Source organism: Ictidomys tridecemlineatus, chromosome 9 (genome assembly GCF_052094955.1).
Source record: "Ictidomys tridecemlineatus isolate mIctTri1 chromosome 9, mIctTri1.hap1, whole genome shotgun sequence".
In the NCBI taxonomy this organism is placed as follows: Eukaryota; Metazoa; Chordata; class Mammalia; order Rodentia; family Sciuridae; genus Ictidomys; species Ictidomys tridecemlineatus.
In genome coordinates this window covers 120439373-120511461 of record NC_135485.1, presented here as the reverse complement: position 1 = coordinate 120511461, position 72089 = coordinate 120439373, and positions in this window count along the sequence as shown.

Sequence of the window (72089 nt, the reverse complement as noted above, 5' to 3'; positions counted from 1 at the left end):
TGGTACTGTGTTACACCTCTGCCCACTCTCAGATTTGCACTTGAGAGAAAAGGTAAAGAGGATTTTATCTTCTTTTCCTCTCCCTTTTCCTTTTTTCCTTCTGCTGCCTTGTGTTTTGTGTTCTAAGAAATGGGTGCCCCATGTCCTGGTATATTTCATGGAGAATGTTCATGACTTTTGGAAGAGAAGTGGTAATGAAAAGAATTGTGATGTTTGTGAATAACGCTTTTGTCTCATGAGTGCATCTAGCACAAGGACCACAGAAATCCTAGTCAAGATTTGTTTTAATAAAAGTGTTTGAACATTAAAGGAAACGAGTAGCCACAACACATAAAAGGCAAGCACAAATGTGGTACATTTCAATTTCATAACCATCACATTTTCAAAGTCATGTATTAAAAAGTCCTTTTGTCAGCTGAAATTTTTATCTACTCCTCAATTTAGAACTGTTCTGACACACATTTTTTTTTTCAGATTTAATCCTTTTCTCTTTCAAGATGAATCCATTCCCTTCTAATGTGCCTATAGGGTTGTTTGAGCATCTTTCTCATGTTTCTGCTTTTAATGAATTATTATGCTATTTACTGTCCATTCAGCTACGAGTGGGCTCCAGAGAGCAGAAGCCCTAAGTACTCGACATGGGCGCATAATGGAAAGAGATAAAATGCATTTAGGGCTTCTCCTCTCTACATTCTAAGCCCTCTCTCTGCAACTCTTACTTTCCTGAACAAGTCCTCTTAGCTCTCAATAAGTCCTTCCCTAGGCCTGCTTCCAGAGGGACAGAAGACTCATTAATGGGTCAAAGGAACTCACCTTTGGGGCCCCACTCACAATCCTAGCTCCCCATCACCTTAAGGAACTCTTCACCTTTTACATTCCTTACCACCCCCCCACCCCCCTCACCTTTTATCTCTACAGGTTTCCCTGGTGGAAGATCCCAGTCTTACTTTCCACATGTGCTCACCTTTAAACCCTGCTACTCTCCTCCCCACTCCTCAGGACTCTTCCGCTTCTTCTCCTCTTACCCATTCATGCACTGAAACTCTAGAGGATCTTCTTTCAATCCCTCCCACCTACAGGAAGGCCTCTTGCTCCAGGCAACATACACGTGGTTCGAAGGGTATGCTGTAGTCTCTCTAACCTGGGTTGTGGAAAGGGCTCCCCTCCCCAATAAGACATCCTTGTTGCCCTCATCAGAGCCTTCACTTTGGCAAAGGGAGCTTCCCTCAGTATCTACACTGACTGTAAATATGCCTTCCACATTCTTTTCTCCCACTCTGCTATTTGGAAGGAGCTGGATTCCTTCCCACCAAGGGAACTTCAATTACGAATGCCCCCTTTATCTCCGATCTCCTTCAGGCCTCAAAGCTTCCCACTGCCATTGGAATCTCACATCGTAAATCCCACCTGACAGTCGTCTCCTCTGTGACACTTGACAACAACAAGGCAGACTGAGGTGAGGGCCACTGCTCACCAATAGCCTACTCCACCTAGAGCCCTCCCCCACCATAGACTCTTCCCCATCTGACACTTAACAGATTCTCACCTTCTTTCACAAACTCTTTCACTCTAACACCACATTTTAAAACAATTTCTCACTGCCCACCTTAAATTCTCTCCAGAGGACCTACAATTTCTCTGTACTCTCTCTGCCTCCTGTGAAAACTGCCAAAAAACCAATCCCTCCTCCAATCGCTGCCCACCTGCTTTCCCTTTGCACCAGGCAAGAGGACATCTCCCTTGCTCTGATTGGCAGCTGGATTTCATCCACATGCCCGTGGTCAAGTGGTACAAATTTCTCTTGATACTTGTGGATACCTTCTTGGGATGGGTTGAGGCTTTTCCTGCCAACAATAAATGTGCCCCTATGGTGGTCAGCATCCTCATGGAACACATTCTTCTCCGATTCAGCCTCCCTTCCTCGATCCAGTCTGACAATAGTCCTGATCTCTTGAATTACATTTAGATTGGACTAAACTCCTTCACTTGGCTCCTCTCCCAAAGAAGCCACTCAACATCTCCCCTTTTGAGCTTCTATATGAATGGTCTATCTCCCTGCTCAGCTCTCCACCCTCTGATCTCCACTACCTCTTGCTCCTCATCTTTTCTGGCTCCTTCTTGCATACATTAGGAAACTTCTTTGGCGATACAGCAATGCTGTTCTGGCAAAGCCTAGTTCTGCCTCTTCCCCTTCTCCTGCCCCGTCTCCTGGCCACCTGGTACCTTTTAACCCCCCAACAGGCCTTTCCCCACTTCTCAACTTTCTGCAAAAGGGACTAGACCCTATCAGGTCATTCTTACCACTCCCTCAGCAGCCTGTCTTATTGGGTTCATAACTCCAATTTAAAACAGTTTTCTCTGCCTTTCTATACAGTGACACCCACAGGCCCTCTCAAGCTACATTTCTTCAAGGCTGGAACCCCAATCTTCCTTCCATCTCTGAGAACCATGAGGACCCTGCAGAACAATGACTTCTGTTACAGGACTTCCAACCCCTCACCAAAATTGTGCTGTTGGGAGTCAGCACTGCCCAGCACCTCCTTACCATCACTATTGCCTCAATGACACCCTGAACCCCTAATAAGGGTCCAGACGCCACCTCTTCCCAGCAGGAAGAAGCTACAGAAGATTGATCTACGCCCTTGTCCCTTAAGGGGTCCAATAACAAACAAAAAAGGGGGGGGATGTGAGGTTCTTGCTTGGCATCTGGATGGCCATTTTAAGGGACAGCCACCATCTTAAGAAAAAAAATTTTGCTTTCCTGCCCTTTCTGAGAAAGGTTCACCACCCCCTCATACTAACACCACCCTTAACTGTCTGCATTAGGACCCCGCCCCCCAGCTCTAATCCCTGAGCCTGCCCCATAAAAGTTGAGCAACCCAAGCCTGTGTTTCCTCTCTCTGTCTATGGAGAGATGGCCTTTATTTGTCAGCTCTGACAAACTCTCGTGGGGATCTCTGCCTGATCTGCCTTTCATTTCTCCCTCACCCGTCTCCTGGTTCCTCACTTTCCTTTCAGTTTGGATGTTAGGTATCTCCTCAAAAGCTCATGGGTTACTCAATGTAGCAATACTCAGAGGAGACAGGATGATTAGATTATAAATGCTATAACCTCATCAGTGTATTAATCCACTTGATGGGTTAATAATTTGAAAGGATACTCCTCTGGGTGGTAACTGTAGGAAGGAGGGGCATGGCTGGAGGAAGCAGGTCACTAGAGGCACGCCTTTTTGTTTCTGGCTTTTCTTTCTCTCCTTCCTGGCTGCCAAGAGCTGAGCAGGGCTTCTTTGCCACACCTTCACAGTATTGTTCCACATTCCCCCAGGCTCAGAGTTCCATCAATCTGGTGGCTGATAGCTCTTTGGCTGATACAATTGTTACTTTGTAGAGAATTGACTCCCAAAAGCAAACACCCATGGCATGGAGGCTACTTTTAATAATGTGATGGGCTTTAAATTGTTTTCCAGATATATGTGTCCTCTAAAAGAGTGGCTCTTGATCTTGGCTATTCATTAGAATCACCTGAGAGCTAATACAAATTCTCATGTTCAGGCCAATCACAAAGACATCTGTAAAGGTGATGCCTCATGCTCAGTATTTTAAAATTCCCTGTGATTACATTTTTTTTTCAGGCAAATATAGGAATTGCTCCAGTAGGAAGTAGTTGTGGCTCTTCTCAAGAAAGATACTCCTCAGAAACAATCCTTTGCCAGAGATCCTGCTATGCTTTGTGTCTTTAAAAAAATTATTTTTTAGTTGTAGTTGGACATAATACCTTTATTTTATTTATTTATTTTTATGTAGTGCTGAGGATCAAACCCAGGGCTTTGTACTTTCTAGGCAAGTGCTCTACCACTGAGCCACAACCCCAGCCCTGCTTTGTATCTTAATGTTCCCTAAAGGCCTACATGTTAAAGGGTTGGTCCCCAAGGTAGCACTTTTGGGAGGTGGTGAAATCTTTAGGAGGTGGGGCCTAATGGGAGGAAGTTAGGTCATTTAGGGGGATGCCTACAAAGAAGATTACGTAACCCTGGCTCATCTTCTTCTTCTCTCTTTTTCCCCTTCTTTTATTGATGTGAGTTTTGCCTCTCTGTGAGTTCCCCACAATTGCCAGTCAGCAAGCCTACCAGAGGCCTAAAAGCAAACAGGTCTGTCTGATCATGGATTGGAACCTGCAAACATGGGAGCTAAGATGAACTTTCTCTTCTAATAAGTTGATTGTTCCAGGCATTTTCTATAGTGACAACATTTGATTAACAAGATCTTAAGGGTCCCTAGTATCATATTACTGTAAGACTAGGATCACATATTTTAAAATATTGGACATACAGATGTTTCGGTACTTTCCAGGTTTGTTGCTGACCCTACTGGGGAAAAACACAGCACTTCCAAGCATCATAAAATTTATGGTATTAGCCATATATGCTCCTTATCAGTTATTCAAAATAAATTTTTGTCCATTTATAAGTCATCTAAATTTCATACTCCATTCTTGGGTGTCTCACTTTACATTTTATTGTTTATTAGTATCACTAGCGGAAGATGGTGTGGCACAGGAAATATAGTGATTAACTGGCAAGGTCAGGGATATTAAAAAGAGATTTTAATATCTCATATAACTAACTTTATCCATATAAGATTTTAAAAATATTTAAAATCTTCAACTATGGATATTACACATTTTATAGAAACACATGTGCACATTTTAAGAAATCCAAAGAATGTAGTGTTTAAAAGTGACAAAGAAATATATTGTTCTCCCGTTTAGAAATAATAACCAGAAATATCTCAAATATTTCTTTATGTATATATATATATATATATATATATATATATATATATATAGATACAAAGAGTAGGTAGAGTTTTAAAAATAAAATAGGATCTTATTATATATGATATTTTAAATATTTAAATGACATTTAATTTTACTGAAGTTCATGAAGAAAACAAAATTTAATATAACTGAGGACTTTTTTTTTCGTTTTGTTTGGAACAAGAGATTGAACCCATGGGTGCTTAACCACTGAGCCACATCCCCAGCCCTTTTTAATGTATTTTGAGACAGGGATTTGTTTAGTCGCCTAGGGCCTTACTAAGTTGCTGAGGCAGGCTTTGAACTTTTGATCCTCCTTCCTCTGCCTCCTGAGCTACTGGAATATCATAATAAGGACATTTTTGAACTTCTGAGGTACAATTTGTTACTTAAAAAACCTCCTTTAAACTTCAGAAAAGACAGTATGAAAACAAGATAAGACTCTGGTGTCAGTATATTCCAATTATATAGATAATGAATTGCCTTCATGAAGAGGAATATGAAGGATTAATACTTTTAAATTTTCCTCCCACTTTCTTGTAACAACCCACTGATGAATTTTACTTACAGTTGTACATTGTTAGTTTATTATATTTATATTTCAGATGTGCAACCACAATCTCTAGTTGTTTAATATTAGTTCTCTTTTTCTATGTTTTCTCCATCAATTATCAAGAAAGTTTCATAAAATTAGGGAATGCATGTCTTGTTAACCACTACATTTCAACACCTACCTAAAGATAATACTAGCATAGTACTTTTTTTAAAAAAATAAATAGAATTCCTGAGATATTTATAATTTCATAATTTATTTATTTCTTGGTTAGCTGGGATTATGGTTGAGTAGCGTTTTTGTTGGAGGTAGTAGAGTTGTTTGTTTAGTTTTTGCTTTTTAAGAAAGGGTTCTATTAGTATATTCTTTGATTACTTTCAGTTTAAAATTGTTTCCCATTTTTGTTTATAATATTTCCACATGTATTTATTTATTTACTTATTAGATCCTGGGGTTTGAACCCAGTGGTGCTATACCACTAAACTCAAATTTTTAAATTTGAGACAGGTTCTCACTGTTGAGTGTTTCACTAAATTGCTGAGACTGACATCAAACTTGTGATCCTCATGCTTCAGCCTCCTGAGTTGCTTGGATTATAGGCTGTATCACTGCACCCGGATCCCCACATGCTTTTAGATATATTTCTACCATTGAAGTTGTAATGAAGAAGTCTGAGACTCCTGGTTATCACCCCTTTGCAAAAAGCATTTTTGCATTTTTGTTTGTTTGTTGTTCTGCCCAGAGTATTCTTTATTCAAATAACCAAGTGTTGTTTCTTTTTTATCTTTTTTCTTCAGTGGTGGTTGCTCTGTGTTAAGAGTTTTATTCAACAAAATTTGCTGTTTTGATCTGTGAATTCAGATCTTCTTTGATTTCTGTGTTCTTTTTTACTCCCAGTCCCACTTTGAGAGAGTCTCCACTTTTTAAAGATATTAAAGATAATTATTTTAGTCAGTTAAGTTTACTTTAAAAAGTGCCATAAACTAGGTGGACTTTACAAATAGCAGAAATTCACCTCTCATGGTTTTGGAAGCTGGGAAGTCCAAGATCATAGCACCAGGGGATTTAGAGTCTGGTTCATGATGAAGCTTGCTTGCTGTGTCCTCACTTGGGGGAGGAGCTCTTCTAAGATTAAGATTAGGATTAAGCCCTAATCCCATGCATAGGGCTCTGTTCTCATCACCTAATTACCTTCCAAAGACCCTACTTTGGGATTAGCATTTCAACCTATGAATTTTAGGGGGACATTAACATTTAATCTGCGGCACAGACTCCTTCTGCCTGACCTTGCTAAACTTCATCTCTCCAGTTGCTAGGATCCCTGCATTTTTAATATCTCATTAGGGTTATTGCAGTTCTTCCTCAGTGCCATTAACACGACTTTCCGTAGTTACTTTTTTTGTTCCTCCCTGCTCATATTTGTTTAGAAGCACCAAAATGTTCACATTGTCATTATCAGTTTATTTCATTAGCTTGACAATTTACTTCAATTTTGTTCTGTAATTTTGCCATCTTGTCTTTGCCTACTTGTTTACTAAATTTATATTCTTATTAGGTTCTTTCCATGGTCCCAAATAAATTTAGAAATCCCTTCCTATTTCCTGAGTTATGCTGTGTTCTAGGCTGCATTTTGTGTCCCTCATTTCTGTCCCTGTCTGTCTTGTGTGGTGTTGTAGTAAGCTCATATGTCGCAGGCAGTATGCTTATCTAACAGCTAGAGTGTTTTTATCTTTTTTTAGTTGGCATGAATAATTCCCCCCAGACTTGTCTTTCATCTTGTGTAGTATACATACCTCTCAGCTCAATCTTTGGGGCTGCTTTCAATTTACAAATGATGATTATTGTCATTTTTGCTCATGAGGGAGGTAAAGCTTGGTTATCAAGGTATCAAGAATATTGGACTGGGGACTGCAAATTTGTTTTTCCTGAGAGTGTTCTGAATTTTGCCTTTCAAGAGACAAACACAAATGATATTTTATAATAGGGCCACTGACCCAACCAGGATGTAATCCGTGGCTGTGCGATTGTGGCATTCCTCTAGATTCACAGAGGAGCCCTGCTTCCATTCAGGTGTCACAGTGTTACCTAGAGGTTTCTTTCTGAAGGGATTTCCCTACTCTCTGAAGGGAGGCCTAATCCATGCCTAATCCTGTATCCAAAAGAAGTCTTCTCAACTGGAGAACCTAACTTGAATTCCTATAATTTTATCAATGACTTTCCTTCTATTTTTTTCTTGTTGAAATATTTAAGGGCAGAGTATGTTTAGAAAACAGAATGGATGCCACTGGAAACATTCATTGGTGTCTTTCAATACCACTTTTCAAAGTTGAAGCATAAAGTCATTTTCTTTCTATGGTATGGTTACTGTCCTGTGTAATTTTACTCAGTTCCAAAGCCTAAAGTTACCAGATTTGTGCTAATGAGTCCCAAATTTATACCTGCCGCAGTCTGGCTGGGCACAAAATCACGAGCCACTCAAGCAGGAACTTTATTTTTGAAACTGCCGCCAATGCCCTGTATGCTCCTGGGAAACTTGCCTACTGACACACGCAGAGTTCTCCTGGACCCCAGCAGGAAGTCCCTCCTCTGGAATTCCCTCCTACCACACTTCTCCAACCAATGGGAACTCTCCAGGAGTCCCTTAGCAGGCGGAGGTGGACAGCAGGGGTCTAATATCCATAAGAATGCAGATCTTATCATAATCATGTCATCTCAATGGCTTGCTGGCTTCACCTTTCAACCAAAAATGCCATGCATCATACTACTTGGCTATGGCTCTTAGCACATACCTATACTCAAGTCCTCACCCCTGAACTCCAGATATGTCAGACAAAGGCATCTTAAGTCTGACATATTCCAGCTGACTGTCTCCTTGGGCAGTGATCTTCCCCATAATAGTAAGAGTTCCATTCTTCCAGTTACTCAGGTTGATTATCTTTGTGTCAAAGAATGCTTCTTTTTCTCTCATTCTGTATCCTACTCGTCAACAAATTTTGTTGGCATTGAATTCAAAATATAATCAGAATCTAATCACTTCTCACTAAGAAGTGAGCACCTATTCTCAAACCATTTTCATTGAAATCGTTGCAGTACCCTCTCACCTGATATCTCTGGTTCTGTATTAGGGAAATAGCTTCAGAGTCAGCCTCTTACATGATGGAAATTTGAGGTCACTTCTCTCAACATCTCCCTTCTCTTCCCATGTGATTCAGCATAAGAGCCTTATAGGTACCTACCAGGCCCTGTGTGATATGACACCCTCTTCTCTCTCTGTCCCTGTTGCTTGCCACTTTCTTGGATTTAACATGCCCTGGCTGTAGTCACTTGATAGTCTAGTAATGTTCCCAGTGAAGGGATGGTGTACTCACTGTTTTTAGTTCCTTCAAAGCATTTCCTCCAAATATTTACATGAACCTCCCCCTCACTTTCTTCATATCTTTATTCAAATGGATCTTCTCAGTGAGGTCTTTCCTAGCCACCATACTTAAAACACCAAAATTCCACCCCAACACTTTATATTCTTCTTTACATACTACATCAACTCTTTAGTAATTATCTAACATTTTACATATTTAATTTGTTTGTTTATTTTTTCCTCCACTGGAATGTGACTCCCTACAGAGGTAAGCATTTTAGCCCATGTTGCTCACTTTGGCATTCCCCAAATCCAAAATGGTACTTGACATGAAGTAAGTGCTCACTACATTTTTGTTAGTAAATGACTGAATTTTAGAATTAACTGATGTAACATATGGAAGAATTCACTATAGTTACACATCACAGTATAGAGATGTTGGCAATCATAATCATATAATATAAACATTCTATTTCCAGTCATAGGAGGAACAATCTTGTAACTGAGACCAAGTAATAAAGAAAGTATAAGGTTCATGTATCACCAGTTTCACTCACCAGAAAGCTGATAAATAGGTGAAGAATAACTGAGTCAACTTTAGGAAAAAGAGAAATCAGAAGCCCATCATTGGTGTTGATCTTTCTCTCTGGGGGCATTTTTCCACTTTGAGAAGAGACCCCTCGGGGATAAAGCATTTCCAAGTCAATATTGAGAAATTTGATAGAGAACTGGAAAATACAAAAAGCTATCAAGAATACATGAAAACAGAACCAAATGAAAATTTGAGTTTCAAAAGGTAGGGACTAAAGATATAAACTCACCAGATTGGATTAAAAGCAGATTCAACATAGCTCCTGAGATATAATGAACCAGAAGTCATGTCAGAAGAAAATACTCAGAACACCAAGAGAACAATAGGAACTCATTAATTGCTGATGAAATGCAGTAGTACAGCTGTTCAGTAAATGGCACTCACCAGTCAACCCAGCTGTGATTGGTATTTTCTGTTTTAGAAAGTTATTAACTAATGTCTCAATTGTTTTAATCAGAAAAGATCTGTTCAGATTGCTCATTTCTCTATGTGTGAGCCTTGCCAATTTATGTTTCAAAAACTGATGATTTAATCTAGGTTTTCAAGTTTGTTGTATGAGTATTTTTCTGATCATCTTTTTAATGCCCGTTGGATCTATACTTATGTCACTTCTTTCATTTCTGATGTTTGCAACTTGTGTCCTCTCTCCATTTTCTACTTTTTTTAAGAAGAGAATACTCTGGTATATTTCAAAATGTTTTTCCCCCCACCACTTGAAGGACGCCTGAAACCTATCCCCATTCCAAAACAACAAGAGCAGCAGCAGCAGCAATGACAACAGACTGTGAGAATCTGGATGAGCTCCTGAAAGTAAAACTTAAAAATTGGGGGTAGGTGGGGTGGGGCATGATTGCTTCCCCTGGAGATTTATCTCAGATTTGACCAGGCTAAACCTCAGCAGAGGTACCCACAAGTTTGTGCTTGTGGATTTCTGTTCTGGATACTCTGGTTCTATGCATTTCCCATTGCTCTGATTCATTTTGGGAGCAATAGTTTGCTTTTTGACCAAACATTTGTGATAGACCGAGGAAGAATTGTTGATTGTTTAGTTTGTTTCACTTTTTACTTGTTAGAATCCAGTGATGACTTACAGCTTCCCATGTGCCAACTGAAAACTGGAAGTCAGTTTAGACTTTCTAAATGTATACATTTGTTTTTTAAAAGGCAGAATACTCTTCCTTAAAACTCTATCATTTATACTACAAGTCTGGGGCTGCATGGAGCCCTGGGTTTGATCCCTAGCACTGCCATGTGGGAAAAATTATATATATATTAGTTTTTGTTTTTTGAACTGGAACTCATTGAGGGCAGGTACTCTATCTAATCATCCATATGTACCCTGAGGTTCTACCACACATTATAGGTTCTGTGCACAAGAGCTGTTTTGTAACTGACCCTGGCATATTCTGGAGTCAAGCATTTGCGAGGACATAACCCCTATTATGCCCATACCAATTCTGTGCAAAAATGAGCTTACTTGGATGAAAATTTTGTTTGGATTTGAACCATACATGGAGGAATGCTGAATTCAAGAAGTATCCTAGAGGCAGAAAACCCATGGTTCTTTGGAAATATCTAGTAGCTTTTCAGGATCAATAATTTTGGTAGCCAAACTTAAAATTCAAAGCTCAATCTTGATCTATGGCTTGAAGCCTTGCAATTGTTAAAGTGACTTTTAAATTCTTTCTTTTTAATCTATCTAGCTTTCTATCTGTCTATCATTGTGCATTGATTAATGATGAGGCTAAGTTCTGAGAAATGTGTACTTACACAAGCCCAAATGATATAGTCTACTATACCCTGGGCTCTAGGGTATAGCATGTTCCTTGTAGGCTTTAAACCTATACAAACTGTTTCTGTACTGTAGGCAGTTGTGGCACAATGGTAATTCTTTGTGTATCTAAACATTGAAAATGTACAGTAAAATTACAGTATAAAAGAAAATGGAACCAAGCATGCTGGCACATGCCTGTAATCCCAGTGGCTCAGGAGGCTGAGATAGGAGGATTGTGAGTTCAAAGCCAGCCTCAGCAATGGTGAGGCACTAAGCAACTCGATGAAACCCTGTCTCTAAATAGAATACAAAATAGGGATGGGGGTGTGGCTCAGTGGTTGAGTGTCCCTGAGTTCAATCCCTGGTACCCCCCCCAAAAAAATGGTATACCTATGTAGGTCACTATGTGAATGGAGTTTGAAGAACTGGAATTTGGTCTGAGTTAATGGTGAGTAAAAATGAAAGCCTAGGATTATTTTCACTCCTGTGGGATCTAGAAACACGGTCTGGTTAACCTACACTAACTTTAGAAAAGCCTTTTCTTCCTTCAATAATGAACTAATCTTAGTTTATTATAACTCTTCTACTTTATAACTAATTTTCAAAACTTTTTGACTCTTTTGTAGTAACACTTATCTTAAAAGAGTACATTATACTGCTACACACAAATATTTTATTTTTTTCTATAAATCTATAAGCATTTTTTAATTTTAAAATTGTAAATATTTTTACTTTTTAAGATTTTTTTTTTTTAAACAATGAACATTAGCCTAAGCTTTCAAAAGTCAGGATCATCACTATCTATCTCTGTCTTCCACCTTCACATTTTGACCCACTGGAAGTTCTGCAGGGGTGATAACATGCATGCCCCTGTCATCTCCTGTGGTAGCAATGCTTTCTTTTAGAAAATCTCCTTCAGGACCTTCCTGGGGCACTTTATGGTGGTTTACTTGGCTAGCTGGTTGGCGCTCTCTCTCTCTCTCTCTCTCTCTCTCTCTCTCTCTCTCTTCTTTCTTTGCTTTCTTCCCTCCCTCCCTCCCTTCCTTCCTTCTTCCCTTCATCATAATATTTCTTATAAGCAGGTAATGTACCATGGACATTCCTCACTATCTTTTTCGTGTTGGGGTTCATGTTTTCAAAATTTTTAAGAAGTTTTTGGGATCTGCAAAATCTTCTACTAAATCCTTCACTGTGATTTTTTTTGGGGGGGTGCTCCCTTTTTCTGATTTTCCAATGCCTTTCCTATTGCCTCTTCTTCATCTATGCATTTCTGCTCCAGTCCCACTATAATCTTTTTTTTAATATTTATTTTTTAGTTATAGGTGAACACAATGTTTTTATTTTACTTTATGTGGTGCTGAGGATCGAACCCAGTGCCTCACGCATGCTAGGCGAGTGCTCTGAGCCACAACCCCAGCCCCAGTCCCACTATAATCTTATGAGACCATCATTGTATATGCAGTCTGTTGTTGACCTAAACATCATTATGTAGGGCATGGCTGACTTACTCACTTACCCTTCCTTCTTTCCTTTCTCTCTCCCTCCTTTCTATCTATCTATCTCATCTATCTCTGCATTTTTCATTCTTTCAGAGTCAAACATGGAGAAAGAAGATCAGAGGTGAAAGGACAGATGTTGTGGGATTAGTGCTGTACGTAATTGGATATTGGCTAGTGCCCAAGTATTCACTCTCCCTTCCTGAAATTTCAAGATTTCCTCATTAATCGTTTCTTGCACTCATTCACACAGACGTTGTGCCCACACCTGTGCATGAACCTAGGTATCTATGTCTGTACCTAAGAGCTCTCTGGAGGGTATGGCCCAGTGGGCAGATCCATCCCTTGCTTAGATGGAAGCTTCCTGTGCCTGGTGGGAAACACCCTGCCTGGGACTATCAGAACAGATACTCTGCCTTTTCCCAGCTCAACTGAAGTGGCTCTGAAAGTTCCATAAGGAATCCAAGCACTTGACGTGCTCCTACCCAACTGTGTTGGGCTTCTGTGGGGGTGTGCATGCCCACATCATTCTGGGTGTATAGGAAAGTGCCTGGCACTCAGTGTGGGTGCTCTACCTGCTCTGTTCCTGCTGCTGGCCCTGGTGGTGGGGCTCAGCTGCTTTTCACTCTCAGGGATTCCACTATCTGAGTTACTTAGATGACCTGGCTTAAAGATGTTCCCTGAGAAAAGATTTCCTGCTGTCTCTAGGTGGGATGAAGGTGTAGGTGTTTCATCCTTTTTAGAGCCGAAAGCTTAGGTGTGGCCTTTACAAAATGGCTGCCTGCCACAGACCTCCACCCAATGACTGAGAAAGGAGCGTGCTTCTCCCACATCTGCACCCTTTGCAGCTTCTGCCCTGGATTACTTCGGTCTCACTTTGTCTTCTACGGTTTCTAAGGCAAACCTATCAGCTTTGCCTCTCTTTCTTTCTTTCTTTCTTTCTTTCTTTCTTTCTTTCTTTCTTTCTTTCTTTCTTTCTTTCTTTCTTTCTTTCTTTCTCTCTCTCTTTCTCTCTCTCTTTCTCTCCTCTTTCTCTCTTTCTCTCCTCTCTCTCTCTTTCTTTCTTTCTTCTTTCTCTCTTTCTTTCTCTCCTTCTTTCTTTCTTTCTCTCTTTTCTTCTTTCTTTCTTTCTCTCTCTCTCCCTTTCTTTCCTTCCTTCCTTCCTTCCTTCCTTCCTTCCTTCCTTCCTTCCTTCCTTCCTTCCTTCTTTCCTTCCTTCCTTCCTTCCTTCTTTCTTTCTTTCTTTCTTTCTCTCTTCCCCTGGGACCTGCCTGGATGTTCACTTCCTCAAGCTCTGGAAGTCTGATGTAGTACAGTGCATTCCTTTCTGTCACCCACCTTGCTGAGCAGCACTGCTGTTGTATTGATTCCAAATTATGGAGAGGCTGGGTCTTGGATCCTGCTTCTCCTTCATGGCCCTGGCCCTTTGTAATTGATTATTGAAGTACTTTATGACAGCTTTTAAATATTCTTGTCATAAATTCCAACATCTGTGCAGTCTTGTTGTTAGCATCAGATCATCTCTTCTCATGGGAGTTGCGATTTTCCTTGTTGTTGATACGGCAGGTGATTTTTCCGTTGCATCCTGGATACTTTGTTATTATGGCAGGAGACTCTGGGTCTGATTTTAATCGTTTATTTTATTAGACAATAATTCTATTTAGGTTTTTCACTCAAGTCCTGGACTATTTTGTGGCCTGTGGTTCCAATGTGAGTTTAATTTCCATAGCGAGTCAATGTTATTTGGTGCGCTTGGTTAATGTGATATTTAGTGAGATTTTTGTTGTTGTTTCTTATGGCTAAAAGGCCAACCAGAGCAATTTTAGACAAGGAAAAAGTTTAGGTGGGGGCTCATGGTTTCAGAGGTCTCAGTTCATAGACAGCTGGCTCCATCTCCTCCAGTCTGGAGATGAGGCAGAACATCATGGCAGAAGGGTGTGGTGGAAGGAAGTAGCTCACATGATAATCAGAAAGCAGAGACTCTACCTGCCAGATATAAAATATATATCCCAAAGGCATGCCCCCCGTGACCTACCTCCTCCAGTGACATCCTACCCACCTTCAATTCCCACCCAGTTAATCCCATCAGGGAATTGATTCACTGATTGGGTTTAGGTTCTCCTCTAAACCTTCTTGCGTTGTCTCACACATCAGCTTTTCGGAGGACACCTGAAATCTAAGCCATAGCAGTTGGTGCTACCACTAGCCTCTGCTGATGCTGTCTGAAAGGGTGGAAAGCATTTCCCTAGACTGATTGCTTAGTGTAGCTGGGTAGAAGAAGGAGGTTCTAGGCCCATAGGGACAAAGAGGCTCCCTGGGGCCAGGAAAGGGATGTGTGTTTTCCTGATGATTGTTGGCAGGGCTCCCCATCAATCCCTTTGTCCATAATGTGTTGGCATAGGGCTGCTTGCCTCATCTTGTTGTTACTCCCATGGATTTGGGAAAGGAATGAGTCTATGTGAGCTGCTTTCTATTGCTAGGTTGAGTGTCAGGAAATGCCAAGTTGAGGTCATCTTCTTTTGGGTCAGAGGAACCTAACACAACTTGTTGCTGTGCTGTTGTTCTAGTCCCGGGACCCCAAGTTAGTTCATCTTCCACTTAACAACTTCAGAATCCCCCTGTGCTTGCCTCTTATACTATTTACAGGGTTTATAGTTGTGCTTAGTGTGGAAGAGCAGGAAGAAATGAGTGTAAACCACCTTGTCCTGCCTCTCCCTCACAGATGCATTGGAGGTTCATTTGGAGTCCCCATAGAAAACTCCACAGTGATGCACTGACTCCGTATCTGATCATTTGGGTACATTCTTCAGCTTCTACCTCTAACCTTTCTCCCCTTACATTCTTACTGTGGGGTCTTTTCATGCTGGCAGGCAGACCACCAGAACAGCCCATGAATGCTTACTTTCCTGAAGAGTCATGCATGGGAAACTCACACACTTACCTAGCTCCAAGACAGAAGGGTAATCAGTTCTCACTGCTTCCTTCTCTCCCATCTATGGAGTTATGAATGGCTGTAGTTCACCTTCTGCCCTCAGCTAGCATAAGGGGATGGATGAGGATGGTGGGAACATGAGGTTTAGAGAATAATTCTATAAAAATGAGCCCACTGTACTGAAACCCCACATGCTTTCTTTGCCAAAAAGCAATCTGCCTGCAGCCCTACCTGGTCTGAGGGGACAGGATATGTCACATGCCTCAACAAACTGAGGCAGGGGGTGAAGGCCTGGCAGTCAGTGTAGGAAATGATTGATGAGAGTTGAAAAGATGAGGGCTGTTTGCAAAGAAAAGACAGTGAGTTGCTAACAGCTAACTTCCTGGCTCCATGGGTTGCTAATACCTCTGGGATTTTGCACTTCTGGCTCCATGGGGATTGTACTTCCTGGCACAAGGAATTGCTAATGATTACCCCTTTCAGCCCTTAGGCACATACAAGGAGAAGAGAAGGTAGGGGAGTTCTGGGGTCTATAAAAGAGCAAGGCACAATCAGTCTTCTGTGCCCCCTTCTCTTTGGAGAAGTATGCTGTCTCTGTCTTTTTCTTAAATAAAACTTGCTTTCTATGCTTGCCTCAGTGTTTCTCTGATGTTTAATCTTCAACACCAGGGGAACAAACTGATCTCCAAGTCTGGTATCACTGTCATCATAACCTGGGGTTGCATGTGCTTGCAAACCCCGTAGATCCAAGACATGTTCTTCAGGAAGCTTCTCTGCACCTCATTTAGAGGGTCTTAGGCTCTCAGCAAGTATTAGACAGGGATGGAGAGCTAGTCCACACCTCTGATCTCCAGGTGTGGTTCTTCTGAAGACCTTTTCATTGGTTGCTGATTGGAGGTGATAGAACTTCCTCCAGTGAAGGAAAGAGATGCTAATGCACCCACTCTCCAGCACTCCCTCAATTAAATTTGCTCCTTCTCTAAACTCCAGTTTCTGTTTGTGCAGGTTATTGGGGAAAACAGTTAAGATATCTTTATTACATTATGCATGGATAATGCATAGCTCTGTTTCTCGAGCATGCAGATAGTTTTTTTTTTAAATTTTTTTTTTTTTAGTTATAGTTGGACACGATACCTTTACTTTATTTATTTTTATGTGGTGTTGAACCCAGTGCCTCACACGTGCTAGGCGAGGGCTTTACCGCTGAGCCACAACCCCAGCCCCAGGTAATTGTTTTTGTTTGCTGTCAGCTTTGGGATTTCAGCTGGAGCCTGAGAAAATAAGAGTCCTGTTCAATCCTAGTAAAATGAATTAGAGTATTCAATCATATAAGCAAGGAAATATTCATAATGACATTCCATTTCAGGCAGTATTTTCTATTTAAATTCACAAAACTCAGAAAGAAGAATTTGTGCCCAGGAGCCATTTGTATTTTCAGCTTGTGTTAAAAAATATATTAAAAACATATTTTTATATATTATAATACACTAAAAATAAATATTATTTAGTATTATGCTGATTTGGTTTGATACATAAGAGCCTTTAAAAAAGATTATCAGTAATATCTGCAAAGGGACTTCTATAAAATTGAAACTCTTTTGGAAAAACAAAATAATGTTAATTTTTGGCTTATAGTCAGAGATGAGGCTTTCACAAGACCCAGAAAATAGGGTTGTAGAAACTTCTTTCCAGCATTTGATGCAATTAAGTGTTTTTGGCATAAAATTGTTAACATTTGGGCCGAAAGGCAAATGGCCAGAGACTGAACAAAACAATGGCCCTGGGATATGGTTCCATTTTTCTACTTAAACAATCAGCAGCTGCAGTGTGGATGGATTCATTTTGTGGAAGTTTCAAATGAAAGCTATTTTTAATCCCTAGGGATATTTGCTACAATATCTTCTAATGTGCGGTGGCACATTATGTGGCATATCTTCTTGTGCTGGTATAGATCCCATCTGATGTCCTAACCTTGCCCCACATTGGTCCTCTCCTATGCAGGGAGCTCCCTGCATTTCAAAATGGGTAGCACTCACGTGATCAGGGGTTCTCTCACAGCTCAGGTTCATGGCTGAGCTAGCACTCCTTGAATTGTTTTACCAGTCAAATAAAATCTCTTTGGAAACAACACAAGACTTTCACAAGACCTTTCATCTCTACTGAATGCAAAGAGGAGTGCTCCTTATATAGAGGGTAGGAAATTAATTTTTTTAAAATAAATCACTGTTACTTATGTAAGAACCCAGGAGGAATGTGGAGCTTGCTAAGAAATAGATGCATTTGTATCTATATGATAAAAGCTGTGCTTTCCCAGAAAGAATGTACATGATATGAAGAATCGGGATTTGGTAATATCAGAAATCACATACATTTTAAGGCCTTGTAGAATGAAATATGGAAATTCAGGAAACTAAGCAGGCCATGAATTTTTATGTATACATAAGATATACTAACATTAAGTAGAATATCCTTTTTAAAAGTTTATTCATTATGGAATCCAAAAGGAACTCACTTCTCTTCCTTGGGTTTATCTTTTCTTTCTTCTGGGAAACACATGTGCTCATGAGAGAATCAAAAGGAAAAATTTGCAGTGTTAATAGTAGGACAAATACAGGGAAACCTTGAAACCAGATTCATTTGGGGAATTGACCCCTAACCTACATGCTCTGGGCATCTGTTAAGAATTCTCTGTGAGGTTTAAACTGAGAGTTAGTAGTCAAGGTTGTTTGATTCTTAAACAACAGAAACCCAAATCGGAAGAACAGACTACTATTTATGCCGCAGGCAAAAGGCTCTCCAATTTTTGAATTAAATGGAAACATATAATAAATTAGGAAGAAAATGAAATTCATTCCAAAGTAATCTAATTCATTCCTTTGCAATACTTGAGAACATAGTGCATCTGAAGTTCAAATCAGTTTTCAAGGTAATCAATGAGACATTGAGGCATTTTAATAATAAAAACCAAGAATGCCTGGAACTATAGGATTAACTCTATAGTGGAAAGCAGAGAGGTGCCTAGGTTTAAGCTCAGTTCAGATTGTGGCCTCCTGTCAATCAGGATGGGCACATATCGAGAATCTAGAGTCATTTTTGAATTCTCTTTTGCCTTCATGCACTATTTTCACATAATCAGTAAGTCCTGCCAACTTCACTCCTTTAACATCTCTCAGTTCTATTGACTTTTTCTCACTGTTTTATGTTTATTTTGCCTAATTTCGTCTATTTTCCATATAGCAGTGATTTTTCATAATAGTGAATTAGACAGTTTGTTTTAACTGTTTGAAAGTTTTGAAATAAGATTCCAATGGCTTATTCCTGGCCTTCCCTGCCCACTGGAGGCTTGGCTTTAGCCTTTAGCCACTCCTTACATTCTGTCAAGCAGCTGTGCCTACTCTTACTATGGGCCTTTGCATAAACTCTGGCTCTGCCCTCCCTTCACCTGTAATGACTTAGTCATCTGAGACTCATGATATCATCATGCTGCACACCTATTCCACTCCATCTTTGCTAGATACTATTTTTTTTTTATGCTTCCAAGATAACCTGCACAGGGTACCTTCATAGTACAGCACAGGCTCCCTTGTGAAGGGGAAGCTTCTTGAGGGAAGGGCCATGTCTGTTGACTGTCCATATCCACCCGGTTCAGCTTTGGATCCCAGTTGCCCAAAACAAGACAAAGAAGTTCCACACAATATCTGTTTAGGAAATAGTGAAGAAAGTGGTCCAGCCTTCTCTTTTTAGCAGCAGAGATGAAAAAATGGTGAACTGGTTATAAAAGATACAATGCTAGGTGAGCTTTTGAAGGTAGAGGGTGAAAGAGGAATGTAGAAAAAATACTTTCCAGATCACTGGTTTGAATAACTAGGAGGGACTGACATTGGGGCAGAGATCACAAGTATAGCTTAAGACTAGCAGGAGATACCTGTGAGCTGTGCAGGTAGAGATGGCCATGAATAAGATTAGAGAATGGTCAGCAATCAGAAGTGATGGGCCCCAGTTGAGGTCTTGTTTAAGTGCAGAAACCACACCTGGAGGCTAACAGGTAGGAATTAATGGGCACTATCAAGCCCTATTTCACGTATTAAAGGCCCCCAGGCTCACCTGTGGGAACTTTGCCCCAGGCTCACCAGGCCTCTGTCCCCTCCTTTGTCTCTGTGGTGAGAGAATGGGAAATGGTAAAATGGGAGGTGGAGGTGAACTGAGATGGAAGTTGATAGAATTAAAACCAAGAATGTAGCCTTGGTGCTGTTTTCAATGCCTGTTTTATATAGATTTTGATCAATGATCTTGGTGCTGTTTCCGATGCCTTTTTAACATAGCTTTTCTCCATGCTCTACCCAGAACTATAAAATCTCCTAAGCCAATGTGGGTTTTATTGCTATCAGGCCCCTTCTGCATGGTGAGGGTTCTTTCTCTTTTCACTTCAATAAATCCTACTGCTTTTACTCTTCCCTCTGTGATTGTCCACAGATTTTATTCTTCTAATCTGTGAGACAAGAACCCAGAAGAAAATTGGCAAAGCAGGGAAACTAGTCTCATCCCCAGACTCTGGTAGGAGGATAGGGAGGGTAAGAGGAGAGGCTGGGCTGAAGAGAGAACTTGGGAAGTTTTTGGAAGAGGGTAAATTAGAATGTCTAACTTCTTGAGGGCTAAAGAAAATAAAGAACTGTGTCTTCATTTTGGAGAAGGAGTTGGGAAGAAGAAAGTAATAGGGGAAAGTAGGTGATTTATTATTGTTTTTGTTTTAAATAGAACAATTTTGCAGTGGGATGGAATTGGTAGTGATGGAGAAATTTAAGATACAGTGACTGTAGCGTGATCCTTGAGAAGGAAGAAAAAAAATTAGAATATGTGAGGAAGGGGTGACATTTTGTTGAGCGAGGGAAACTGTTGTTATTATAAGAGGAAAAGGAGAGTTAGGCTACAGGTTCAGATAAATTTGTAGTTGCTGTTGTTGGAAGTTGGAGTCCCAACCCGGCAACTGGAGTTCAGTCAAAATTCAGGAGCTGAGTGTCATTTTGATGCCTAGAAGTGATCTGTGTCACCTTTTCCTGACAGCAGTTTTGTCAATATTTCTCTTTCTAACATTATCCATTGGGAGACTTCATTTCCTGGATGGACTAATAATGACAGATCCTTGGTGAATGAAAGGGTAAAAAAAAAAAAAACCCAAAGGTTGAAAAGCTTCTTAGTATATATTTTCAAGCTAAACTAAAGGAGACAAAATGATATACCTAATAGGATCACCAGCAGATTTTATTTTAAATCAGAGCAAATTCTCACCAAAATGAGATACAACCTTCCATACTTCCTTATTACATTCCCCTCTCCCCCTAAAGCTACCCACTCTCAGGATTACCTGCCAGATGTTACCTGACATTGCCTAGACAGGTAACTGAAGGAACTAGCTTCCTTTTATCAGAGAGCCCATGCCTAATGCTGAGATAGAACAGAGATGTTGCTATGAAATTGTTAGATATCCATGAGGAAGGGATGGGGACCCTGACCAAAGGCAGGGAGTCCTTAACTGTAGGGAGTCATTTTTCTGCAGTGATGAGGACTGGGAGGCCAAGACCCCCAGGCAAGACTAGGGAGATGCTTACAGAAGAGCAGCAGGGATGCGCAGCCCCAGCACCATCAGTGGAGCTGGATTTCACTGCTGATGGATTTGCTCTATTTAGACCACTTGAGGTTAGGCATTAAAAGGATTAGGCACTTAATATCAGCAGTCAAGAAAAGGGGAAGGACAGGGAAGAAGGAAGAGTACTTCATGTTTTAGTCTGAGTCCCCGAAGCACTCTGAACCTCTGACACATTTCTGCTCATTTCCTTATCTAGATCACAGCCAAGCCACTCATGGCCACAGGGCCCCCTCACATGGGCCTGACCAAAGCCCCACGGAGATGTCTAGTCATGGGGATATAATCCTGATGAGCTTATGAAACTTTTGGGAAAAGAAGATATGGATAAGCAAACGAGCTCACGAAAAGTTTAAGGCAATAGTTGGGTAATCTTATTTTGTGGGGAACAGACTAAAAACTGTAGGAATTCAGAAAATGACTCATTGCCTTTTGGACATGAAGGAAGAAGCTTTGTGGAAGGGATGGGTCTTGAAGAAAGGGGTGGGGACGAGATGGTTAGAAAGAAAGAGGGCAGTACGGCAGGTAGGAGGAATATTTTGACCAGGGTTCTCCAGGAGCGTTGGAAGCCCCTTGGTGAACAGCTCTCTGTGGGAGCCAACGCAAACAACCTGGAGAAGGGGAAGAAAGGAGCTGGAGGACCTGAGGCGACACTGTCACAGGAACAGCAGCCCAGGAAAGTCCAAGGCTGGTTGATGCCTGAACTTTATGATTGATTAATTCAGCAATTTACAAGTCTATAATGCTGATTTATTGTTGATTCATTTTCTATCTTAGCAAAAACTTAAAGGGACCTAGAACATCATCGTGTTAGGTAGTACCTATCAGATATGGAAAATGACAAACCCCAAAATAGTATGGCCTGGGAAAAGGGATGGAAAAGAAAGCCATACATTAATCACATTGGTCCCTTCCCAGTACATTCTTTCCCAATGACAAAACAAGCCCTGGGGAGAAGATGTCCATCACACCTAGAATGACAGTCCCTGGGAAGAGACTTAAACATTGATCTCTTCCCAAATAAATCCTTTCTAGATGCTGGCCACTGACCCCAGACGCTCCATTACCCAGTAAAGACAAAATCTAAAATTCTTGAGTGACAAGCTCTATCATTAATTAAGTCACCTCCCAAACAGGCACACTCTGTCATTAATGAAGTCACCCTTCAATATAACCTATATAAGTATAGACTCCCGGCTGGCTGGGGACTCATTTTCCATCAGGAAAGTGGATCCATCAGAGGCATCACTCTGTTCTGAATAAAAGCTGTGCCGATCTGTGAAGTTTGCATCCTGCTGGGTCCTTTTGTGCTAACAATAGCTAGCAATGAGCAGTGAAATGCAAGCAAGGTCACGAGTGTTCTTTAAATTACTTTTAGGATCTTCTCTAAACTGCTTCCAAAGTAGATGAGAAAGCAAAGGGTGGTGGTTAATTCGTAAAAAATAAACAGAAGCAAAGGAGCTAATGGGAGAATATGTCCAAAGGAAAGGATTAATGGGACTAACCCTTGACAGGGTCCACTGATGTTGATGTGAAGTTAGGAATTACAGCTGTGAATGTCTCCATCTGTCTGGGAAGGAAGTTTCCTTTAGCAGCACAGACGCACTAAGGTAACATCTGACCAGCTATTAAACCCAGTGCACACATTAACATGGGATTGACTGGTAGATGAAGCCCCCTAAATAGGATGGCCACCATGACAGTTCCGGAGATGACCAACCAAGGTCAAAAACTCTACCACCCGATGAAAAGGAGGAGTTGAACACCTGATTGGCAAAGCATACAGAAGGTGGTCTCCCCCTCTCCTGGTAAACATTAAACAGTAATGCATTTGGAGGTAGCCTTGTCTCCTTTGTCGTTCATTCTTTGCTCAGAAACAACCCACTCTCTCTGCAGAGTGCTCTCTGCTTGAGCCTTCTTTGCTTTTGTAAATTTCTCTTGCATGACTTTTGGTGTCTGACCTTAAATTTTCTTTTGACAGAACACAAGGACCGAGGTTTGGAGTTACACCTTCCTGTTTTCCTGTGACAATCTGGCTCAATTTGCCTGTGTTTTATAGCAGGATGTTGATCAAAGCCTCTTTCAAAAAGAAAGTGACACAGGAAAAGAATAGAGGGAATGTGAAATAATAAACTTAAAGTCCAGGACGAGTAGCCTGGACTGACTCTGCTAGGAATTGCAGGTCATGTCATACGGTGCAAATTTCCAGGTTTCCTTATTGGTTCTTAAATAGGACACAAGAATTATCTTAAGGTGCCTTGTCAAGTCATGCTCTCTTGGAGCACTGTGTTCTGAGCATTTAATCAGTTGCTGGGGAATAAGTTAGTGTTTCTGAGTACTGCAGACAGTTTGCCAAAGTTTACTAATTTCTTAGGGACACCTCTAGCGCAATGACCTGACTACTACAAATTGACTGGCTACCTCTGGTGTCATGATTTACTCTCTTAGCTAAGCAAAAAGCCCACCTGTGTATTTTCTTACATTTTTCTTTCATCTAATTCATCATTCCACTTGAATGCTTCTCTTCCTATTCTTTATTTTTGGAATATTATTCTTATAAGTCTCCTCAAATTATTTTTTTCCCTTTTATAAAAGAAGTAAAATATAAATAAATAAATATTTTTATTCCTTATTTCTTATATTTTACCCAGTTCCTCTTTGGCCTTCTTTTTGTTGTTGTTGTTGTTGTTGTTGTTGAAGGGCTATACCAGGCTTTGAACTGAAGGGCACTCGACCACTGAGCCATATTCTTAGCCCTATTTTGTGTTTTATTTAGAGACAGGGTCTCACTGAGTTGCTTAGCACCTTGCTTTTGCTGAGGCTGGCTTTGAACTTGCAATCCTCCTGCCTCGGAGCCGCTGGAATTACAAGCATGTGCCACCACATCCGGCCTCTTTGGATTTCTATCCACAATGGTACACAGCATATGAAACTTGGTTACCATCTCACTGTGGTAAGGCAGGACTCCTTCTTGGAAACCCAAGACTAATTTCTCAGAATCTCTCCAGTGGAGGAGACGAAAAGCTTTCATTACATCTTGGTAAGAAATTCTTTCCCAAGGAAAGAGAACAATTTTCTTGAGGAAGCAAAACAACCACAAATACACACCCAAATAATGTTTTTATGAAGTTCTGATCCCCAAGAAAAAGGAACAGCTGTGGATAACATTCTTGTTTTTCTTTTTTTTATAACTGCACGTCATGAGTCTAGAGATGATTGATTATCAAATTCATACCATGGCTTCTTCCTTTTCTCTGGGCAAAATATACACAATTATTTTGGTCTTTTAAAGAATTAGATAATTTCCAAGCCTGTTCATCTTTATTGTTTTTCCCTCCAGATTCTCATAGCTGTTTTTAAAATTAGGCTCTGGCTCTGTAAAAGATCTGTTTGATGCTGAGGGACATAGTAAGGTTATATTAGGATTTTAAATGCTATTTTATAATCATTTATCCTTTACCAGATTTGGTTCCATCATTTTTATGATTGTACTGCATCGCAAGTCACGCTCAGCTCTGTTCCATGATAACTTTATAACCAGCTCTTCTTGAAGATGCCAGTATATCAGCTTGTTTGACTCTTTTCCTGTAATAAGTATTTCCTGAGGCTATAATTGCCGAGCATATGGCTCGTGAAGGTCTAGGATGGCGAAGTGATACATCACAGACTGATCCAAATTGCCCATCCCCAGTCCATTCCTACTTTCCAGATCAGCAGGGAGTGATTTCCAAGGCATTTTACAAGCCTTCTCCAAGTCCCATAGCTCTGTAGATGCCATATTGTTGATTGCCATGAATCTGCCTTTCCAGCACAACCCCCAAGACTGGTCCTGTGTATGGACTCTTTTTTCTTGGTCACAAGGGCTATTGGCCTCTGGGCACCCAGCTTCTGGCAGAATGCCAAGACTTGGGTAGAGGACCAGCTCATGCCTTAGGGAAATTGCCTCCCGGGCATTTGACCCCTGTGCTCTTACCTTGGGTCAGTTTGATGATTTTCTTAGTTTTTTTCCTAGAAGAAAAATTATATATTAGAAAACTGCTTAAGGTAAAGTGTATATTAGGCAGTAAGTTATGCTAAGTCTATCTTAAAGACAGCTTGTTGAGTCAGGGTTTGTTTGCCTACCAAAACATGATATCAGAGGGTAGGTAGGTGGCTGCTAGTATTGGTTCAGTAGCTTGCCAGCACTATGGGGACTTAGCTCAGCTTTTCTTATTCTACTGCCTTTCAGTCTTACAGTTTTTGTCTCATGATTTTCAGATGGGATGTGTAGCACCAGACATGAGATCAGTGATAGCATTCTCGAGGCAGAAGAAGAGCAGAAGTTCTGCAACACTTTCTTTTCTTTTTTGGACAAACCAGAAGCTGCCATTCATTGGCTATATCTTTGGCCACTACTGCTGTAAGACACCCTGTACAAAGATCATTTTGCTGGCTTCATTAATGAATATGAGGTCAAGAAAAGGTGGTTGGAAATGGTTGTTTGGCCATCCACCTAACACTACTACAAATGAAACAGAAGTGAGGCATCTAAATTCTTCCTTATTTAGAATAGTTCCTATACTGTAGCTCTGTTGACTTGTTGGGGAATCCCACAAATAATCAGATCACGTCTGTTTTCACCATTAAATATGAAAGCGCCAAATGTCCACTTTCCAGCCTCCTTTGCAGTCATGCTGTGGTGGGACTCTGTAAGGGAAGGAAGGGATGGGCAGGAAAACACACACTACGTTTTTCCTTAAAACCCTCTGGGTTGTTTTCGGACATTTATGACCCAGAGTATCCTCATTAATAAATATCCATAATAGAGTATTTTTCTTTTTCTGGTATAGAGTGATAAAATTACTTTCACTGGGATTCTTTTTGTTGCTAACCATTTGATCAATTTGTTAAGACCAGTTAAAACCCTAATTCCTTAGTCCTCTTTCTTTTCCTTCCACTTCCCCGAGCATGGTGTCTTTGTTGCTTTAATGATCTCTAGTTCATAAGATTAATCATGAATGGGCATAAAATTAGACTTACAGAATGTTACCAAAAGCTTCTCTCACTACATACTTTGCACATTGATTTTTTTTTTTCAGAGAATATTCGGGGATGTGGCAGTAACTTCCAAGATGCCTCCAGGGATCCCCTCTCCCAGTAGTCAGACCCTTGTGGATGGACTTCTTCCTCACATCCAACCAGGCTGGTTTAGTACTGCATACATAGAAGGAGGCATGTTGTTTCTAAGATTAGGATTTAAAAATGTGGAGCTTCTATCTTCAGCTTGTTCTCTCCCTTCTCTCTTCATCTGGAGAAATGCAGTGGCCTTGTTGTTAGCAGCTCTATGAAAAAGCTTATGTGACAAGATTCTGAGGTCCCCAGCCAATAGCCATGTGACAGAACTCAGGAGTAGAACCTCCGGCCACTGCTAAACCCCAGAAGACTGAAGCTCCAGACAACATTTGGATTGTAGCCCTTCCCTGAGCCAGAACCATCATCTACTCCTGTATTCTTAAATGACAGAGACTGAAAAAAACAAAAAACCTTTGTTGTTCTAAACTTCAAAATTTTAGGGTACTTTGTTATACAACAAAATAGATAATTTGATAATACAAGATTTAAAAAGAACTGCATGAAGGAAATGGGACAAAGGCAAATAAAAATAGAGAAGAGATGGCAAAGCCAGAAGTGAGGTTAGAAAGCCAAATGCTACAGGTGATCCACTGGTCTGTCCTCATGATTTAAGCAACTGGCACAAAAAGAGGAAAAAACAACTAGTACAAACCAGAGAGAAATTTCTCCTGTGGGTCTTTGTGATAAGAACATTATGCAATATCATGAACACATATTTCAATAACAGTTTTTCAGTACAAATAAAATTATGGAAGATGTCTGACTTATTTACCACTCCTTGTGCAGAAGTGTGCTTCAGAGTTGGATACCTTAAATCAACTTGTAAATGTAGTGGGCATTTGAAAAAAAGTACAGTTGACATCTGAATTAGCTTACTATTGCAGCTGTAACAAATTACAGCAAGTTTTGTCACTGAAGACAACAGAAATATATTATCTTACAGTTCTGGAAATCAAAGTCCAAAATGTATTTTAGAGTCTAAAATTAATGTGAAGACAAGACTGCATTTCTTCTAGAGGATCTATGGGAGAGCCCATTGTCGTACTTTTTCCTTGCCTTTCATTATTTCTCCAGAACATAGAGACCAACTGTATTCACTGGTTCCTGAAACCTTCCTTTATCCTCAGAGTGTATCAGTGCCTCATCATATCTCCTTTCACAATTTTGAGACTCTTACCTCCCTCTTGTAAGGATTCATGAGAATAATCCTGGGTAATCATTCCATCTCAAAAGTTTTAGTCACATCTTCAAAATCTCTTTTGCCATGCGACCTAACATATATACTGGTTCTTGGGATAGGGCTGTAGATATATATGGGGAGCCATTGTTCTCTCCACCACTATGTCTTAATGCCAGGTTGAAAACTCACTTAGTGGCAGGTCTTCTTGCTCAAATGTTCCTAGAACTAAAGAAAAAGACTTCCACTAATATTCCTAGTTTCCATTTAGTAATGTCTGTGAAAACTCCTTGCTCCCATTGCCCTGGAACTGGGGTAACAAGAAATGGATGAAACAAAGAGATAAATGTGCCCTGGAACCAACACAGTATGGTACAGTGTGGTTCAAATATAGAGGAATGTGGCATGAGGCCATGGGCCAGGAAAACTCTTACAAGGGAGAACTGATTCTGTGGAAATAGTTTGGAATGTTAAAAGTTCTTCTTGGTTCTCTATTCAAGTGGTGAGTTTTGATAGTCATCACTGATATGGATACAATAACTCAGATCAGTGGTGATTATCAACAGAATGAGAAGAGCAACTGACCACTTTGGGTGCAAGTTTGCTTTTGACTAACAAAGAGAAAGAGTCAATCCAAGAAAGTTTACTGACATAAATAAAATGACTTTTCTCACTATCCTGTCCAACACCAGAGTGGTAAATGTAAGAAAGAAGTGTGAAGAAAAAGATCTTCACCTCCCTCCCACTCCAATTCAAGCTTAATCCTCCATGGGTGAGGTCAAAGAGGCAGATATGAGATTGAAATTTAAAAGTGATGAGGACTAAATCTTAACTAAATTGTAATAATCAATAATAAAAGGAAAGTGAAGTTTTATATCAGATTAGGATTTCATAAATGGAATCTGCTACTCAACAGGAGGTTGGAGAGTAGGGAGAACATAGTTGATTGAAAATAAGATCTTTACAAGTGTACCCTAATGTGGTGAGACTCCCAGTCAAACGGGTTATAGAATTGTTGTCACATAGTTGTTATTACTATGACCAAGTGCCAAGTGGGTGCTGGAGCTAATATGCCCTGCTGGATTGTGGAGAAGATACAGCAGATGTGGGGCACAATTCTTGAGGCAAACAGCTGTGAGGGGAAGAGTTTCATTGGTCCAGGAAGATGGGCAGGGTTCACGTTGGACAAGAAGTCAAGTGGCTTTTACTCCCCTAAAACTATGGGCATTTGAAAGGAAAGGGGGAAAACAGGAAAATGTGAAATTTTCTCAAAGCAGAAAATGGACAAGATTTATTTTATTTAGGAAATAGGCCAACACCCAGGAATAATACCAGTAACAAACAATCTTGCAAACATTATGTGATTGATTCTAGATTCTAGATGGAAGCATCTCCATCTTGCTATCTTATGCATCATGGCTCCACCTGGGCCATCAGGACTGTTTAGAGCTAGCACACAGAGCTCCCAGGGCATTTCTCATCACTCGTTTAAAAGCTTTTCACCATGAGGGGATGAACAGATAGAATGTGCATAAGGAAAGAGCCATGATTTTTTTTTCTTTTTAAGATGCATATTCCAAAAGGAAATGCCATGACTGAGAACAAGGGATCGTTACGGTTCATAAGGAAATGAGCCAGGAAAGTCTTACTTCAATTAATATTTCATCGGTAGTGGTTTATTTTCCTAAACGAGGTGTATTGCCTAATGTTGTGGAGTGGGGGGGGGGGAATCAAGGGCTTGGTTCACAAGGAGATTACAAAACAATAAAATAGTTAAACCTCTCTTCTTAGAAAAGGAAAGGAATTTGGAATTTGGAAATGGTGTAGATCAGAGAAGAAAGGGGAAATGAGGGAGGCCCCAAACACCTCAGGGAGCTGGGACCTTCAGAAAAAATAGAAAATCGAGAAAATTACACTAGTGTGGATGTGGATGTGGATGTGGATGTGGATGTTGACTATTAAGAATGGGGCTGTGTTATAGGAAAAAACGTGGTCCTGATGAATATGAAATGAATACATCGAACATTATGTTTAACTTCTTAATAAGGAAAACAGTAAGATGTGAAAAATAATTCAAAGTAAGGTCTGAACCACTGCCCACCAACACCCACACCATGAGGGAAGCCGAAATGGTTTTGCTAATAGATACAAACCTGGTTAAAATCCTTTCATGTGATATAATATGTGCAATGCATTATGCTTAAGGTCATTTCCTCTGCATAATGAAAACCAATTGTGTTTCTCCTAGACAAATATTTTACATTTCTATGAAAAAGAATTATTTGTATTGCTTTTCGCTTTTTATTCTTAATTTCTGCTCCTTCCCAGAGTCTCTTAAAGTATCCTCATCCATGGAGAATTGTGTGTGTGTGTGTGTGTGTGTGTGTGAGAGAGAGAGAGAGAGAGAGAGAGAGAGAGAGAGAGAGAGAGAGAGAGAGAGAGAGAGAGAGAGAAATGAGAGAATTTTCCACCTTTTCAAATGGTCAGTGAATTCTGGCATACACCTGCATGTCTAGGGTGACATATTTGGGAGGATGGTGTTCAGGAATATAAAGGAAATGAGCTGACTTTGATGCCTACGTTAGTGTGGAACAAATAGAAGAAAAATAATTGTTGGAAATAATTTGTGAATGAGAGTTAAAATTCAGTAGAAATAATTGCATCAGAGCTAACCAACGTGTGGCAGGCATTGACATTTAGCAGAAGTTATAGGGGGTCTTTGTATTTTCTTCAAGATAAGGATATTGAGTTAATAGAATGACATCAATTCTTATATTAATATGAAATCGTAGTGAAGCAGACCAGATACTCCCACCCAAAAGACCCTTGCCATAATTAAGCTTCTTCTCTTGTCAGATCAGCAGGATGTCTGGAGAGGTTATTGTGGTTGAAGCTTGTTCTTGTAAATGCCAGGTCTGCACACAAAAGTTGTGACAGAGTTAGCCTACAAGCTTATTGTACAAAGAAATATTCTTTCTGTTTTGCTTGGTAAAAACTTATGAAATCTGTGTCTGGTATGCAGGATGGAACAGAAAGCACTTGTCATGTAAAATTTTAAGCTCCTCCTCCCCTGGATATAAAATTCAAAGAATTTCCAAAATCTTTGTGCAGAGGAAGAATTTTTAGGCCAGAGCCACCTCTGAACCCTGCAATCAATAAACCTGCTTCTGGAAAATTCCTCAGGTGTCCAGCCTCTTCTGTCCTACTTCAGTAGTAAAAGCCCTTGAGATTTCTACTCTAAAATGCCTGCAGGGGTCCTTTATGGATATTGGATTACAAGTGATTTTTATTTTCATTAAAATATTTCCTAAACATTCTTTTATAACAATATCTTCAATAATTTTTGTATAATTCATTGTTGTTGGATGCTTTTAGAATTAAGCTTGACTGGTTTTTATAATCTGCACAAACAACAAAGCTTTTAAAATGAAAAAATCTCTGAAAACTTAATTCTTTCAAAGCTGCATTACAATATTTGGAACTCAGACATTGTGCCAAAATAGCTGTGCAAAAGTGATGCCTTCAAGCTGGTCATGCCAAATGTCATTTGGTCCTGGGGCCCCAAGAGGTCTGCAGGAGGTTGTCCAATATGAGTTTACCATGTCTGAGTTAGACTGTGCTCAGCCCTCAGCCTTTGGAGACCAAGCCTCAGATCTTACAAAATAAGGACCCAGTTGTACCTCTGATGGGTCTTTATTTTGTGACATGATTATTCTTTGATTAAAATGATTTTTTGATGCTGTTATTTTTCTCTCTCTCTCTCTCTCTTTTTTTTTTAGTATTCCATAAAGCACAAACTCTATGCCCACTGCTTAAGATAAGGTTATGTGTCTTGTACAGGGATTTTTCAAGACCAGGGAACTTCTTCAGCCCACCTCCTACAACTCATCCCCAGATACCTCTCACCCCACCCTTCCATCGGAGTTTCAGTTATGCAGAATGACTTCCAGCAATTGGCCACTTCCAGAAATTCTGTGACTTACTGCCACAGAATTTCTTCATTGCTCTTTCTATACCTCTTTATTCTGTCTTAATTTTCTTCACAGCGTGTATCAACCTCTGCTGTAACATTTATCTGTTTGTTTATTGTTTGTCTTTCCCAACTGTAATACAGCTCCAAGGGATCAGGTCTTTTCATTTATCCATTGCTGTATCCCCAGAGCATAGAATTGTGCCTGGTACATAGCAAATGCTCAATAAAGTTTTACTGAATCTTTGAATAACCGAAGGACCTCTGGAGCTGTACGTGTTTTATTCCATAGGTCTGAAATGGTCCTTCGTGAGCCCTCTTTCACCTGGTTCATAACTTTTGATCTTTAAGATTTTCTTCTTGGCATCATTTGCTCAGAAATCCTCTTCTGATTTTTTTACCCATCCTTGTCCTTATCCTGGCATGTCATAGTTGCTTTCTAACTTATTGATGTTAGAAATGTTAGGCAGTGACCATGTTGGTCCTGTTCCTCTCAGCATCTCCATTGCTAAATAGCACCTGGTGCATAGTAGGGATCCAGTACAGTATAGTGTTTTTAATTAATTACTTGCCATCCTTCAAACATCACATGCATTTTTAATCTTATATACTTCTTATAATGCTATACCTTAGGCACAAAATACTGTTTCCCCACTTGTATTTCACATGCCCACTTTATTAATAAACCAGCTTTCCCCATGTATGTCTAAGAAGCATTTTTGTCTGTGCCTCTCCAACCTATACTTTGGTGCAGCAGATAGTTGAAAGAGACACTGCAGAATATTTTAAAATTGGGGGGTAAATACAGTAACATCCTGGTTTGCTGGAGAATATTTAGAAAGTTTGAGGAAAATACAGCAAAATCATGGTTTCAGAGTAGATTATGCTGTTGTAGGAATCAGACTGGTCAAGAAGCTCCAAATGGCACTGGAGGAATGGGAGAACTTAGATTAAGTTTTTAGTTTTACGCTGGAGGGCCCAGAGATCAAACTCCAAATTCTGAGCCCCCATTCCCAGGGTCTTACAACACTTATAGGCTACCTGGTGCCATAAAATTTCTAGTCTACATGAAAGTAGGCCTTCCATGCTGGAGTTTTACAGGAGCCCAGCAGAATAAGGGGAAAAAACTGTCTTCATAGGTGTCTGATAAATCTCTAGCTCTGTGTCTGAAGCCTTAGCAGGAGCAGGGGTGTTTACACTTCAAAGGGGAATAGTCAGATTCCTAGGAGTGGTTATTTATAATACAAAAGGTAGGAGCCTTTGGTTAATTAGATTTCCTAAAGAAGAGCTGACAGAGGGGAGAGAAACTCACACTTTCCCCAGACACTAGTTTTTCATGCTAAGGTTCTTACAATCTCATTTTACAGCCAGGCCTGGTTTTGCCATCCATCACAATACTACCTCTCTTTTGATGACAGTGTGTCTTTGTGAAACTGATATTTAATAGTTACTATGATAAAAAGAAAGTAGCACATGAACATTAATACAGGACAGAAAACGAGGGTTTCAGTATTTATTTTGATTCGAAGCATTGAGAAATCACATTGTACCCACCAGGCACATATATTTCATTATAAGTCATGGTAGTGGAAATGTAAGTAAAATATTATTATTATGATTTGGTACCAGGGATTGAACCCAGGGGTGCTTCACCACTGAGCAACAGCCCCAACCCATTTTTAATTTTTTTTTTATTTTGAGACAAGGTCTAGCTAAGTCTCTTATGGCCTTGCTAAGTTGCTGAGGCTGGCTTTTAACTTGAGATCTTTCTAATCCCAACTTCCCCAGCTTTGGGTATTACAGGTGTATGCCACCATGACTGGCTAAAATATTCTTTTCCTCTTTTAAATTATGTAGGTTATTTTCTAAATAATTACAAAGCTGCCAGACACAAACCTATGAAGGTTTTTTTTTTTTTTGTGTGTGTGTGTGTGTGTGTTTCAATAGCCCTTAGATATTGCATGTGGTCTAGGTGCTGAGGACATGAAACATTATTGAGATAAGATACTAAGAGCATGGTGAACCAAGAAAGTGTGAAAACATCATCTCGGTTTTCATTTCCTTCCCTTTCCCCATCTGGCCTTACCCCAGCTTGTCACCTGGTTCTCTCCTTCTCTCTTTGGTCCACAGTTTCCTATTTACTAGTGTGACTAAGAGATTTGCCGATCTGAGTCACTGCCCTATTTACTGGCTAAGGGAATGATCTGGATGCATTTTCCCACATGTTGATCATAGCTGACAGCCCCATTGTGTACAGTTATTGCCTTCCCCTGATGCACTCAGGCCTTTTATTTGCCTTGTATCTGATGAATATCAGTTGTCATTGAATACTTCATTTTGGTACAAAATGAAGAATAGACCTTCATATAATTAGCTTGTTATGGGCAATGAACGGAAACTTCAGTTCTTCCCTTATAGCAATTATTTCATTAAACTTAATCATCTGACTACAACCATCCTTTTAGCACCTGTTTCCAGCAAATATAACAATCACCAGGTGTTTTCTCTTTTGTGCCTTAAAAGTGATGCTTAATGAGGTTAGATAAAATAATTCTCAGAACACCCACCACCACCTTTTGCTGCCTTTCTCCTCAAGGACTACCCTCCCTTCGATTCTTGAATCTCTTCTGAGTCTAGAGAGGAGCCTTAACCACCTTCAGCCCATGCATCTGAGCTCTTCACAGAACACATGTTTGCCGGCTGGCCATCCACAGGCCTGGGCTGGCCCTGCCCACACCGGCCTCCACTCACACCATTTTCTCTTTGTACACTCCGGTGACTACCACCACTTCCTCTTAGACCTCTTAGAAGAAGTAAGTGAGAAACAGGGTATGGTGTATATAAATAGTCTTTCACAGGACACTATTGTGGCCTGGTGGAAGAGCTTAGGAAGAAAGCCAGAGGGGATGACGGGATTGTGTGGGAAGAAGTCTACGAAAGTTATAGAAATGATTCGTAGGAAGACAGGAAATTACGGCTTTAGCAGTATTCTTCCTTGGCCTTGAACTGGAGGAGTTGTAATATGCTTCAAAAGGAAAATGGTCTCTAGTTTTCTATAACAGAATCTTTTAGTAGCTTTCCACTATCTATTATTCTCAAACATTTCATTGTGTATTTTCTTTGTTTATTTTTGTTGTTTTTGTGGACATTTCCTTACCTGGCACATCTAGTCAAAAATAAACTTATAATAACTGTGTGATCTTTCACCATTGAGAAAAGTAACACAAATGCTTAAAAAAAAGATTGAGGAAGTGTTGCCCTTTGAGAAAAATTGAATAATAGATTTCCAGAGAGTTTTTCAAGTTAATGCTATTTTTAACCTTGCTGAGTATTAATTTCCTCTAGTGGCTAAAACAAAAAGCAAATGCACACTACACACACACACACACACACACACATGCGCATGCATACACAAAAGTTCTGAAATGTGCAATACTGGTCCCAAATATCAATGTGGCTATTTTCATGGCATGTCTTTGTTTTCATGACATGTTCCTTTGCTTATCTTTAGCCCATTGCTCTTGTCTTATTCTTTGTCTAGTGTGTTAGCTTATCATCACTGCGATCAGTATACTTGATGAGAACAACTCAGGAGGAGAATTTACTTTATCTCATGGTTTCAGAGGCTCAGTCCATGGACAACCAACTCCATGGCTTTAGGACTGAGATAAGACGGAAGACCATGGGGGACAGCATGATGGAGAAGAAATACTCAGATCATGGCAGTCAGAAAGGAGAGAGAGAGAGGTGGGGGGAGGGGAGGGAGGGAAAGAGAGAGAGAGAGAAAAGAGGGGGGGGGAGAGAGAGAACATATGCGCACAAGGCACCAGGGGATAAAATATTAACCTTGAAGTCATGCTCCCAATGAAGCATCTTCAAGCTATGCCCCACCTGTCTACAGTTACCACCCAGTTAGTCCATTCAGATTATTAATCCATCAAAAGAATTAATCCACTAATTAAGTTATAGCTTTCATATTTTCATCATTTTACTTCTGAACGTTTCTACATTAGCAGGAGCTTTTTGGGGATACCTCATATCCAAACCATAATACTCAACATCCACAGAGCCTTCATTTTAACAGGGCTAATATATATGCCTTTTGTTTGTTCATCAACACAAACATGAGTGACTGGTATATGTTGAAGAGACAATGATGTGTTATTGGAATTTTTCTCCTTCCCTCCCAACCTTTCATTACCTGTTCATCTAACTTATTTGGATATAACTCTCTAGTAATCTCAAATGACACTATTTCTATGTATCTTGTATTCCTTATGTTATACAATCAATGTATAAAAGGGGAATTGATCAGTGATGTTGTAAGGGTCCGGTGGAGCATCAGAGGAAGAGACCACACAAGAGACTGACTTCATGCAATTGGCAAAGGGGATTTATTAATTCAGCATGCTGAGGTTCCAGGCTCACTCAGGAAGATAGAGCAGCCCAGAGCCCAGAGCAGAGGTCAAGCAGAGCTTAAGTACACTTTTTGGAGAGGGTGGGGGGCTTTGCATACATCAGAACAAATCATCATGAGGCGCGGGAAAACTGAACAACAACTCTGAGACATGATTAGTACATTCATTGGCGGGAACAGGCTGGGCAGGGGTGATTGGTCACTCCTAAGCGGGGTACACATTCAAACTGATTGGTTTGGGGGCCTGGATGCCTACGTGCGGAGCTACTCAGAGCCCTTAGCTATTAAACAACCAGGGAATCAATGGAAATATTTACTGGGAAGTTCCAGTATTGTTCTAACAGCTACAGAGATTACAGGTTCTGGGGATAGCAGAGGAATTTTAACAATACCTAGTCTTTTACTTTTTAGCCCAGGCCTTGCAATTTAGAAACTTTACAATGCCCGGTCTTTTACACTTTAACTCAGGCTTTGCAGCTTAGAATCAGCTTAGAAATTTTACCTTTACAATGTTGAAGATTCATGGCTTCCTTCCTTGCTTGCTTCCTTTTCATTCAAAATAATTATTGGTTAATTGATCTCCAGATTTACTTCCTTTTTTCTTCCTTTCCCTATTTAACTTACTTACTTCAGAGTTTCCTTCTTTTTTCACCTTTGCTTTTCTTCCTTGTCCTCTTTCTCCTTCCTTTTTGACTTCTCCTTCCTTTTTGGACTTTGAAAGAAATTCAGAGTCCCTGGGACTAATTACTCAATTTCACCTAAATGCTAGGCCTTTAATTGCTGGCATGGAAGTAGTAGAAGGGTGTTTGGAGTGAAGACATCCTACAGGTTTCAGACATTCTGTACTTATCACATTGTGTACTGATCACATTGTGTACTGATCACATTCTGTACTGATCACAGATTCATTCTTATGCTAATTCAGAAGTTTAGAGGTAGTGAGTACATATATAATGTGCTACTCTGCTTTTGTGTCAAACAGCTAAGAGAATAACATCAACACTGTCATCTAAATAATATATTTTTAGTTCATTCTGTTTTGGTTGAATTATTGTTTAATATTCTATATAACTAAGTGAAATTATTTTAGGCCAATATTTTTCTATTTTGTTTCATGAATATATATATATATCAAGTACGGTTCTCCAGCACTGAACATTCACAAAAAATATGAGTGTAATTTGTTCCTATCCTCTCCTGATGCAAAATTTCTGTCATAATAGAGATTTTTTTAGCATTTTGGGTAGAAATGGACTTTTAGAAGCCAAAAGGGTATGGAAATTGATAGCAGATAGCAATCAGTGTTTGTAGAATAGCAGCTTTTAGTTATGGGATTTGTATGGTATTTCTTCACAAAATGAAACAGTGTAAATCTGATTTATTTTTAATTCTAATGTGATTTACTAAAAAAATGGTTGAGACAAAAGTTCAATGAGTTTCTAAATTGTTACTTTTTGCCCTGCAGCTTCATTTATTTTTAAATTTTTCTTTTTAAACTGAATTCTCTTAAGAATATCCCAGAAAGTTTCCATTGCTTTTAAATTCATATGTTAGGGCAAACATATTTTTGGAATTAATTAAAAGGGAAATATTTAAAAAAAAAACAGCAAGAGACATTGTGTAGAGTAGTCATGATCCGGGTTCCTGTGTTTGTCCTATGTTTGACAGACTTTGGTTAAGATCTGTTCAAAAGGTCAGAAAGCACAGGGAGAGGTGAAATGGGGACAGAGCGTTTATTCCCGTAAATTTGGGCTACTTTAATGCTGTGTTACTGGGCAGTGGATGAAACCTGACCAACTGCTTGATGAAAACCCTCAGTTAGGCTCTGCCTGCTTCTGAGACTTTGATTTTAGCTTTCCCCTTCCTAATCAAGAATCCATTTCCATAGAAACACAAATAGGAAGAGCATCATGAAAGCAATTTGTCTGCTTCTGCTTCCATTTAAATGGAAATAGAATTTACAGCAGTAAAAAAAAAAGAGCTTTAATAACTAATATTTTCAAATGCATCCTTCAAATTTAACCCTCTCAACTTATAAAGTAGTTGCTAGTGGTTGAAAATTTGAAGGATAACAAGGCAATTTTATGTCTGAGCAAATTATAAGCCTTGCACTTAAGCTGACGTAGTTTCCTGGCCTTGGGATGCATGCAGGTCTCAGCTACTGCTCCCAAGTTTAATATGTCCCTTTTCTACTCCAGGAACCTGTCTGCTTTCTTTCTTCCTAGAGAGATACTATGGTAAGTGAGTGGAGTGGTTACCATAGGGGAGTAACTTTGAGTTCTAAGGCATGTTTTTTGTTTATTTCTACTCCTTTAGAACTTTTCTACTGTATCTGCCTTGATTTTACTCTGCTATAGTAGATAACACAGACACATGGTGAAAATGTAAAAGTTTTACATTTTATGAGGACTTTTTTGCATTCTGGCTTGTATGATGCTGAATAAACAAAATGTTTGTTTTTAATCAATAAAATTTAACAAAAAACACAATTTGCAATGAGCTAAAGTGGGGACCTGTTGAAAGTCAATCAGTTTGTTTCTCATTTTTATCAAGTACTTTGCTAAAATTTTTGAAATTTTTTCACATTTTTATTTCAACAGTGCTTTATGAGTACTTTTGAAGTTACAGGATTAAAAAATCTAATTCATAGAAAAATTGAATAAAGACCATGTTTTAGTCGGATTTCTCACTGCTGTGACTTAAAGACACAACCAGCACAACTGTCAAGGAGGAAAAGTTTGAGGGCTCAGGGTTTCAGAGGTCTTAGTCCATAGAAGGCTGGTTCCATTTCTCAGGGCTTGAGATGAGGCTGAACATCATGATGAAGTGTGTGGTAGAGGGAAGTGCACATATCATGGTGATCAAGAAGCAGAGAGAGAGAAAGAGAGACACTCCACTTTCCAGATATATACCCAAAGCCACGCCCCAATTCCCACCTCCTCCAGCCACAACCTGCCATTTTGGTTATCATTCATTTAATCCCTATCAGGGGTTAAATCACTGATTGGGTTAAGACTCTTAAATCCCAATCATCCTTCTTGCACTGTTTCACATGTGAGCTTTTGGGGGACACCTCACATCCAAACCGTAACAGACCATGTCACACATTGAAGTGCTTTTTGCTTTAGCTCGATGAATCGAACAGAGTTCTGACTATGACCACTAGAAGCATCACAGTGGCTGAGAAGCCAGAACTGTATTTTATGGGTGATGCAGAGGGAAAGTGTGAGGAGAGGGCGATGGCAGTTTTGCGGAGAAGCAGAACAATGATTTCCTAATGTGATAGAGAAAACCTCATAGTAATAACCCTTCAGAAAAGATTCTTTTCTTTAAAAGGCAAAGTGAAACTTAGAGGATTCTGCCTCTTCTCTTCCCCACAGTGCTCACTACATCATCTCTGTGGGAGAGAGAAGAAGGCACAATGGAAAGGAAGATGCCACCAGGCCTTTCGTAGGGCACCTGGTACAGGAAAGCGGCCTTGCCCGAAAACCCAAGGCTGCATGTACCTGAGCAGTGACCGGAACAGAGAACCAACTCACAAAAGTTTGTGGTTTTAAAGTCTCTACCTTGAGCAATTGCAAGCTAGACTGAGTGGTCTTTGAAATTTCAGTTTCTGCGCATCCCACAGGCATCAGAAGCAGACTAGTAAAGGATGCAGAATGCAAAGGAGAGTTGCACACCTATCATGAATGCTCCAAATATATTCACTGATGGGTCTAATAATGGTACAGCAGCAGTAGTTACCATTTTTAGTACCCAAAACAATCAGCTCAAAAGGTAGAGCTTAATGCAGTTTTACAAGCTTTTGTGATGTTCAAAGATTCTGTATTTAATTTATTTTCTGATAGTCAATATATAGTTAATGCTATAATATCCCTTGAAGATGCTGGTAGGATTTCCCCTTCCTCTACTGTTTTCTCTTTGTTTTCACAAAGAGAAAACAGTAGAGGCATCTATACAAAGTCTAATCTGGGACAAAAAAGATCCATTCTTTATAGGACATATTAGGGCACATACAGGATTGCCTGGAGCCCTTAGTTTGGGCAATGATTTAGCAGATAAAACTACACATGACGTACATATTTTCTCTACACTAGAAGAAGCTACAAATTTTCATAAAAGGTTTCATGTTAATGCTAATACTTTACAAAATCGTTTTAAAATAACTAAGGAACAAGCCAGGCATATAATAAAACAATGTCAAAATTGTGTGACCTTTTTACCACAAGTTAATCTTGGAATCAATCCTAGAGGACTGATACCTAACCATATTTGGCAGATGGACGTCACACACTTGCCAGAATTTGGAAAATTAAAATATTTACATGTTACAGTTGATACTTCTTCTGGATTTTTGATGGGCTCCCTTCATGCCGGAGAAAAAACTAAAGATGTTATAGCTCATTGCTTACAAAATTTTGCCACTGTGGGTGTTCCAAAACTGTTAAAAACAGATAATGGTCCTGGTTATACTTCTACCTCTTTTAAACAATTTTGCTCATCATTTGATATTACTCATATAACAGAAATCCCATACAATCCACAGGGATAAGGCATAGTTGAAAGAGCTCATCAAACTATTAAAATGTATCTATTAAAGCAAAAAGAGGGAATTGGAAAGGGGTATATATCCCCCAAAGATAAACTTAAAATAACCCTTTTTACTCTAAACTTTCTAAATTTGGATTCATCAGGACTTAGTGCTACGGAAAGACATATGTATCCAAAAAATGTACATAAGCCTAAGGTACTTTGGAAGGATATTCCAACAGGACAATGGAAAGGTGCTGACCAAGTAATAGTCTGGAGTCGGGGCTCTGTCTGTGTTTCTCCATAGGGAGAACAGCAGCCGATTTTGATTCCAGAGAGGTTAACCAAAACAATTTCTACAGAAAAAGAAGATGATTTGACTCAAATCCATAACAGCTGATATCCAGAGCTCCAGCTTGGCTGCAACAGTGATTAACCACGGTGCTTTTTTCAATATCTATTTTATTAATGCATTTTTCCCACATCATAAAGTTCTATTTTATTTTTTGAGCTCATGCAAACCTAGGTTAATGTTTTTCTGATCAGTTTTGTTTTTTGACTGTGTTTTATTTTTTGACTGTGGAGTTTTTAAACATTGCAATGGAGATTTCACCTAGGTAAAGCTACAAGGCCGTTACTATTGTCTTATGTGTTGTATGTTATGTGTGCACATTTGTGTTTTGTGTTGTATGTCTGTATGTGTGTATGTCCATATTTCATATATGAGGAGCACTCATGAAAAAATGGATCCGAATTTTTTTTTATTCACGTGATTTAAGTGGTTTAATTTAAATTAGGTAAACAGCTGTTAAGGATTGTTTTTAAAGGTGGTTAACAGATCTGTTTGTTTACTTTCACCTTTCCTTTTCATTATACTTAATAATTCTGTTCAGGATAATGTCTCTTTAGCATCAATGCCAGAATTCCCATCTCCATCCCAGTGCCGGTGAAGACTAAGATAAAACCAAACTACAGCTTCTATGATAGCTATCACAGTAAACTGTATAAACTGATGCCTCAATGAATATAACTCAACAAGTAATGCTCAATCAAGGACTTGATTTACTTTGGGAGGAAATGGACATATTGATAGACTCCTCTGATCTGAACTGCTTGCAGAACTTGTCTGGACTACATATCAGTTGCATGCTTTGTGAACTATCGTCTGGTGCAGCGAATTGTGGTACTGCTGGCATATCTTTGCTGATGGTGTCACCAGTGATCTTTGCTGATGGTGTCACCAGTGACGCAATTTTTCCAAAGGAGCCGTCAATTGGCTTGGTGTCGTGGCATTTCTGTATCCTCCTCCCTTCTACTAGTGATGGTCTAAAATTTGGGGGCCAACAGAGGTGAGGCAAAGAACCTCACCCCCCCACTGGTGCACAGGCCTATCCACAAGCATGGCTGAATGCTGGACTGGTAGTCAGTGACGGGTTGATCTGATTGCAGTGGTATCAACCTAAGACAGGAAGCTGACGCTTAAAGGTCAGTTTTCCCATGACAGGTAAGAACCATATGTTGAATTGGACAACCTACCAGGCACGGTCCTAAGCCACATTGCTTGTTGTTTAATTAATCAGAAGGGGGGAGATGCTGAGGGCCATTGCCAAGTAGGAATGACGCATCGAAATTTCCTTGCCAGCGTACCCCATGTTAAATGGACTTGCCTTGGAATTTCGCTGTTGACATTGCATGTAAGGTGACCTTGCTCAAGGACCAGGGCGGATCCGGGTTTAGAGCTGATCAGGTTTGAGGAAGTATCCTGCTACTTGAGTTTAAGGCGTTCCCGGTTTAAGACAAGTTTAGGGCGTTCCCGGTTTAAGACAATAGGGGTTTTAGGGAAGTTGGAGGTTGAAGATTATTGCTGCTGGGAATAGGGTGTTCCTGCTGCTTGTTCCGGATGAGTTCTCGTGAGATTCACATGGGATTTGGAAAAAAGCCTCGTGGAGTAGGTGAATGGGGCGGGCAGATTTTGGATTTCCCCTGAACGTGTGTGGAGGCCGGTGTGAGTTCGGGAATAAAGAATTGCTGTTTGAATCTACAAAGCTGTGAGTGGCTCGTGATTCAGTGCCAAGCCGAGACATTGGCACACCGGAAAGGGACAATGTCATTTTAATAATGCCTTGCAAATTGAAATTGTCATCGAATACAAGATCATATCTATAGCTGTGTTTTATTTATGCTTATGTTAGTAATTTAGGGAACATGCCATAATTTAAATAGTAATTGCTCATAGTTTGTTATATGCTGTGTATCAACAAATTCTAATTACCCCCCCCCCAGCATTCATCTATTCCACATGGGAAGGTACACAAATGAAGGCAGGAGCAGAGTGTTGCTCATGATTCTGTTCCAGAGCCTCTAGAAATGTCAGTCACAAAACAAGATGTGCTGCTTTTGCAATGTGTGAAAGAATCAAGAGTATGCTTAGCTGCATTAATAGGGAAAGAGTCTCAAAATGGGTGACTCTAAATGATAATCTGTGAGTAACCTGCTCATGTCCTTAATGGCCATGATGAATGAGCATGAGTCCACTCAGTGCTGTCTGGATAAGGCTCTTTCAGGGTTAGATCATTGTAAGCACAGAGTGCCAGAGTGTGAAGAACTTACAGTTAGGGTCACAAAGATTCATGATCAATTAGACTGCTCACTAATTGTGTAACTTTGCTAAAATTACTTAATCTCGCTGTACCATGTTTTTAATTTGAAGGTCAATTATCAACTTCAGTGGCTTGCTGTAAGGATTTCATGACAGGCACAGTGATTGTCACAAGTGAGCAGCTCATATTCATCAGATCAGAAAATGACTAAGTAGTCAGATCAGAAAATGATTAAGCCATCTTCCACTTTTTATCACTGAGTAATTTTTAAGGCTCCTAAAGCCCCACAATGCTGCCAGGCTTGGATTTCTAAAATCCTACATAGAGTGATAAGATCCAAAGTAGGGGTGTATTCTAGATTTATGGGTTTGAGGGCCCAACAGAGGTGTAAGCACTGGAAGAACTGCAGGAATTTAGGTTGTGTTGGTTTCCATTAGCACCACTTATGCTGGGACTGATATATTATCAAATGATTCAATAATCTGGTTCCATTTTTCCTGCTTTGAGTTACCTGCCATGACTCACGTCAGAAGCTTTACCTGGCTTGGTTTATTACTCTCAAAACACATCATCTATCTCAGTGTCCATTTTTAAGGCCTGCTTAAGCCACTTCTATCACTGATGTGCTTCCTTGTCTTCTCTATGTGATTGGACACTCACTGTCTTTAAGATCTGTCTGGTCCAGGGAGCTTCTCTGGCTATTTGTTTCACATTGGTTTCTCCTAACTCTGGCCTTCTGTGGCCATTTCTTGGTTCTGACATTGGTCCCCTGCTCGTCTGTTGTTTTCCATTTACTGAGAGCAGATATCTTGGTTTTGACCGTGTAAACATTTTGGATGCAAAGGCCACAATTAGCATTTAGCACAGTGGTACATGGTAAGTGATTTATCTGAATTGATAACTTCATGTTTCTGCTTATCAAGAACTTTTTATGTCATTTAGCAAGTGTTCAGAACTCTGAAGAGCACTCAAGAACCTCACGGTAGTTGGCCCAGTTCTACCAGTTGGCTGGAGCAAGCCACTTACTTATTTGTGACCTCTTGGACAAATAAATGCTCCATTTTCCTTTATACTGGAATTGAATTGCAATGTGATTTTCCTCTACTATTTCTAACAGATTTAGGAGTGCCTTATTTTGTCAAGTAGGTGAATTATTGAACTTCCAATGAGAGCTAGGGTTCCAGTAGCAGCCATTTTTTTCCCAAAGCATTTCTCTGCCTATAGTCATCATAGTACTAAAGGAATATATTGAAAATATTATTTTGAAAATCCATATCCTTATGGTATTTCTGATGAGATGAGTACGTGTAGTTTGAGAAATTATAATGAAATTATGAAATGATGGCCTGTAAGGGCAGATCTTTTTTGACAGGAAAGTCAGCAAGAGGATTTGACAGTGGGAGGTAGCATTCTGCCTTGGGGACCACTGCTTTTTTTGCCCAAATCGGAGCTCACCAAGGTCTGGAGGCAACCACTCAGGCTCAGAGCAGCGTCTTCACAAGAAACACTTCTTTCTTAGACTTACTTTTGATCTGGAGACTGGTGATAGCCCTGTAGTCTGATTTTAATCAATTTTACTATATTCTATATCACTGGTTTCTTCCTTCTTTGCTAGTCTAGACATTTTCCTCTAGTTTTTTAACTTAGATTCACTGACATAAGTTAGCAATTCAAAGGGGGCTGTCAATACATTGCAGAATTTTGGTGTACAGCTTCATCTTACATGTCTACTCCACTTAATTCATAATAATTATCCAGGATGCTGGATTGAAAAAGAGAAATATGTGGTCCTTGGGCCCATCAGGAAAGGAAGTCATGGTTCTTAGAGGAGAGGGGAGCTGGTGTCTCTCTGAAAAATTGTCTTTCTCTCTCATGTTATAGATCTTAGTCACTGTGTTTTCTTACTGAAATCCTTAGCAACCCCATCTCACAGCATAAGCACAGATGTAGTGTCCCAAAAAAGTAGGACTAGAAGTGAGCATTTCATTTTAAAAAATGTTCATATGTCCATGTGGCAAAAAATCCTGATGGTACAAAAAGTATAAGACAAAAAAGTAAAATTCTCCCTCGTCTGTCCCTGCAACATTGACTCCTAGACTGCTTTGGAGCTAATTTTAATGAATCTTTGTCTTTCCTGAACAATGCTGGAATAGTGTTCAATTTACGATTATTATCTGAGCCTCTTGGAAACTGCCAAGGGCTATGAAAATGGACACTTTGGCTCCTTCTTCAGGATGTGCACAGTCTAGCTGATAAAAGTGACTCGCTGAGGGGCGTTCAGGGGAGCAGGAGGGAGTAATAGGGGCATTTGAGATCTGGTGGGTCAGAAATCCCTCCAGTGACCACGTTGCTATGGAAACTTTGCCCTTGGACTGTAATACAGAAAGCTCAACCCTTCTCCTGCCTGCTTTCTGTCAGACGTGAAGGAGGGACAGCTGAGGCCTGAGAACATGAGACAGCTAGGCAGGGGTGGTGGGAGGGTGGGAGTGGATGTGACTATGCTCCTGAACTGGAGGGAAAGATTCCTCAGAAGCTGCTCACCAGGTTTTTTGGGGGAAATTGCCTGAGAGATGAGGCAATCAGATTTGAAGTGTATTTGCAGGGTTCCTGGAATCTTCACAACTCCGATTCTGGGTTATTCTGAGAACTTTAGGTCTTTTACACCCAATTATGTTCCTCTTTCAGGCCAAAGAAGTTTCAAGTGTTCCCCTCTGTGGAGCAGCCACCTGGTGGTGCAGGAGGCAGTTATTGAGCCAGGTTAGACCCAGTCATGACTGGGCTCTTGACTGGGTACGTAAAGGTCAGAACAGCTACCCACACAAACACCGGAAAAAACAGAGTATACCAACCCAGTTTCAGGGTTTTTTTTCTCCATCTTCCTTCTTATTTCTGTCTGATCAGTTGACAGGATATAGCTCTGCCTTCTGAGAACAGTATTTTTAGATTTACAGAAAGAAAACATTTAGATGAACTCTAGATAGGGTAGAGGGGTTGGAGGGGAAGGGAGGGGGCATGGGGTTATTAATGATGGTGGAATGTGATGATCTGTATTATCCAAAGTACAGATATGAAGACATGAGTTGGTGTGAATATACTGTATATACAACCAGAGATATGAAAAATTGTGCTCTATATGTGTAACAAGAATTGTAATGCATTCTGCTGTCATATATAAGTAAAATAAAATAAAATAAAATTTTAAAAAAGAAAGAAAATACTTACATAAACACTTGTAGATCCTCAGGATATGGTGGGACATATCCTCAGGTTCAGAAAAGTCCATTCTTAAATGAGAATCAAACTACTTTGTGATTTCACCTTCTCCCAGTCAGAATGTCTATTATTAAAGTATAAAAGCCTAGCATGGATGTGGAAAAAAGTAACCCCGATATGCTATTGTAATTTGTATAGCCACTATGGAAGACAGTATGGATGGGTCTCAAAAAACTAAAAATAGAACTATCATATGATCTAACTATACTAGTCTTGGGTATATATCTGAATAAAATGAAGTCAGCATACAAAAGCAATACCTATATATCTATTTTTATTGTGGCACTGTTCACAATAGCCAAGGTATAGAATCAGCCTAGGTGCTCATCAATGCATAAATGGATAAAGAAAATATAATTATATTATGTGTGTGTATATAATATATATATTACATTATAACATATATATGTTACATATATAATATATGTATATATATATATTACAATGTAATATTATTCAAGCATCAGTTATTATCTGAGGCTCTTGAAAGAAAAATGAAATCATGTCTGTAAGCACAAATAACAGAGACAAGAGCAGACCTCAAATGGATTAGCAAGCTGTCTTTATTAAGTAGTGGTGAAATGGCACGTGGCAAGTTTTCAGAGGAGAAAATGGGCACTGATTACAAGTGGGGCTCACTGTTTATAGATCTTAATGAGAGTTAATCAGCTGAATGTTTAGTGTGACTTAATCATCAGAGACTTGAGCAGTAAGGAAACTTGTTGTGCTGGTTAAAAATCTAATTCAGGGGGGACTGGAGTTGTAGCTCATTGGTAGAGTACTTGCCCTGCATGGCCAGGCACTGGGTTCGATTCTCAGCACCACATATAAATAAGTAAATAAAATAAAGGTCCATTGACAACTAAAAATCATTTAAAAAATCAAATTCAGGGAAACAGTTGTAAAAGTTTGAAATGGATTGTTACCGGTATAAAAACTTAGAGCCCCTAGTTCATGTGTTTGCCTTCACATCCAGGACTCAGTGTTACTGGGAAAGGATAAAAGCCTGGCTCATTGCTTATCTTCCTCCAGGATCCACTGTTACCCAGAGATTCTCTGTTTGCTTGTTTCCTTTTAGGACTCATCAGCAATGGGAAAGGGTGAAAGTTCAGGGCCCAGTGTTCAGTGTCCTCCTCCTCCTCCTCCCTTCAGGACCCATTGTTACTGGAAGGGATGAATGTTTACCTTCTTCCCTCCTCCTCCTCCCTTCAGGACCCATTGTTACTGGAAGGGATGAATGTTTACCTTCTTCCCTCCTCCCTCCTCCCCTCCCTCCTCAGGGGCCACACTGTCCTCCTTTCTTCCCAGGGGCTGTCTTGGGGAATGTTATTTTTCATATCCTTTAATGTCTTTTTCAGGATATTGTATGGAACTAGAGATCATCATGTTAAGGGAAATAAGCCTGACACGGAAAGACAAGCATAGATGCATTCTCTCATGTATGAAAACTAAAAAAGAAAAATAATTAAAAGATAAAAGTGTAAGAGGAACTATTAGGCAAGGAGAAGAGGAGTGAATTAAGGGAAGGAGAGAGAAAAGGGAGCATTAGAGAGAGCAGTAGAGAAGGTAAGTATGATTAAAACATGATATCTGCATGTGGAAAATGCCACAGTAAAACTATTAATTTGTATAATTAGTAGCAGGTAATATTTAATAATTAAAAAATCAAGAACTATCCTTAATACCAGCTCAGTAGGGTCTATTCAAGGAGTCTAACCTGGAATTGGAATATAAAAAATGTTTTATTTCTAATGCATTTGTTTCCTGATTCTTTAGGAAGAAATATCACGCAAGATTGGAAGTTTCTCCACTACTCCCCTATCAAGACAAGAAAAATCTTCAGTAGTTTCTTGGTAATGGTTTAAGAGAAATAAAATTCACAGTGCAACTAAAATGCAACTAACTGGATCTTTGTGATTTTTTAATAAATGTATGCAAGGAGGGAGAAAAACACTTAGATTTTTTAAGCTTGTTTGATTACTTGATTATTTTCTTTGAGTTAAAGACAAAAGCTGTGTTAAGACGGATTGAAAACTCCATTGGCTTCTCTCCAGTCAGCCCAGTGAGCTCCATATGCTTATAGTCATTTCATTTAACTCAGACACATGTATGTGTCTCACTCCATGCTGAATGAAGTAGTTACTTTTCATATTTTGCATCTTCTGCCTCATTTACTCGTCCTGAGAACATAAAACACTGTTCAGAAGTTCAGCAGGGTGTAAATGTGCCTGTGGATCCATAAAAATTTGCTACCATTACATAATAAGATTCAAACTGCATGCATTACGGTCATAAGTATTTTGGTCAACATCATTTATATGAAATTCAACCATTCCCAGCATTAAAAATTTCATTAGATAGTGAACTAGCCTACCTTAACTTCCTTGCAAGGCTAGGGGCAAGAGAAGGTAATGATGAGCCTTCCGCTTACTCAAGTATTATTACTCTTGGATCCAGCATACAACCTACCATTCTTACATGCTTTATCATGATAATTATGTTTCTAGAGATAGTTTACTTGGTTCATACCATTTTTTTTAAAAAAATGACATATTGGCTGCCTGTGTAAGGAGGGAGAAAAACACTTAAATTTTTAAAGCTTGTTTGATTACTTGATTATTTTCTTTGAGTTAAAGGGATTTCTAATAGAATTATTCAACTAATTTATAAGAGTTACTCCCTGATGCTGATAGTGGGTTGATTATCAAGACAGAGCATAAAGCTTGGATTATCAGTGAAATAATTTTCAAAGTCAGCTCAATGGAACAATTCCACAGGTAAAGAAGGATCCTGAGAGAAGTATGCGTTTTCAAAGAGAGGCAGACAAGAACACCCCTAATGATTATTCATGTTCATCTTCTGAGCAACATTTATTAGATTTGTTTTTATGTAGTTCAAAGAAGCTTGACAGTTTGACCTCTTATTATCATATTGATTTTCATTCCCAGGGCATATCTCCGGGCAAGGAAGTTATAATGCTGGGATAGCTGTCTTTGGATAATTACAGAAGGAAATGTACCAGAAGGAAAGGACACTGAAATGGTAGGATCCTGTCCAATATTCCATTGTCACCTATGTCCTTTCCAGAATAACTGCACAAATTTAGTGGGTAAAGTGTGATACTTTGATACATGTATGCAATATACAATGATCAAACCTAGGTAATTAAAATTCCCATCCCCTAAAACACTGATTATTTCTTTGTTTTGGGCAAACTTTGACCTTTTTTCTTTTAGTTCTTTAAAAAATACATGACAGATTATTGTAAAGTATAGTCACCCTACCATGCTGTAACATGATAGAACTTACAACTCCTTCCTAATTGTGTTTGTAGCTATTTTGTAACTACCCTCCATCTTCCCTCCTTACTGTTGGGTTGGGACCTTTTACCTCTCTTGGGACCATGGTCATTACTGGGTGTTGGCTGAGGTGGCCTCATGGATTCTTCCAGAGCATTTCCATATATGTGACCTGGCTGGATTGGTGTTAGCAGGCTTTTAGACCCCGCAAAGGCTTTTGACCTTGGTCCCACCTAATGGTTTAATCTGAAATCTGCTTAGGCCCTTAGTGATAGTGACATAAACTGCCCCTTATTGGTTCTTGCTACTGTCTCTTCTTACTCCTTCCTTCTATCACTATATAACCTTGTCCCTGACACAATAAAGTTGAGATGGTTGACTCAACTCCCGACTCGGTGTGATTGTGGGCCATGTTGGGTGGCGGGCCAGGTAGCGGTACTTACCCTCTTGCTCAGCCCAGGAGACACTAGCTGGTCTAGTGCGCTACACTACCTCTGTTGGAGGGCGATTCCAACAGCTGGTGCCTCTGAGACGACAGGCTGATCCTGTCTGTCTCCCACGTACCCTTGTCAGGGAGCCACACCTTACCCTTCCCAGTTCCCATGACCACTATTCCACCCTCTACTTCTATGAAAAGAGCCTCTTGGGCTTCCACCTATGAGTGAGAACAGGGGTATTTGTCTTGCTGTGCCTGGCTTGTCTCACTTAACACGATGTTCTCCAACTCTGTGTCTTTGAAACTCTTGATGATGTGCTTTGCAGGATAGATGATCTGTTTCAAGCCCCATGGAGATGACTTATTACAGTTATGAAGCTGTAATACATGAAGAAGTGAAGGAACAATTGGATTTCATAACTTTAAAAATCCAACAATTCGGCAAATGTAAGAAAAGGACAACTTTTATTCTAACTTTCCTGCCCCTGTTTTAATTTTAACCTTACCCTATAAAAAATCTAGAAAAGCAAGCATTAGGACAGTAAGATTCTGAGAGGTAGGAATGAGGTTCTGTAACTATAAAAGCTCAGTGGAAGTCATATACTTAATTATCTTAGGATAGATAAAATTCAAATACCAGGGTTCTGTGTTTGGGGCTGGAATGGCATCAGTATCTTTGTTCATTTCATGTTATTTATTATTTCTCTCTTATCCTTTGGGCAGTAAAAATTTTGTAAAACTATTTTCTTTTCATAAAATTTCTTTGATAGACCTATTGGATTCATATATTTATTGGAGAACTCATTATGTATTTAAATAATATTCTCTTGTATCAGATATAATACAGTAATATATAAGGATACATTTTAAATTTATAAATAGTGGAATAGTATTTATATATTATGTGGGAGGACGTTATTTAAAGGGGTTTTTAGTAGGGAATAACTGTTTTCTTCTTGACCTATAACATCTGCTTTGATGATTCATGAGACCTATTATTTCCGAGACCCGAATAGACCAATGGCCACACAGTTCTAGGAAAGTTGATTTTATGGAGGGTCAGCTTCTGAGAGCTGATTATATGTCAGATTGAACTTTGAACTCAGCCTCTTTCCTAGAGTGAAGAGTAGTACCTGAACACACCATCATCATGCCGCATGCTGACAACGTTGAGGACTGAGGCTCAGCGGGGAACTTTGTGGGGTTCTCAGAGCCAGCCCCACTGCAAGTTCTCAGGCAACTCATCTTGTGTCACCTACTGGAGCTTCAGCAGGCACTGTGGGCTGCTCCTTCTTGGCCTTCCCTCTGGATCTGCTGTTGTCTGAGCAAACACATATGGCATTTAGAGTGCCCGTTTCTCAACCCTTAAGGTGTGGCCAACAGTGGATACCAACTTCGTCTCTGGTAAAAAGAAACAGAAAACTTATTTTTTTATTTTAGCTGATTGGAAAGAATAAATTTGAGGTCAGAAGAATTTTGTTTATTTTATTTAAATAAATAGAATAAATCAAAGTATTGGATGTTTGGTTGTAAAGATAGAAAGGATGCCAGGTGGAAGCTGAATCCTAGTGAAATTATACTGAGAGGTGTTATACCACCTGCAACTTCTGAATTTTGAATATCAGTCCAATCCTATATAAATGCCCTCAGACTCCTTTCATTTTAATTTAAATATATACAGAAGTTATCCACAGAATTTTTAAAAAAAATTTGCCATATTTATATCCGGTATTTTTAAATAGAAAATACAAATTAAAGTTGAAGTGCTATCTTCCTTCCTTTAACCCATTAAATTATTTTTCTCAGAGACAATCACTATTAGTTATAATAAATTTTCAAATAGTTTTAACTACTTGTGGGTAGTATTATTTTGAATGTTTATAAAGTTTACATGAGCTCTATATATTGTATTATACTTTCCGTTTTGTAATTTACTTTTTATATAGTACCTTGTTCACTCAATAAGCATGTACAGTTTGTCCTCCACACCTGTAGGTTCAAGTGTAGTTACACCTACAATGGCTGCATCTGTACCAAACATTTACTTTTTTGTGTGTTGTGTTATAAGGATCTAATATTATCTTATTCTATCCAGAAAGCTTACTTATCCAAAGACATCTATTGAAAGAAATCTATGAAAAGTTTTGTTGATTTTAATGTTAATGCTATTACATAAAAATTCCATGTACTACGTGTTTACTCTATTTTAATGCCAAATTCTTTCAATTCACAGGTTATGAAATGCCACGTCACTCATTGCTTTTCAGCAGCTGTGCTGAATGTCAGAAGGTCATTTAACTTTGCATCCATTCTGGTTCTTGAATATCTTTTCTGTATTGTGACAAAAACACACTTATGATTTTTTTCACAAACTATTTACTGAGCAAAGAAAAGTAGCATAAAACCAAATAGCTGTCACCTGCAGTAAAAGAAAAGATTTCTTCAGAGATCCTAGTTTCTTTGTAATTTTAGAGAAGCTAATAGTGTGTAGAATTGATGTGTCTGAAGAAAGCCACTCCTTATCTCTTTTTTGATTTGGTAATAAAATCCTCAAATGAGTGAACATCGGCATGTAAATAGCCGAGCCAGGATTTGGTGATGGTTGTTGCAAAATAATATTTTTCCCCCATATTTTCCATACTGTCACAGAATTAACACCTATGATATTTAGAGTCAGATTTATAGTTGCATATGAGGAGGTAAATCATGAAATAATACTAATGTGCTGACTCAGAAAATATTTTATTGCTACATTCCTTGAAATGAAAAATTCTGGGTTTAGAAATCCATGGCTATATAAATCCTGTCTCAAAACTCTCTGTATGATGGAGTAAAGGAAGTTTTAAATTGAAAAGAATTTTTACATTTTCACCAAAACTATTGAAAAACTGGACACTCTGCATGACAACTATTTGCAATACATCAGACACCTGGCCTTGGTGACAGAGAAAAGGGAAACAAAAAATCTGGGGGTAGATGGGGGGGTGTGTGGGCGTCATTTAATTGTCCTGGATTTCTTCTTGAAAGAAATTGCTGGGCCACAGAACAAAGGGAAATCAGCAGTCTTGCTGGGTTGAATACAGAGACTGGAGGTGAAGTGTGCACAGCCATCCTCTTATCCTTGATCAATACCATTGTGCGCAGGGGTAAAGAATAATTCCTGAGAAAAGGCAACAATTAGGGTTCCATGAGCTAACCTATTCCTAGAGATTACACATGGTTAGATATCACCAGGTGGCCAGCACCCACTGCACCAGGATACTTTTGCCTGCTCAGAAGGATAAGCCTCCGAAGAACTTAAAGTCTTAAATAATTAGTACAAAAGACAGATACAGAATTATAGTTTTAAAGGATGGAGCACCTGATAGGTTCAGCCAGCACATACGCTGGAGCTGGACAACTAGAAAGTGGCCCCCATGGTTTATTTAAGGGAGTACATCAAAGGCAGGGATAAGGTTTCAGGTCAGGGGTGGAGTCTTGCTTCATGATGTCTTGCAGTCAACAGGCTGATTGGCATCTTGGCAGGCTGTACCCATCTCTGGGAGTCTGTGTGGGACCTGGCAGAGCTGAATAGGACTCACATGTATCTGGGTGGTCTTGCCAGCAGGATTGTTACTGGAAGTTCCCGAATACCAGATTTTCCTATTCAATGGGCTTCTGTGCTGATGATCCACACATAGCCCACAGATGGCTCTCAACAGCTAGAAACAAAATCCTTTGCATGAAGAATAGAGAAATCTCTTTGAATATACAGGGAATTCAATAAAGTCTCCAGATGGTCATTGCTTAGTCATTGGGCTTAAGAGAGAAAATACTACTCCAGATCCATCTTAAAAGAAAAAAATAAAAAGTCATCCTTAAAGTTACAGTGTTACATTCAAATAATCTCACTGTCTGCTAGAATAAAGCTCAAAACTTAAACAAAAAAACATTTTATGTACTTTATTTGCATATTTGTTGATTGGGTGATTTTGTTCTTAGTGTTAAGTTTTTTGAGTTTTTTTTTTTTTTGTATATTCTGGATATTAGTCCCCTGTAGAGGTGTAGCTGGCAAAGATTTTCTCCAATTCGTTAAACTCTCTCTTCATGCTCTTAGTTCTTTCTTTTGCTGTGCAGAAGCTTTTCAATTTGATGGTGTCTCACTTATTGATTCTTGGTTTTATTTATTGAGCTTTAGGTATCTTGTTAAGGAAGTTGGTGCCTGCACCAATATGTTGGAATGTTGACTCCATGTTTTCTTTTATCGGTTGCAAAGATTCTGGTTTAATTCCTAGGTCCTTGATCCACGTTGGGTTGACTTTTGTACAGGGTGAAAGACAGGGATTATTTTACATATGGATATCTAGTTTTCCCAACATCAGTTCTTAAAAAGGCTACTTTTTCTTTAGCATGTTTTCGGTACTTTTGTCAAGTATCAGAGAACTGTATCTATGTGGATTTTTCTCTGTGTCTTCTATTCTATTCCATTGTACTTCATGACTACTTTAAAACACTATTATATCTACTATTTAACAAAGAGAAATTCATAGTGTCTGGCATACAAACAAAAATTTTAGATAGGCAAAGAACTAAGGAAATATGGTCTATAATCACATGAAAAAAATCTTGTAATAGAAATAGTTGTTCATATGACAGAGGTGATGGGATTAGCAGATAAGAACTTTTTCATAGAGTCATTATTAACATATTCTATATGTTCACGGATTTATAGGAAATTATGAGAAAAGAAATGGAAGATTTATAAGTGGTACAAATAGAGTTAAGAAGATAATAACTAGAATGAAAATTTTAGGACACCTAATGGCATAATCATAGAGACTAACTGAAAAGACCACATACTTGAAGATGTAGCTATAAAGTTTCAAAAATGAAGAATGGAGAGAAATAAGACTTAAAAATCAAAGAGCACACATCTTCAATAACCGTGAAAAATATCAAGAAGTCTAATAGGTGGTAAAATATATTTGAAGACATAATAGCCAAAATATTTCCAAGCTTGATGAAAACTTATAACTCACACTTACAAGAATCTCAGTTGGTTTCAAACAGAATAAGCAAAGAATCAAAACCATAGTATAATCAAATTGTTCAGAACCAATAATGAGAAAATCTTAAAAACAGCTAGAAGAAAAATGAAACCTAAAATAGAGAGAAAACATAAATCATATCAGGTTGATGACATAAAACTTTTAAGTCAGAATACAATGAAGTTAAGTGAAAAGCTTCTTCACAGCTAAGGAAATAATCAAGAATGTGAAGAGAGAGCCTACAGAATGGGAGAAAATCTTTGCTACCTGCATCTCAGAGCATTAGTCTTCAGGATATACAAAAATCTCAAAAAGCTTAACATTAAAACCCAATAAATGGGCAAAGGAACTGGACAAGCACTTCACAGAAGAAGAAATACAAATGGTCAACAAATATATATAAAAATGTTGAACATCTCTAGCAAGTAGAGAAATGAAAATTAAAACTACACTGAGGTTTCATCTCACGTCAGTAAGAATGGCAATTATCAAGAATACAAGCAACAATAAAATTTGGTGAGGATGTGGGGAAAAGGTATACTCATACATTAAGGGTGGGACTTAAAATTGGTACAACCACTCTGGAAGACAATATGGATATTCCCCAGAAAAATTGGAATGAATTCACCATTTGACCCAGTTATCCTAATTCTTGGCATATACCAAAAGGACTTAAAATCAGCATAATACAGTGAGGTGTCACATCAATTTTTATAGAAGCTCATTTCACAATAGCTAAGCTATGGAACCAATCTGTGTTTCCTTCAACAGACGAATGGATAAAGAAGATGTGGTATATATACACAATGGAATATTATTCAGCCATAAAGAATGAAATTATGGCATTTTCCAGTAAATGGATGGACCTAGAGACTATCATGCTAAGTGAGATAAGCCAATTCCCAAAACCAAATGCTGAATGTTCTCTCTGATATATGGCTACTAACCTACAATAAGGGGGATGGAGAGGAGAAATGGACATTCATTATACAAAAGGGAATGAAGAGAAGGGCAATGGGATTAGGAAAGATAGTAGAATGAATCAGACAGAACTTTGCTATATTCATATATGAATATACAATCAGTGAAACTCCACATCATGTATAACCGCAAGAATGGGATCCTAATTCAGATAAATTATACTCCATGTTTGTATGATATGTCAAAATATACTCTACTATCGTGTATATCTAAAAAGAACACATAAAAAATTTTAAAAAAGAATGAAGTTAACCCTATAAAATATTGAAAGAAAAAAAATGCCTACCGAAGTTTTTTTTACCAAGCAAAAGTATCACTCAAAATAAACATAAATTAAAGTCATTTACATATTAGCAAATACTAACAGAATTTGTGTTTAGGCAATTTATATTATATGAAATGTTAAAAAGGCAACAAGGTAGGGGCTGGGGATGTGGCTCAAGCGGTAGCACGCTCGCCTGGCATGCTTGCGGCCCGGGTTCGATCCTCTGCACCACATACAAATAAAGATGTTTGCCAAAAACTAAAAAACAAATATTAAAAAAATTTCTCTCTCTCTCTCTCTCTCTCTCTCTCAAAAAAAAAAAAAAGGCAACAAGGTAGCCTTAAAGTGTATTAGTAAACATTCTCTAGAGAAACAGAACCAATACCAATAGGATGAAGAGAGATAAAGAAAGAGGAGAGGGGTGGGGAGGGAGAGCTTCATTTTAAAGAATTGGTTCTTTAGAATGTAGGGATGGCAAGTACAAAACTTGTAGAGAAGGCTGTAGACTGGGGACTCTGAATTTATGTTGTAGCTCAAGTCCAAGGACAATCTGTAGACAGATTTCCTTCTTTCTTGAGGGACTTTGGACTTTTTTCTCTTAAGGCCTTCAACTGCTTGAATAAGGCTGTTCCCATTATGGAGGGTAATCTGCTTTACTCTAAGCTTACAGATTTAAACACCCATTGTACCTTAAATATACCTTTATGGAGACATCTCTAGTGGTATTGGACCAGATATCTGGGTGTTATGGCCTGGCCACATGGATGCATAAAATTAACCATCACAGATTGATCTGACTCACAAATGATAATCACAGTGTAATTGATAGTGGATAGAGAGTTTCCATAAAAGTGACACTATCATGTAGAATAAAAGAGTATTACCCAATAACTGATATAATTAACATGCAATGAAACAGAAAGGCTAAAGGTAAAAAGCAGAAGTGGCAGTATTAATGCTAGATAAAGTAGATCACAGAGTAGGACATACTCTCAAGGATAAAGGAAAACATTCTATAATAGTATTTAGCGTGAAAACATAAAAATCCCAAGTGCATACGTACCTAAAACAAAGCATCAATATACCTAAGGCAAAACATTGGAGAAATTGACCCACAAATATAATTACATTTGTCAGTAACTGCCAAAGCAAAGGGACAGATCAGTAAGGACACTGAGCACTTAAACAGCACCATAAACCAGCCTGAACTGAAGGATGGATTATCACTTTCTGGTGACATAATCAGTTATGGGGTTCAGAAGGTGAAGATGATGTGTTAAGGTTTTTCCAGGGGCAGTTGTTCTGGCTTTTATAAGCATTGAGCCTTTTTTTTTTTTATTTGCTGTTGATCATTTGTTGAATCATCAGGTGTCATGGGCTGTGCATTTTAGATGCCAGAGGCAACATCTGTGGCAACTTTGACAAACACTAAGAGTTAAACTTTAAAACATGTACCATAACTCACATTATCTATTTGGATCATCATTTCATACCCACATTTATTTTGCTGTAATTTAGATTGTTTCTCTTTCTGGGATCTGATGCTTAATCCTTTATTTCATGATTATCTGGAGGCATGGTGTCATCAGTAACACTTTTAAAGGACAGGGTTGTATACCAATACTTAAAACGTAAGCCAGCAAAGAGGTGAAAATATCTAAGAAGTTAAAAATATTTGCTTAAGAATTAGTGACAGTGGGTATGTTTTTCAGTGGTCTTAAGCACAAATAGCCTACCTCTAAGCACGTATGGCAGTAGATAATTTGTTTTTAAAATCTGGAGCTATAATGTTGTTTTGGCCTAGAAACATGTATCTAAGAACTAATTCCTTGTGAGGTTCTCTCCGACAAAGGTAATGGTGGTCTTTTTCCTATAATACCCAGTACCTTGTTGAAGATCATGTGTAAACTACTTAGATGGCTATATTGGGAAGACAGTCTTCACCTATGAATCATACAACTAAATACCATTTATTGTAGCAATCAAACGATGAGAACAGAAGAGAGTAGAACTCTTTGGCTATAGCCTATCATTTATATTTGTTTTCACTAATATTTGGGGGAAGTAAGAGGCTATAATGAACATAGAGACTGTTAATAAATCTTCAGGGCCTTTTAATTTGATACTAGGTATATTATGACTGTTCTGGAATGTCATAATTTAGTCTAGAAAAAAATTCCTTTTTGAAAAATTTAAATAGTCAATTATAGTTATACATAATATTGGGGTTCATTTTGACATCATTATACAAGGATGGAATTTAATTTGCTCCAAATAAGTCCCCAGATTTCCCCCTTCCTTACCCTCCAACCTCCCCCTGTTCCCTTTCCTGTATTTATAGTTGATAAAAAATCAGTGCATTTTGGAGGTGAAATTCACTGTGGTACATTTATATATGTAATAGGATAATTTGGCCAGTTTTATTTCACTATTTCTTTTTTATTCTGTCTCTCCTGTCTCCCCCTCAACCTCCTTTCCTTCAGTCCACTATCTCTCCTCTATTTTCATGGGATTTTTCCCTTCCCCTTTTTCATTTTTCCCCTTATTTTGGTCTAGCTTCCACATAGGAGAGAAAACATTTGATCCTTGGATTTTTGGGTCTGGATTATTTCAGTTTGCATTATATTCTCATGTTCCATCCATTTATCAGCAAATGCCAAAAGTTCATTCTTCTTTATGACTGAGTAAGACTTATTTGTATATATACCTCATTTTTTTTTATCCTTATGTTGATGGGCATCTGGGCTGGTTCTATAACTTGGCTGGTTCTGTACATTGCACTGCTCTAAACACTGATGTGGCTGTATCCTGTTTTATGCTAATTTTAGATTTTTTGGATATGGTTCTAAGGAGTAGGATAGCTAAGTCATATGGTGGTTTTATTCCTAGTCTTTTGAGGAATCTCCATACTACTTTCTAGAGTGGTTGTACTAATTTGCAGTCCCACCAACAATGTATGAGAGTACCTTGTCTCCCACATCCTCATGAGCATTTATTATTCTTTGTATTCTTGATGATTGCCATTCTGACTGAAATGAGGTAAAATCTTGGTGTAGTTTTGATTTGCATTTTTCTATTTGCTAAGGATGTCCAATCTTTTTTTCCTATATTTTTTGACCATTTGTATTTCGTATTTTGAGAAATGTCATTTCCCATTTGTTGATTGGGTTATTTATGTATTTATTTTTGCTGTTAAGCTTTTAGAGCTCTTTATGTATTCAGAATATTAATTCCGAGTCTGAGAAGCAGCCAGCAAAGATCTCTGCTTGTGTAGGCTCTCCTTTCATGCTCTTAACTGTGCTTTTTTTTCTGTACAGAAACTTTTATATTTGATGCAATCCCACTTATTGATTCTTGATTTTATTTCTTGAGCTATAGAAGTCTTATGAAGGAAGTCAGTGCATGTGTCAGTATGTTGGAGTATTGAGCCTACATTTTTCTAGCACTTGCAGAGTATCTGACCTAATTCCTAGGTGATTAATCCACTTTGAGTTTTCCTTTGTTCAGGGTGAGAGATAGGGATCAAGTTCCATTCTTCTACATATCTATATCCAGTTTTCCCAGTACCATTTGTTAAAAATAGGCAATTTCTCCTTCAACATACATGTCTAGCACCTTTGTTGAATATCAGATGATTCTATCTATGTGGGTGTGTCTCTGTGTCTTCTGTTCCATTGGTCTTCATGTCTGTTATGGTTCCAATGCCATGTTTCTTTTGTTACCATAGCTTTGTAATGTAATTTGAGGTCCAATGCTGTGATGCCTCTAGCACTGCTCTTCTTGCTTTAGTTATTCTGGGTCTCTTATTCTTCCAAATGAACTTTAGAACTGCTTTTTGTAGTTCCCTGTTATTTTGATGAGGATTTCATTGAATCTATATAATACTTTTGGTAGTATGGCCATTTTGATAATATTAATTCTCCTATGCAGGAACATGGGAAGCCTTTCCATTTTCTAAGGTCATTTTAAATTTCTTTCTTCAGTGTTCTATTCTTAAAATTTTTATTTATTTATTTTTTTAAGTTATCAAGAATGGAATGGTTTTCCTAATTTCATTTTTAGCAGATTCACTATTGGAATACAATAAAGACCAAACCATATGCTATTTATAAAGAGACTCACCTTACAGGCAAAGACATCCACAGAATGAACATGAAAGGATAGGAGAAGATAGACCATGCCAATGGAAACTGAAAGCAAAGGGTGTGGTTACCCTCATATCTGTCAGAGTAGATTTTAAGCCAAAATTAATCAGAAGAGACATTGAAGGTCACTTTATATTGATTGGCTAAGGGAATCACCTAACAACAAGATATAATGATTGTAAATATTTATGCCCCCCAAAATGGTACATCTATGAACATAAAACCTTCTCATTATAAGGAATTAAATAGACTACAATACCACAATACTGGGTGATTTCAACACATCTCTCTCACCATTTTATAGATCATCCACATATAAACTAAGTAAAGAAAAAAATCTTTTTTATAGTATTTCACCAATCTTTGAATCTAAGCGTGTGTTTTGTTTTATATTGGAAAAGTACACAGTGAAACATTTTGTTAACACATTTGACCATTAACTAAGAAGTCTGAACTTTTGTTTTATTCTTTTAGATTATTTTAATCCTAAATTTGGTCTCAATAAGGTTGGGTTAACTAAATTTTGGAGAGGATAATGAACTTAATTTTTTCTATTATGTTCCCTTTATAAAATAAAGAAGAAATTCTTTGTACTACCAATTCCTGTATAGAAAAACAAAATAAAACTATTTTATGAATTAAAAAAAATACTGACATTTTTCAAAGTTTAAAACTGAGTATTGAATTAGATAAAAGGAAAAATCAAAAAGAGAAGAGTTTTTAGAGGAGTCAAGATGTGACTAATTCATAATTACTTAAATGGAATAAATGGTTGCAGGAAATGTCTTTAAAAGTAAGTTACAATGATTATTAAGAAATTCTGTTAAAATGGTTTAAGAATGCATCAAAAGCACACAGTATAACAAAATATTTTGTTTAAAAAAAGAGCCTCCACTATCTGGTACCAAAAAAAAAAAAACAAAAAACCAAAAAACATTTCAATTTTGACAGAAAGAAAACACAAAATTTTAGCTTTGTTCTCTTTGAATATTATGCATGTAACAATTTGTAGTAAATGATTCATAAGATTTTTCGCTTCATGAATAAACTCATCAAACTTATTCACCTTTGTCAAAAATTTTACTACATTTATTTTTTTAAATTGAGTCATAAGAATTGTACTCCCAGGAAAATCAGGGTTACTTCCTCTCAGGCCTTAAATCACTGATATCATCGAAAGTACACTCTCTAAACATATGGAATACAATTAGGGGTATATAACAAGACAAAATTTGAAAAATATATTAATATGTGAAATTTAAACAATACACTGTGGGGAATATGTTTCATCACTACAATAAAATACTTGATATAATGAACTTATAAAGAGAAGAGGTTTATTTTGCTTCACAGTTTTGGAGCTTTCTTTCAGTCCATGATTTGTTGTCTCCACTGCTTTCAGGCCTGTGGAAAGGCAGTATATAGTGATGGGAACATGTCGGGAAGAAAGCTTCTCACCCCACTATGAGCCTGGCAGCAAAGATGGAGAAGGGTCTAGGTCCCACAATCTTCTTCAAGGGCATGACTCCCATTTAGTGATCTAAAGATCTCCCACTAGATCCTACCTCTTAAGGGTTCCACCACTTCCCTACAGTGTTAGCCTGGGGACCAAATTTTTAAAACATGGGCCTTTGGGGAACATCCCAAGAACCAAACTATAGCAAGCAAATTAGAAAATGCTTTGAGATAAATGAAAATGAAAACACAACATACAAAAACTTGTTATAGGATGCTATAGCACTGTTATAGCATCACTTATAGCAAAATTTATAGTTGCAAATCCCTAACTTGAAAAAAGAAGAAATATCTCAAATCAGTAACTTGACTCTCTACCTTAAGTACATAGGAAGGGATGACTAATGTCAAAGCAAGCTGAAGAATTGAACAAACAAATGAAATAGAAATTTCAGAGTGATGTGCTTTAAGATGAAATAGATAAAACCAATGAAACTGAAGGTTAGTTCTTCAAAAATATCAGCAAATTAATAAAACTTTAGGAAGGAGAGGGAGAGAGATCATGAAAAGATGAAAGATGGGTCATTATTACTGGCTTTATAAAAAAAGAAAAGATTACAAGATAATAATATGAGCAATCATATGCCACCATTAGATAACCTAGAAAAACTAAACAAATTCCTAGAAAAACACAAATGACTGGAAATGACTTGAGAAGAAGTAGAAAATCTAAATGTATTACAACTAAAGACATTGACTCAACACCAAAACTTCCCACAAGGAAAATTCAGATCCAGATGACTCTAAGGTGAACTGTGTCAAGCATTTAAAGAATATAACATCAATCCTTTACAAATTCTTCCAAAAAATAGAACTATCAATTCCTAAGGGTTGCTGTGACCAACTATGACACATTTGATGGCATAAAACAACAGAAATTTACTTACTGATAGCTCTTGGAGTCAGAAGTCCAAAATCACAATGTCTGTAGTGCCACCTGCCTTCTGAAGGACGGATGGGTATAATGGTTTGGATGTGAAATGTCTCCCAAAAGCTCACATATTGGAGGCTTGATACCCAAAGCAATAGTGTTTAGAGGAGGGACTTCGGGGAAATAATTGGATCATGAAGGCTGTGACCTAATAAATGGATCAATCCACTGGTTAGCCATTGGTGGGTTTATAATTGAATGGACTACTTGGAGGTGGTGGAAGTTTCAGGAGGTTGGGTCTAGTTGGGGAAGTAGTTCACTGCAGGGATTGCCTTGGAAGGGCATATTTTATATTTTTTCCCTGACTCTCTCCCTTCCCTCTCTCTCTGATTTCCAGCTGCTATGAAGTGAGCAACTTTGCTCTGCTGTATTCTCCTGGCCCTGGTGTTCTGCCTGACCGCAGGCCTATGGCAAAGGGCCAAGAGACTGTGGACTGAAATCTCTGAAACCATGAGCCAAAACAGATATTTCCTTCTTCAAGTTGATTTGCTCAGGTATATTCTCACAGTGTTGGAAAGCTGGCTAGCACAATAGGAAATCCTTTCTTGCCTCTTCTAGCTACTGATGACTCCAGATATTCCTTGACTTTTATCAATAGAACTCTAGTATCTGTCTCTGTCTTTACTAAGTCTTTTTTCCTCTGCTTCTGTGTCTCAAATATTCCTCTCCTTTCTCTTATAAGAGCACCATTTATGTCCACCCAAAATGTAGGATGATCTAGGATGATCTCATTTCAAGTTCAATAACTTATAAGTGTGATGATCCTGTTTCCAAATAAGGTCACATTCACAGGTACTAGATGGTAGCACTTGAACAGGTCTTTGGGGGGCTGTTATTCAACTTCTTACAAAGAAGAAATATTTCCCCCCAAGTCATTTTTTGAGGATAGTCTTACCTTTTACCCAAACCAGAGAAATACATTATAAGAAAACTAAACTCCAGACCACCAATATCCTTCACAAAAACTAGCAAGCAAAATACAAAAAAACATTCTACATATGGGTGTGTGTGTGTGTGTGTGTGTGTGTGTGCGCGCACACACACACATGCATCATTAAAATAACTCAAAGGGTTTTATCCAACAATGCACAATTGGTTCAAAACCAAAAAGCAATTTGAATATGCTATGTTAATAGAATAAAAACGAAACTTCACATGATCACCTTGGTAGATGCAGAAAAAGCATTTGATGAAAGGAGATATCATTGTATAATAAAAACTTTCAAGGGCTGGGGATGTGGCTCAAGTGGTAGCACACTTGCCTAGCATGCATGCGGCCCTGGTTCAATCCTCAGCAACACATACAAAGATGTTGTGTCTGACGAAAAACTAAAAAATAAATATTAAAATTCTCTCTCTCTTTCTCTCTAAAAAAAATAAATAAATAAAAAATAAAAACTTTCAACACACTAGAAATACAGGAGAGCTTTCTTAGCCTAATAAAGGATACCTATTTAAAAATCATGACTACATCTTACTTAACAGTTAAAGATTGAAACCTTTCAAAGATCAGGAACAAGACAAGAGTTCCAATTTTATCACTTTTATTAGGCATTGTACTGGAAGTACTAAGCAGAACAGATAGTAACGAAAAAGAAACAGAAGAATCCACACTGAAAATAAAAAACTAAAACCATCTCTGATACAGATGACATCATCTTGTATACAGAAAATCCTAAGTAATGCATTAGAAAACTGTTTGAATAATAAACTCATTAAGCAAGAACTTGGTATACATGATCCACATTTAACAAATCCAAATATATTTCTGTACCCTAGCAATGAATAATCTAACAATGAAATAAAAATAATTATATTTATAAGAGCATTAAAAAGAATAAAATCTGTAGGAATAAATTTAACAAACGTAGAATATTTCTATAACAAATCTTCAAAACATCAATGAAAAAAGTTAAAGCACTCAAATGTTTTGCTCATGGATTGAAAGATTTAATATTATTAATAGGAATTTGGTTCAACTTTATTTCAGATTCCATATAATACCTATCAGAATCCCAGATGGCTTTTTAAAAAAACAAGAGGATTCATACTTCCCAATTTTAAAATTTGTTATAAAGCTGTAGTAGTCAAGATTGCATGGTACTGTTATATAGATAGACATATAGATCAGAGGGATAGAGTTTAGAATTCAGAAATAAATCCTTGCATTTATAAACCAATTAAATTTGACAATGGTGCCAGGACAACTAGATTCTATAATCCTCACACCATAGGTAAAAATTAAAATGGACCAAAGGCCTAAATATAAGAGCTAAAACTATAGAATTCTTAGAAGAAAACATAGGGGTAAGTCTGTAGCCTTGAGTTATGCAGTGGTTCCTTAGGTATTACATCACAGTAATTCTACTCTTGGCTGTGCACCAAGAGAAATCTATACACCAGTGTTCATAGGAGCATTATTCATAACAGTCAACGTCACACATTTACAAGTTGACAAATAGATAAACAAAATGTGGTATATCCATACAATGGAATATTATTCATCAAGAAAGGAATAAAATATTTTTTTCACATAGATGAATCTTGAAAACAAAATGCTATGTTAAAGAAAGCAAAAAAAAGGCCACATGCTTTACATGTCTGTTACTCTGCTTCATTATGAATTAGACAAGTCTATAGAGACAGAAAGTAATTTAGTGACTGTCAAGAAGAAGGAAGGCAATGTGTGGTGTGGGCATAGGGTTTCTTTGTAGGGAGATGAAAATGTTCTGAAATCCGATGGCCATGATGATCGCACAATTCCATGAACGCACACCAGCACTTTAAAATGGTGAGTTGTGCAGTATGTGAATTAGATATCAATAAATTGTTATTTAAAACAAAATCAGGCTCTTCTCCTAGAGATTCTGATTCAGGCTTGGGGTGGCCTTGGGATGCAGATGATTTACAAACTATGAGAAGTTTGTGAGGCATTAATTATGCTATTTTGTCTCTGAAGAACTACTGTCAAAATGTAAATATAGTATTTCTGAAGGAAAAGGTGATAAATACCTGCTAGCCCATAGACACCAGTTAGATTGTGAAGTTATCATCTGTCCTGTAGCCTCTGAGCAATTGAAACCCACATATGAGTGTTTTAGTGAAGAAAGAGAGAAAAGTGTATAAAGACAGTGAAAGAAGGCAAAATGATCAGGTTAGGAGAGCCTTAACCTAATCAGTGAATTATCAAGGCATGATAGGACTTAACTGAGCGGGAACAGTAGGCAAGTAGGGCGGGGCTGGAGGAGGCCCTTGGGGGTGTGCCTTTGGGGCATATATTCTCTCCTTGTTGAGCAGAGCCCTCTCTGTTTCTTGGTATGATGTCTGGAGCTGCTCCCCTCCACCACACTCTGCCTCCATGCTGTTCTGCCTCACCTCAAGCCCTGAGGAAAGGAGCCCGCTGTCTGTGGACTGAGACCTCTGAAACCAAGAGCCCCAGATAAACTTTTCCTATTCTAAAATTGTTCTTGTCAGGTCTTTTAGTTGCAGCAGTGAAAAAGCTGACTAAAACAGATGGCTGTAATAGGGAGGTAGGAAAAGCAGGGTCCTGGGAGGGTTACTTTTCAGGGTAAACAGATTCTGGGAAGACAAGTACCTGGAGCTCACTATTCTTAAACTAAACCAGATGACATATCTCTCAACCAAGTATCAGGGACAATAAAAATCCTTTACATCTGCCCAGTACTTTCTTTATAGCAGGCAATGTTCCTCTAACCTTTTCTTTGAGATAACTGGTTTATTCCTTACAAAAGCTCATGAAATTTAGACCGTTATTTTAATATTGCAAAACAGGAAACTTGCCAAGTTCCCAGTCACATAGATAATTTGTTGCAGAGTCAGAGTTCAAAGTTTGCAGACCTTCTCTAGGGACTTGAAACGCTTCTAGGGATCAGTAACAAAGGCATAGGGTGAAAGGAGAGTTTGCAGGTTTTTACCCTGACTTCTAGAGGCCAGGCCAGTCTGCCTGCTACTTTCTGGGAAATGGGTAACAAAATGCAGCAGTGGAAACAATCATTTGAGTTGGATTTGGGCCATCTTGAATTCAAGTTCCATCTCTGCTACACATGGACTAGGAGAGTGGGGGGCATTTGACATTTTTCAGTCAGAATTTTTCATCTGTATCTTTTGTGCCTTCTGCACAGCCTTGTAATGAGATTTAAACTCAGCGCATCTAAAAAACCTTTCTGAATTTTATTCTTTTATATCAAGGTAAGGTGATGGAATGGACCAAAGGCCTAAATATAAGACAACTTTGAACCATAGCAGATGTCCCGGCTTTTAGAGTATAATGATCTGGGAGGCTCTTAGATTGATAAATAATTTGGCAAAGAAAAATCTATTTATCCTTCTGGACTTAGCTTTAGATTTGAGAGATGTCCTTTGCAGTTGAGAATTGTAGTCTCTCAGGCTCTCTTATTGGGAGGAGAAGCAAAGCTCCAGTTTAAGTAGATACTAAAAAATTTCATCTTGAAAATTATTAGATTTTTATGAAAAAGCAAGGGAGGAGGAAAGTTAATTCAGAGGGCACTCAAGCTGCTGGACCTTTATTTCTGCCTCAGGTCAGTGGCTGAGCACATCTTTCAGGAGCCTGCCTATGGCAGCAGTTGTTGCCTGGTGAACAGGCTCTGACAAATTCACCCATTTTGACAGCTCGCTTAAGATTGTAATGTTGCTCTTCAGGCAGGTGGGGGTCCATCTTTTATGTCTGTGTTATGTACAGTTAAATGGCAAGAGGGAAGAGGAGAAGTGATTTGATTTTGATTTCAACTTTCTCTGATTAGGGGTTGCGGGAGGACTTTTCTGAATGCGCCATTAGGATAGCTGGCAGATGTCTTCTTAACATTTGTACTGGAATTCAGAGAACTTAGGGAAATGTTCAATGGCTTTCTGGTAGCTGAGGGGAATTCATTGCTACTGAATGTGCTAATTTAGCATGTGTTTAGTAGCCTTGTTTTGAAATGGTAGCAAAGAATGCTCTGAGGATCATTTTTAAAGGAGAGTTGTTCTGGAATGTCAGGAACAACAAGATCATAAACTAAAGGTCATAACTGTGATCAGTTGGTCATTAATTTGTTTTTCTACTTCTAGGCAGACCAGATCCTGCATATTTGCAGCAGACCTTCATGTGTATGATTTGGAACAATAACAGATGTGCATGCTTTAATTCCTGCATTCAGAGACCATGATGTAATAAAGGAAAACATGTTGAGCTAGAATAGAACCTAGGGTCTTCCCACCTTTCTACCTGAATGGGCACCTTTAAGCCTGGTACCACTATCTTTTTAGCTGATAGAGTAGAAACCGTGGGATAGATTTCTGGGGCCAGTTTTGTTTTGTTTTTTTTTTGTGTGTGTGTGTGTGTGTATTGGATTCTATGTTTTCTTTCTTGGTGCAATTTATCAACCAATAGGTGGATGTAATTTAAAATTAAGAAATATTGAAGGGAGCACCTTACCCTTGACTTAAATCATAAAATTTTAAGTGTATGGTTCAAATCCCAGTGGATTCCTACACTTGTGGCTAATGAGGACACTTAATGGCATTATTGATTTATATTAATCAAATATTTCAGGGTTATCTTACCAAATAAAGAGGATATACATGGCCCCTCTTGGAAGTTGTTTTCCTATTTGTGATTTTACTCTAGCACCACTGTTGGTAAGAGTGTGTTCTGTCCTCTAAGTCTCACTTCTTCTCCTCTGATCACCTCCTTCCTAAGTCCCTCCCTGGAGAGAAAGATTATCATTTCTATTGAGCAGAGTTTGGATGCACACTGAATCTTGCTTCGGTAGTTGGGATGGAAGGCTTCCTGTGGATCAGTGGTGGGCACCTGTGTGGCCCTCTCTTCACCTGGGTTGTTTTCTGCTGATCAGGGGGTTATCGCCTTTCCTGTTTCTTCTGAGTAAATAATGCAGTGTCTGAGAAGAGCCACGTCACTTTGGTTTCTGGTGTTTTCATCCTGCAACCGTCTGGCCCTACTAGCACACCCATATGCATTTAGAGGATGTAGGAGTACTGTTCAAGCTCAAGTCTAGACACACAGTCCAACTCTATCTTGGCTTTCTACAAAAGGTCCTTCTTTGATAGTGTCAAATATTGGCTTGCTTATGAATAAATATCTCTTTCCCTGGGTGATGATTCTTCTTTTCCTAGAGTCTTCTCATCTATTCCCAGGAAAGCAGAGGTGAGTACTAGCTCAGGACTTGTAAATTCCTTAGTCTTTTTTATTATAACATCCTTAGAATAAAATAAAACCTTTTGGAATTCATATCAGCAAGTGTTCCACATATTATTTGACTGGCCTACTATTGCCTGCATTAAAATGGAAATAGCATGACCTCTCAGTCCTTGATTCTGTCCTGTTCCAAGCTCTGCCTCTGTGACCTTGGACTTTATTTCCTCATTTGTGAAATAGAGAATTTGATCTAAATCCTTTCATCTAATCTTTAACGTTCTCTGATACTGAAAATTCCCTCTGTGAGTTCAGATTCTACTTTGATAAGAGATGCAGTATTAATTTTAATCTTTCTTTTGATTTTTCTTTGGAATTCCAATCTGTCTTTCTCTCTCTCCTTTTTTCTTCTCTTCATTCCCCCTTCTTTCCTTTCTCTCTCAGATACACACACATTTGAATGTCAGTGAATTAAAGACATTTTTTTCCTGAGAATCAAGGAGTGAAATAAAATCCCAGGGTAAAACAAGTCTCACCATATTTAGGAGGCCTTTTATAAAACAACTTCAAGCCGAATCTCCTGGTGATAGAGGAAGCTGATCAAACAGCCTCTAATCTGCCTCATTTACAGCCTTTTCACATAACCCGGGTTATCACATTTTTTAAAAAGAATGAGCCATGCTGCACTCTGAGAAGAGCTTAATGTTTCTGTGAATAGCATAATTAAAAAGAAGATTCACATCAATGACTTAATCTGGGCCATTGCTTTATGAAGTTTAGAAAGAAGTTTATTCGGGAGGCCTGGGGAGAGGATAGGAGGATAGTAAAATAAATAAATAAATAACATGATGATGATGATGATGATGATGATAATTATAAAAAGGGCATCTCAGCTTTGGAGCCAGAGGAGGTTAGACAATTACAGGGGCAGCTTCTGGGTCTAAGCTGGATGAAATGTGGTTGGATACACAGGCCAAATGGGGAAAAGAAAAATTAAATGGAGAAAAGGGAATTGAAAATGAGATACAGAATAGTTACTATCTCAGAATAAGCGCATTAGGTTTAAGCTCATTACCTGTATAGCTGAGAAGGAGAGTTTGTTGGGATTGTCAGAATCTGTGCAACAATAGAGAAACCAGGGAATTGGAAATGTAGCACCTGCTAGGTGTTGGTCTCTGGCATGAAGTATTTTATCTCCGGGAGTCCTTGCCATTGCCAGCTAAATAGTATGAATATTACCTTACAGAAAACTAAATTGTCAATTTGAGAGGTTATCTAAATGCCACAAAGTGTTAAGCAATATAAACATGATTTAATCTTTGGGTGTCTGTCCTGAAAACCACTCCACACTTTCTTTACATTGGTGAGATAGCCTTCCTGGGAATGGGCAGTTCTATTAGGCTCAGTTTGAAAGACTGATTCTAGAAGTTCTCTACCTTTATAACACAACATCTTCATAGAGGCTAAAAATTGTTCTGTTAAGACAACAAGATTCTCATTCATGCTTAAACCTGGAGTTTTCATAGATTAGATTTGGTTGTATGGTTTGCACAGATATTCAATATTATCCTCATATTATTGAGCAAATATTCTTTGCTTGTTTGATTTCATTCTACAATCTCTGTGAAGTACCTATTGCTTCATGTAATTTGCTGTATCACAGGGGGGAGGGGGGAGGGGGGAGGGGAAGGACAGTGAGAAGCACAGTGAGAAGTGGTGAAGAGCAATCCAACTTTCACCATCATCCTGAAGGAGGTTCTATTTCATGTGCAAATTGCTTGGTGTACATTATTCAGATGTCACCCAATGATTGCAAAAAAATGCTGTCAAATACAAAATAATCATTTCTATTTACACATTTAGTTGTCTTCCAAGTCTATTATTATTTGGAGGTTTTTTTTTTTTTTGAGGAATTTGAGAGTTAGCAGAATGATGGTTGTTGTTTATTTAATCATTTATTAAGGTTTTCTTTATACTCTTGGGAGACTATTCTGTATGGGTCTTTCATGTTATCTTATGACAGAACAATAACTTCTCTTTTATTCTGAGCTACTTTTTGAGTTTGTAGATCTAAGCCTTGAAAAGGTGTGTCTTTCTCCAAAACAAAGACCAGACATGCTCATTGTCTAGTAAAAAGATAGTTTTCTTTTAGAGCAAAGGATACACAGGCATACTGGCAATTACAGAAGACTGTTTCTTCTCCTTTAATAAGAACCACTCTATGCAGAGGTATCTTTCTTAGCCTTTCCATGTCGTCTCAATGGGATTTGCAACAAAGGGAATCAATACAAATATGCTGATGCTCATGCTTCTTACCATACTTTAGTAATAAAGTCCTTTGTTTTTGACCCGGGAGTCTTATATCTTCTTCCTGCATTCATGAACTGCTAATGAATTGAGACAGGCTAACCTGTTGCTGTGCAAGCAGGGTAGACTTTCAGATGACTAACAGCTCCTGATGAGCTGGTTCCAGTGATGAAGTGCTGTCAGAAATAAATAAGAACAATTCTGATATTTTTATCCTTCAGTGCAAGAAGGTAGAACATTACTTGAGAAAATATAGTGATCTATAATTTTTATGATCTTTAAAGAAATATGATTTCAAAAACAAAAAAAAAAGTTTTAAAGGTTTATGTTATCTTCTGTAGTGAGTATTACATTTAAAATAAGCTAAGTTTTATCTAACATATGGAGACAAATACTAATGCTTGGTAAACTGAATTAAACACAAGACATTTTGCTTAACTCCATTCACACACGGCACCCATGGTCAGTACCTAGTTAAACACTTACAAAATTTCTCAACCTGATTGGGCATGCAAAAATGAAAAATTAGTTTCCAAATATAAAGGGAAAGAAGAAAAAACTGTACTCTTAAAGGACTGTGAAAGGCTAGAAAAATACAATTCTAAGGAAGGGTTTCTAGTATAAATGTGATTTTAAAATAGAATAATCAACTTTCCTACAGAACACAAACTTCTCTTACTCATTCTTATCAGTTGACAATAGGAAGAATAGAGTGAAGCTATAAATAAATCATATCTATGCATATGGTATACCCACATATTCTTCATACATGCA